The sequence below is a fragment of the Ailuropoda melanoleuca genome, chromosome 4 (genome assembly GCF_002007445.2).
Source record: "Ailuropoda melanoleuca isolate Jingjing chromosome 4, ASM200744v2, whole genome shotgun sequence".
NCBI lineage: Eukaryota > Metazoa > Chordata > Mammalia > Carnivora > Ursidae > Ailuropoda > Ailuropoda melanoleuca.
In genome coordinates this window covers 6,430,976-6,502,307 of record NC_048221.1, presented here as the reverse complement: position 1 = coordinate 6,502,307, position 71,332 = coordinate 6,430,976, and the positions used below count along the sequence as shown (strand labels likewise).

General features: G+C 49.0%; 2 protein-coding genes across 2 annotated transcripts in view; both read left to right on the top strand.

The window, feature by feature from the left end:
• The first annotated feature begins 46,252 nt into the window (after nt 1–46,252).
• LOC117801841 (mucin-16-like) lies at nt 46,253–59,662 on the top strand. Its single transcript, XM_034657718.1, has 3 exons — nt 46,253–46,383; nt 53,614–57,579; nt 59,471–59,662. Exons 1-3 carry the CDS (start codon nt 46,296–46,298, stop codon nt 59,593–59,595), a joined length of 4,179 nt encoding a protein of 1,392 aa, XP_034513609.1. The 5' UTR covers nt 46,253–46,295; the 3' UTR covers nt 59,596–59,662.
• An 8,571-nt stretch (nt 59,663–68,233) lies between these two features.
• Nucleotides 68,234–71,332, top strand: part of LOC117802080 (mucin-16-like) — an 8,317-nt gene continuing 5,218 nt past the window's right edge. The window contains exon 1 of the mRNA XM_034660030.1: nt 68,234–71,332. This exon is cut by the window's right edge and continues 4,663 nt beyond it. Coding sequence (XP_034515921.1) covers nt 68,266–71,332 — 3,067 coding nt within the window. The 5' untranslated portion in view covers nt 68,234–68,265.

Below are 71,332 nucleotides of genomic sequence, written 5' to 3'. Positions count from 1 at the left end.
GTTTCTCTCTCCCTCTGGGGCACCTGAGTGTCTCAGTTGGTTAAACATCTGCCTTCAGCTCAGGTCATGATCCCAGGGTCCTGGGATTGAGTCCTGCATCAGGCTCTCTGCTCAGCAGGAAGCCTGCTTCTCCCTCTGCCTGCAGCTCCCCCTGCTTGTGCTCTCTCTCTCTCAAATAAATAAATAAATAAAATCTTTCTAAAATAATGACTCTTTCTCCCTCTGCCCCTCCCTACCTCTCTCTCTCTCTCTCTCTTACAAAAAAAGAAAAGTTCAAATAAGGTCACATCCCGAGAGGTACTAGGGATTAGGACTTCAACATATGAATTTGGGAGGGAGGCAATTCAAGCCATAACCCAGGCGTTGGGGAGGTGAAGACAGCTGAAGTATGCTGGGGTATGGGGTGGGCAGGAACCTTCCCCAAGAAGGTGGGGTGTCTCGTGAGCTCTAGAAGAAGGCTTGGACGGCAGAGGCTCTTTCACTGGCCTGGCCTGAGGCAAGGGCTGGGGGTCCCGGCCCCAGAGGGTGAGGTTTCAGTCAAAGGATATCCGAGCCGGAGCGAGGGTGGACTCTGCCCACCCCCCTCCCCCAGGACCCACATTTGCAGAGAGAGAAGTGAGAGAAAGAAGAACCTTTCACTCCTCCGGTTCTCAGACTTGAGGGCACGGTGGCCCCTGCAGAGCTTATGAAAACACAGTTTCTGGGACAGTAGGTCTGGAGTGGGATGACGTGGTTTACAAAGAATTAGCCTCTCTGCTTCACACCCATTCAGACAACTGCTAGAAAAATAAATACATCAGTTTTTGAAAACCCCAAAATGACAAGTGCTCCTGAGAAGAAACTAGAACCCTTATGCCGTGCTGGTGGAAATGTAAAATAATGTAGCCACTGTGGAAAATAGGATGGAGGTTTCTCAAAAAATTAAAAACTCGAATTGCCATATGATCCTGCAATTCTGCTTCTGGGCACATAGACACACAAAAGTGTAGAAAGCAGGGCCATGAGCAGATACTTGTCCACCATGTTCATAGAAACATTATTCATAACAGCCAGAAGGTAGAAGGAACCAAATATCCATCAACCGATGAGATGAATAGATGTGTGTAAGACGTATACATAGAGGGTGGAATATTATTCAGCCTTTAAAAAAGCAGGGAATCTTTTGTAGTATATCTTGAAATCTGGGGATTGTGATACATTTAGCTTTGTTCTTTTTCAGGATTGCTTTGGCTATTGGGGATCTTTTGTGGTTCCATACAAATTTTATTATTGTTTGTTCTAGTTCTATGAAAAATACTGTTGGTATTTTGATAGGAATTAGAATCAAACCTGTATTGCTTTGGGTAGTATGGAAATTTTAGCAATATTTTTTCTCCTAATCCCAGTCTTTCCATTTGTGTTGTCTTCAGTTTCTTTCATCAACGTTTTATAGTTTTCGGAGTACAGGTCTTTCACCTTCTTGGTTGAGTTTACTCCGAGGTATTTTACTCTTTTTGGTGCAGCTATAAATGGGATTGTTTTCTTAATTTCTCTTTTGTTACTTCATTATTAGTGTATAGAACTGCAACAGATCTCAGTATATTGATTCTGAATCCTGTGACTCTACTGAATTCATTTACCAGTTCTAGTAGTTTTTTGGTGGAATCTTTGAGTTTTCTATATATAGTGTCATGCGATCTGCAGATAGTGAGAGTTTTACTTCTTCCTTACCGATTTGGATGCATTTTATTTCTTTTTCTTGTCTAATTGCTGAGGCTAGGACTTCCAGTAGTGTGTTGAATAACAGTGGTGAGAATGGACATCCTTGTCCTAGTCCTGATCTTAGAGAAAAAGCTCTCAGTCTTCTACCAGAGCATGGTGTTAGCTGTGGGCTTTTCATTTATGGCCTTTGTTACACTGGGGTATGTCCCCTTTATTCATTTATTTTTTTAAAGATTTTATTTATTTATTGGACAGAGAGAGACACAGTGAGAGAGGGAACACAAGCAGGGAGAGTGGGAGAGGGAGAAGCAAGCTTCCCGCTGAGCAGGGAGCCCGACACGGGGCTCGATCCCAGGACTCCGGGATCATGACTTGAGCCGAAGGCAGAAGCTTAACGACTGAGCCACCCAGGTGCCCCTGGGATATGTGCCCTTTAAACCTACTTTGTTGAGGATTTTTATCATGAATGGATGTTGCACTTTGTCAAATGCCTTTTCTGCATGTATTGAGATGATCATATGGTTTTTATCTTTTCTCTTGTTAATGTGATGTATCATATTGATTGATTTGCACATACTGAACTGCCCTTGAAGAAATCTCATTTGATCATGGTGAATATTTTTTTTCACGTATATTTGGACTCAGTTTGCTAATGTTTTGTTGATGATTTTTGCATCTACATTCATCAGAGACGTTGGTCTATGGTTGTCTCTTTTTTTTGTAGTGTCTATCTGGTTTTGGTATCAGGGTAATGCTGGCCTCATAGAATGAATTTGGAAGCTTGCTTTCCTCTTCTATTTTTTTGGACTAGTTTGAGAAAATAGGTATTAACTCTTCTTTAAATGTTTAGTATAATTCACCTGTGAAGCCATTGAGTTCTGGACTTTTGGGAGTTTTTTGATTACTGCTTCAATTTCATTGCTAGCAATTGGTCTGTTCATATTTTCTATGTCTTCCTGATTCACTCTTGGAAGGTTGTATGTTTCTAGGAATTTATCCATTTCTTCTAGGTTGTCCGATTTGTTGGCATGCAATTTTTCATAGTATTCTCTTATAATCCTTTATATTTCTGTGGTGTCAGTTGTTATTTCTCCTCTTTCATTTCTGATTTTATTTATTTGAATTCTCTCTCTCTGTCTCTCTCTTTTTTTTTTTGTTACTTAAATTTTTTTTATGAGTCTGGCTAAAGATTTATCAATTTTGTTGGTCTTTCCAAAGAACCAGTTCCTGGTTTCATGGATCTATTCTATTGGGTTTTTTTAGTCTCTATTTCATTTATTTCTGCTCTACTCTTTATTATTCCCTTCCTTCTACTGGCTTTGGGTTTCGTTTGTGCTTTTACTAGTTCCTTTGGGAGTTAGATGCTGCAGTGCTACAAAGTTGTAGTAAACAAAACAGTATGGGCTTGGCACAAAAACAGACACACAGATCAGTTGAGCAGAATAGAGAATCCAGAAATAAACCTATGCTTTTATGGTCAACTAATCTATGACAAAAGAGGCAAGCACGTGCAATGGGAAAAAGACAATCTCTTCAACAAATAGTGCTGGGGAAACTGGACAGCCACGTTCAAAAAATGAAATCTTGCCATTGTCAACAACATGGATGGATCTAGAGAGTATAATGCTAAGTGAAACAAGTCAGAGAAAGACAAATACCGTATGATTTCACTCGTGTGGAATTTAAGAAACAAGCGAACAAAGAGAAAAAGAAACAAGCTAAAAACAGACTCTCAACTACAGAGAAGAAACTGGTGGTTACCAGAGGGGAGGCGGGTGGGGGATGGGTGGAATAGGTACATATCGTGATATTGCTGAGGAATGCACGGAATTGTTCAGTCACTATATTGACACTAATAGAACACTGTATGTTAATTACACTTGAATTTAAAAAAAAAAAAAAGGAAGGAAATCCTGACACGTGCTGCAGCATGGATGGACCTCGAGGACCTTGTGTTCAGTGAGATAAGACAGACACGACAGGACAGATACTGTGGGAATGCACGTACATGAGGGGTTAACATTCATAGAGACAGAAAGTGGATGGTGGGAGCCAGGAGCTGGGGAGGGGTGTGGAGAGTCAGTGTTTAATGGAGTCAGAGTCTCAGTTTGGGATGACAAAAAAATTCTAGAGATGTAGATGGTGGTGATGGTCACACAACAATACGAATGTGCTTAACGCCATTGAACTGGACACTCAAAAATGGTTAAACTAGCAAATTTTATGTTATGTGTATTTTACCAGAATTTAAAAAAAAAAAAAAAGGAATTAGTCCAGTGTCTGCCATATTGGTCCAAACTAAATGTTAGCTTTTGTCAAGACTGGGACATCATTCCACTGTTATTAATATCGGGGTTTGAAATAGAATCCTGGGGCGCCTGGGTGGCTCAGTGGGCTAAGCGTCTGCCTTTGGCTCAGGTCATGATCTTAGGGTCCTGGGATTGAGCCCCATGTCGTGCTCCCTGCTCAGCAGGGAATCTGCTTCTCCCTCTGCCTCTTCCCCCACCCCCTGCTTGTGTTCTCTCTCTCTCTCAAATAAATAAATAAAATCTTAAAAAAAAATGAAATAGTGAGAATCCAGTAAGCATGAGCAACCCTAAAATAACGGTGGTATTATTATTACAATTGCAATTTGGAGCAAGGAACCCGCTGAAGTTAGTCTCTTACCCTCCCACAGAAACTGGGAGGCAGGGAGATTAAAACCTCTCATTTTTAATTTTTACTTGTCCTTCCACAGATAAGTCCAGGGTATAAAGTCAAAGGAACATAAATATGGAAGCAGAGAGAGGAGAGTCGGGGTGCTTTGCCTTGTTTCTGTCGTTCAGGGGACTGGAAAGAATTCACAGGAACTAAGTTTCACAGGAGCAACCGTGATAAGGGCCTAGGGTGAAGCCAACTGGAGCATGAAAGGGGACCCAGGATGCTTGTAAAACCACCTCTCACTCTCATGTGTAGGCTCCCAGGGGCCCGTCCTCTGGATAAAATGTTAACTCCTCACGTGCCCTACAAATGGTACATTCTGCTCTCCCATTCTCAGCTCCTTCCTCCAGCTACACTGGCCTCTGCTGTTTCTGGAGAGGTTTGTGCCACAGGGCCTTTGCACGTGCTACTCATTCCTCCCAAGTGTTCTCTCCGTAGCTCTCTCCAAGGCTGGTGTGAGCTCTCAGAAAAATAATATAGGAAATACCCTGTTTTTGAAACTTCAGAGCATTGGAATATCTGAAACTACCTTGTCTGCTTAATGATTCTGTCTCCTGCACTAGACTGAATGTTCCACGAGGGTGGTGAGATGCAGGGCAGTGAAGAGCACTGGTCTGGGGCCAGATAGCCCAGGTTCAAATCCCAGCTCAGCTGTGTAACTTGATACTGCTCTGAGCCTGCATCAAATGGGGAAAATCATTTCAATAAGGATTCAATAAACAACTCCTGGAACCTGTAGGTGACACAGAATAGAAACTACATGAGTATCTGCAGCTTTTGTTGTTATCTCAGGAATAATAATAATCTTCAGGAGTTCCCCCTTATCTGTGGTTCTGCTTCCCGAGGTTGCAGTTCCCCGTAGGCAACCGGGCGGGGAAGCAGATGATCCCCCTTTTGACCCGTGGTCGGAAGGTCAGTCCCAGCCCGCCCCGTCACTCCGCTCACTGTGCCTCATCCCATAGGCATTTTATCACCTCCCGTCATCGCAGAGGGAGTCCGGCACAGTTCGATATTTTGAGAAAGAGCACATTCACGTAACTTTTATTACAGTAAATTACCGTTGCTCTGCTTCTATCAGTGTTGCCATTAGGGATGCCTGGGTGGTGCAGTCGGTTAAGGGGCGGACTCTTGGTTTCAGCTCGGGTCCTGATTGCAGGGTCATGAGATTGAGCCCCACTTTGGGCTCTGCACACTCAGCACGGAATCTGCTTGAGATTCTCTCTCCCTCTGCCCCTCCTGCTTGTGCTTTCTCCCTCAAATAAACAAATCTTTAAAAAAAAGTTGCTGTTTATCTCTTCCTGTCCCTAACGTACAAGTTACACTTCATCATAGGTAAGCATGAACATACAGGCTTTGGTACCACCTACGGTTTTGGTATCAGGCATTCACCGGGGGTGTTGGAACATAGCCCCCAACCCCCCCCCACCTCCACCAGCAGATAATGGGGGACTCCTGTAATCAGCTTCTAGCATAGAATTTAGCATATATCAGACTCTCAGTACATTTTTGTTGGATGGGTGGACGGATGGGTGGCAGGTTTCTGAGCTGCGAAGGGCAGCACCAACCCCTTTCTGCACTCTGGCTGCGGCTTCTATCAGAGTCTGGCAGAGGGGACAGGGGTTTTGCTCTGGCCAGGACTTCTCAGACCCCCAGCCTCCCATCTCTCCACTTCAGAGCTCAGAGGTCAGATCAATCAAAATGGACAGAAACATTGTCAGGAAGAGAGGTCTGGTCGGTCTTTGAGGGGCTGGAATCTTGAAAACCAAGTTCATTTTAAAGCAGTCTCAGCTGACTTAGTTCTCAGCTCCTGGGGAGAGAGAGCACAGCCCTTGGCTGGAAGCCAGAAAATCACCATCCTAAAGCTTCTATTTGTTCTAGCCCTTTTACTTCCCCTTTAATTCCAGAAGGAAGAAAAGGCTCCCTGCAATGCAAATGGGTGGGGGGTGGGGTGGGACCAGGGGCCCCCCACTCCTGTCCACATAGTTTTATTGTTTTTCCCCCAGCACTGCTGCTTTTGTGGTCTTGCGGGGAAATTACGTGCAGCTTTCCTCCAGCTCTTAAACCTCGTGACTAATCGTGTTTGGGATTAGGACTGCTCAGTTTGAGCCTTTGCAAGACCTGCCAAGAAGTCATTTATATACTTCAGGCCTCCGGGCGCTTCAGGGCTCAGAAGTCAGTGAAAATGAAGAGACGAAGAATGGCCCTACAGAAGGGCTTGTAGTCTTCCTCTTTGGGGGTGACAGATGTGAGACGTGACAGATGTAAACGGGGAGAGAGAAAGAGACACAGAGAGATCCTGAGAGAGAGACACACACAAAGAGATTTTAATGCACAGCTGGGCTTGAAATCCATTGGTGCAAATCAGGTTTTTGAATGACGACCTAGGGCTTGACTCAGGCTCAGAACCATCAATATTTTAAAATCCTGTAGTTTGTAAGTTTCCAGTTTCCAACTTCCTTTAAAAAGTTTGTAGTTTTGGGGCGCCTGGGTGGCACAGCAGTTAAACGTCTGCCTTCGGCTGAGGGCGTGATCCCGGCGTTATGGGATCGAGCCCCACATCAGGCTTCTCCTCTGTGAGCCTGCTTCTTCCTCTCCCACTCCCCCTGCTTGTGATCCCTCTCTCGCTGGCTGTCTCTATCTCCGTCGAATAAATAAATAAAATCTTAAAAAAAAAAAAAAGTTTGTAGTTTCAGCCATCCTAGGCGCAGGTCCCAGGAGAAACAGAGCAGCAACTGTTCCTTTAGATGGAGCAGGAGAAGCTCTCCAGCTTGCCACAGTCCCCACCACTCCCTCTTGCCTCCTGGATGCTGACCAGGGGCACCCAACCCCCCTCCTCTTCTCCGTTGCGCTGCTGTTTCTACTTGCAATGAAGTTTAAGGGAAGGTGAGGGCGCCTGGGTGGCTCAGTGGGTTAAGCGTCTGCCTTCTGCTCAGGTCATGATCCCAGGGTCCTGGGATCCAGCCCCGCATGGGGCTCCCTGCTCAGTGGGGAGACTGCTTCTCTCTCCTCCTCTGCCCCTCTCCCCAGCTCGTGCTCTCTCCCCCTGCACCCTCTCTCAAATAAATAAATAAAATCTTTTAAAAGGGGGGGAGGTGAAATATTCGCTTAGCATTAGCATCTTCAAGTCAAGTGGGAAATGAGAGGCTCAGATTCCCAGAAACAGAAAAAACTATTTCTCCTGTAATAAAAAGAACGTGTTGCTTATGGCTGGGTCAGCTCAGTCATGGACATTATACATCCCGAGGGTGGAGAGTCGTGGTTAAAAAAAGGGCCCCAGGGCTGTGCTTCTCAATAGAACAGCCTTTAGTCACATGTGGCTATTTAATGTAAATTAATAAAAATTAGATAAAAATAAAAGATAAGTCCCTCAGCCACAGTAGCCACATTTCCAGCGCTGGGTAGTGGGGCAGGATGTCTGGCTACCATGTTGGCTGGTACAAAACGTGTCCGTTGCTACAGAAACATGCAGGAGTCCATCCGGGAGGGATGCTTTAGCGGGAGACTGCCAGGCTTCGAAACCCCACGTTGACACTTCCAGGTTGCGTGACCTTGGCAAGTGACTATGCCGCTTCTCACTTCAGTCTGCTCATCTGTAAAATGGGTTTATTTAATGATGACATTGACATGGAAGGGCTGGTGTGAGAATTCTGTGACAATATATGTAGAGATTTTGGAAGAGTGCTGGGCACATGGTAAATGCTTATTAACATTGTAACAGCATTTAATATTTCTATTATTGATACTAGCATATGTTTATATAATAAAACTTATTGTATATTTAAAAATTAGATCATATACTGATATATAATAAATATATAATAAACGTAATATATCAGTTATATATTATAAATATTAGGTATACTATAATATGTATATAATATAAAGTAATAACATTAATTGACATCTGTTCTTTTTTTGAAAGATTTTATTTATTTATTTGACAGAGAGAGAGCAGAAGAGCACAAGCAGAGGGAGTAGCAGAGGGAGAGGGAGAAGCAGGCTCCCCGCTGAGCAGGGAGCCCAACTCAGGGCTCAATCCCAGGACCTTGGGATCATGACCTGAGCCGAAGGCAGTCACTTAACCAGCTGAGCCACCCAGGGGCCCCAGTTGACATCTATTATTAACATTAATATTATTTTAGAGTTATATATAGCCATTATAGTTATCGTTACATATTATTTAAAACATATATATAGGGGCGCCTGGGTGACACAGTCGTTAAGCGTCTGCCTTGGGCTCAGGGCGTGATCCCGGCGTTCTGGGATCGAGCCCCACGTCAGGCTCCTCAGCTATGAGCCTGCTTCTTCCTCTCCCACTCCCCCTGCTTGTGTTCCCTCTCTCGCTGGCTGTCTCTATCTCTGTCGAATAAATAAATAAAATTTAAAATTAAAAAAAAATTAAAACATATATATAATAACCTATAATATAATACAAAACAAGTTAACATCTATTATTAATCCTTTACTATAATAATTATATTACATATTGTATTATCTATTAATACTATTTCTTATATATAATTATATAATTATTATTCGTGTAATACTCTATTATAAAATTATATATAATGTAATATAATAACATTCATCAACATCTAGTACTAACATTAATATTGTTATTTATTTCACTGTAATCATAGTAGTTATTAGTGTACCTCCGTGGTCCAGATGAGCCTTCCATCCCCTCTTAATCCTCAGCCATTATTTATAAGGTACACATTATCCACTCTGCGCTACGTATGGAGAAACCAAAGCTCAGAGAGGTTTTGTCGCTTGCTAAAGGTCAGCAGCATTCAGGAGCTGAGACTGGGATCCAGTTTATGTTGTTAGATTCTGATGCTCGTGCCTGTCCTCTCTACCAAAAGCTCGTTTGAGGTGGAATCATAAACAAAGGTCCTGGGGTAGACATTACCAAGTGCGTGGTGTGCAGGCCAGTTTTGATGGAATGCAGGGTATGTGGAAGGGAGAGGTTCAGAGGGAAATAAAGCTAGAAGCCTGGGTAAGGGGCTTTAGGGAGCAAGGGAGTGCACTAAAAAGCATCTGATCTGAGATATCCTGCCCCCTAGCCTATGCCAGCGAAAATAGCAGCCCACGTCTACTGAGCGCAGACTGTATGGGGGATCATTGCCCACGGTCCTTCTCATGGAGTCCTTACAAGAACCCTCGGAGGAAGGTTTTATTACTGCCATTCCCACTTTACAGATGAGGAAACTGAGGCTCAGAGAAGCCCACACAGCTGGCCAGGGGTGGACGCAGGTTGCACCTCAATGACTTCTTCCTGGCCTCGCTGTGGCAAGCTGTGCCAGGGATCTGCTTAATCTGTTGGCTCAGGAGGACAAGCATGGGGCAGATCTTATGGTGGGTGGCAAATTCTGGTGCTGGCAATGCAGAGTTCCCTCTAGAAGCATTTGCACGACATGGATGTTAAGGTGCCTTTGGCCTCGAAGAGCTTCCAAAGGTGTGGCATCACCGCAGTCAGACCATGGCCCTACGGGGCCTGGTCCCTCTCCCAGGGGGAGGGCTCCTCCCGCTCTGCCTCTGCCTCTATCCTCCTCCTCCTCCTTCTCTTCTTCCTCCTCCTGAACATTCGCTGGGAGAAGTCCTGGGGGGGCCTTTGAGGATTAAAGGCGAGGATTTGTACTGTTTGTAGAACTGCTCAGCAGAGCCTATCACATAGCAAGTGCTCAGTAAAAGCCGTATTTGATGATGGCAGTAGCACTGTGACTTCTACTGTCCTCTCTGTCCTCGCAGAGGTAACAAGACCACCCTGATTTTGGTGCCTTAGGCCATGAGGAGGCTGTGACGTAAAACTTTAGAGGAACGGATGGACCCTGGTGCCCAAGGAGTCCTTGTGATGCTTGTGAAAATAGGAGCAGCTTCCGTGGTGGGAAATACCATATGGCAGAGGGTTTGGGGTAGAGAATTCATGAAAGGAAACTTAAGTCCCCTGAATTGTGTGTAATGTTGTGTGTGTGTATTTGCATTTTTCAGGGAGAGGGACCAGCGTTTTTATAGTTCTCTCAGGGGTGCGTGATCCCCCCCCAACAAAAGACTGATAATTATTCATTCATTCAGTATTCATTCATTCATTATGGAAATCATTATAATTATTAATCATATTTAGGGACACCTGGGTGGCTCAGTCAGTTAAGCATCTGCCTTCGGCTCAGGTCATGGTCCCAGAGTCCTGGGATCGAGTTCTGGGTGGGGCTCCCTTCTCAGTGGGGAGCTTGCTTTTTCTCCCTCTCCCTGCTCCCTTCCCCCCTGCTCACTCTCTCTCTCTCTCAAATAAATATATAAAATCTTTAAAAATTTTTTTTAAAATATCATATTTAGACAAGAATTACTATTGCAACAGCTCATTCCACCATCTACTGGATGTTTACACTGAGACATCATCTTACGGACAGTTTTGCACTAATAATTCCACCTAGAGGTGGTCCTTGAAGACGTGACATCTGAGCAGATGAATGACTGGGGTGATGGTGGGACCATGTAGATATTTGGTGAAAGGATGTTCCAGGCAGTGGAACAGCCAGTGCAAGGGCCCTGAGGCAGGAGCGTGTTTGAGAAACAGCCCAGAGGTCAGAGTGGCTGACTGAGGGGGAGAGAAGGGATTAGGGGAGGGACAGAGGGGGGTGGCGGGACACATCAATAGGTCCTCATAAGCACTTTGGCTTTCACTCTGACATCAGTGCAGGGGCATAGAGCTCTGGCAGTTTAGGCTCTGTTCCTATTTTTAGCTGCACAGCAAACAGACCAGGAGGTGGAAAGGGTGGAAGGCAGGGAGGCCAGAAGGAGGCTACTGCATCATCGAGGAGAAAGGTAACTGTGGCTGGGCATGGTGAGAAGCTGTCCACTTGCAGATAGGTTTTATTTATTTTTTACTATTTTTATTATTTTTAGGATTTTATTTGACAGAGAAAGCACAAGCAGGGGGAACAGCAGGCAGAGGAAGAGGGAGAAACAGGCTCGTAGGGGAGCAGGGAGCCCCATGCGGGGCTTGACCCAAGGACCCTGGAATCATGACCTGAGCCAAAGGCAGACCATAACCAATTGAGCCACCGAGGTGCTCCTTGGATAAGTTTAAAAGACCTTGACAGGGGGGTGGGAGGATGGGATAGGCCAGTGATGGGCAATAAGGAGGGCACATACTGCATGGAGCACTGGGTGTTATACACAAACAATGAATCATGGAACACTGCATCAAAAACTAAGGATGTACTGTATGGTCACTAACATATCATTAAAAAAAAAGAGACTTTGACAGATGTGCTGACAGGCAGGCTTTTGGGAAGGGGGGTGAATGCATCACAGTGCAGGGGATTCAGGTGGTTAAAGAAAGGAAATTCTCAGTGCCTCCAATTAGTATTTACAGAAGGGTCTGGGGTGAAAACCTGCAGTAGAGAAAAAGAATGGCTTATGTCTTTATCACTCAGGGAAGCAGGGAAAAAGCTTTGCTCTGGAGTGATGGGAAATGTCCCGCGTCTGGGTCACATGGTCCGACAGGCCTGTGAGAGAAAGCTCTGGGGCCAGGTCAGTGCGGTGGGTGAAGAGTGGGGGCATTCTGGATCCTCTAGGATGTGTGTGGTCGGAGAGGGGGAAAGTGAGAAAGGTAACCACAGCTGCCCTTTATTGAATGCTTATTATGCTTGGGCCATGCATGGAAGGATTTAGGAAGATATTAGCTCATTTAATGCTCTCTACAGCCCTGCAGTATGGGGGCCATGAGCATCTCCATTCTCCAGATGAGTAAACTGAGTCAGGGAGCATAGGAAATGCACCCAAGTTAACAGCCTTTTTCTGGCTCAACAAAACAGACACGAATTCGGATCAGGGGCAGACGGTAAACACGGATGCTAACAGAAAATGTCAGGTGCAAGTAAAGGGAAGGGGCAGGGGTAGTGAGTGAGGGGAGGGAACCCGCGGCGTGAAACCAGCTGGGAATTCACTGGAGGCAGGGGTGCTGGGAGAGGAGTCAGAGTTGTTGGATTTCGGACATCTCCTGCCCAAAGGTCGGCCGTTGGCAGGTGCTCGCTCCTGGAAGGGGGGCAGGGCGGATCTGGTCCTTACGGTGAGTGCTGCTTTGCACGCGGTGGAAAACAGTAGATGGGCTCTGGCGTGGGAAGATCCTTTCTTCCGAGCCGTGGTCCAGCCCACTCAGCTTGGTGGGGGCAGGTCCCTGTCTTGCCAGCTTGCCGGGTACCCCTGGCCCCCTCTGATGGACTCATGTTCCCTCTAGGCTGCCCCTGAGATTTGGGTCCATTGCCTAGAGCTGGAGACTCTCCCAGGGCAGCCACTGGCTTCCAGTGGCCACTGAGCATTTGATATGTGCCCAGTCCAAACTGAGATGTGCCCTAAGCATAAAACAAAGGCTTAGTTAGTATATGTTGGCTAATTGAACGTAATAAAAACAAATAAATAAAGGCTTAGTTAGAAGAATAAAATAGCAGGGCTTCCGGGTGGCTTAGTTGGTTAAGCATCTGCTTCCGGCTCAGGTCCTGATCCCAGGATCCTGGGGTCTGCTTCTCCCTCTCCCTCTGCCCCTCCCCCCACTCATGCACACACACTCTCTCTCTCTCTCAAATAAATAAATAAAATCTAAAAAGAGAAGGAAAATAGAATAAAGGAATGTAAAATTTCTCATTGATATTTTAAAACATTTTTTATAAGTCAAATGATAGTATCTTGAAAATATTGGGTTTGATATAATATAGCATTAGAATTAGCATCATCTGTTTCTTTTTACTTTTTAAGAAAACGTGGCTAATAATGACAAAAAGACTCTCTCCTTAACCACATTTTCACCAGCTCCTTGGGTCCCTCTTCTCTTGGCCTCGGCCTTCTGTGTCCACTCTGTCCTTGTCAAGCCTGTCTACCCCAGTCTGAGCAAGGACACAGCTAAGTCAGCTTATGGAGAACCCCCCCAGCAAGAATCCCCTCCTCTCCCCTCAGTGTGTCCTTTTAGTTGCGTGCCGTGCACAGACCCCTCACTCTGCCTCTTGCCTCTAAATCCCCACTTGCCCTGTTGTGTGCTGAGTTGACCCCAGTCTTTCTCCCCTACTAGGATTCCTAGCTTACCATAGTCTGGAGTCAAGCCTTCCTCCCCATTTTAACAAATGTCAGAATATTTTTTTCTTTCACAATAGAGAATTACAAATCATCAACATGGCTTGCCTTTGTGGCTCACATCATATTTCTAGAGAGCAGCACTGCTCTGGGAGTTGGCACGGGATCCAACCCCTCTTACCCTGGGCTGATTTTCCCATACCCCCTGGACCTCCTTCCATTGCTGACTATGAGCTTGTTTCTTCCTTCCATCCATCAGTCTACCTCTCCCGTGGGCTCAGCATCCTGAGCCAAAGTTCGTTGCTGGCACACGGGGTTTTGAATGGTTGTTCATTCATTCATTCATTTATTCATTCTGCCGGTGTTAAAGAAAAAATAATGTAATGATACTTATTAGAACATGGAAAGGAAGACTTTTATTCAAGGTGGGGACAGACTGTCGAGGTAGGTATAGGGACCATTGCAGTGGAATTTTCCAGTAGGGGAGAGAGATCGGGCTCAACTCTGAAAACTTTACATTTGGAGTTGACATTTATGGCAAATCAGTCTCTCAGTCCCTGAGTTGTGTTTCCCTGAGGGCACATGTGTGAGATTTTCCATTTTATATCCTCAGGTTCCATTTCAGATTGAAATGCTTTCACAACTCCAAATGGAGAAGTCAAGCATGTGGTTTGGTACAGGAGAACGGAGCTCAGTGGAGACACGGTAGCAGAGTTTCGGGCCAACAAACCCTGTGCACACCGCCCCTGAGCCCCCTCTCCGTTCATCTGTCTTCCTGCCTCATTCCCGCCACACTGTCCCCTTTCTATTCATCAGAGTAATGTCTATAATGACATTTTTTTTCCCTGGTTCAGGATCCAGTTAAGAATCATGCACTGAATTCAGCTTCCTCTAATCTGGAGGAGTGCTCAGCCTTTGTCTTTCGTGACATTGACATTTTTGAAAGATCAGGGCGCTTGCTTCGTTGAACATGCCTCACTGTGGATTTGTGTAATGTGTCCATGATGAGATTCCGGGGATGCATTTTGGTGGGTGCCATGGAAGTGATGCTGTGTCCTCCTCAGTGTGTCGTATCAGGAGGCCCATGATGTTGGTTTATTCCATTCCTGGGTATGTTAACTAATCCAAGTTAACAAAAGGCAATCCAGCCTCGTTAAGCTGATGTCAGCCGGGTTTCTCCGCTGTCAATGCACTACTTTCCTCTTTGTAATTAATAAGTAATTTATGGGGAGAATCTCTGAGACCATGTCTTGTACCTCATTAAACCTTTAGCCACTGGGTTTAGCACCTGCATTAATCAAAGTTCTCCAGAAAAACAGAATCAACATACTATACATATTGAGAGAGGGAGGGAAATTAATTTTAAGTAATTTGCTTTTGTGATTAAAGCTTGGAGCTGACAAGCCCCAAGATCTGTAGGGTGAGTGTAGCTGGAGATCTAGATGAATCAATGGTGTAGGTTCCAGTCTGAGTCTGAAGGCCCGAGAACCAGGAGAGCCAATGATGTCATTCTGGTATGAAAGCCAGCAGGCTGGAGATCCAGAAAGAACCAGTGTTTTCTTTGAGGCTGAAGGCAGGACTGTACCAGTCCAAAGGTAGTCAAGCAGGAGGAATTCTCTCAGTTGGGGGAGGGTCAGCCTTTTTGTTTTAGTCAGGCCTTCGACTGATTCGACAAGGCCCACCCATATTGGAGAGAGTAATCCACTTTACCCAGTCCACCATTTCAAGTGTTAATCTCATCCAAAACCCTCACAGAAAAGCACCCAGGATAATGTTGGACCAAATGCCTGTGCTCCCTGCTGCCCAGCCAAACTGACACAGGCACCTAACCATCACGGCATCAGGGATGATTCCTGCTGAATCAGTTATTCCCATGACGGTCGCAAAATGTTGGTTTTCTAGCTTTCTTGTTCCATCCACATTTATTTGTTGGCATTCTGCTATAATGGAAGGTTTCTCTTCTCCCTCATTTAGTTACGTATTCATGGCCAGCAGAGTATCACTGGTTAACTCACATTGTTTATCTTGATGCCCAAACCATCCACAGCCTCGGCCGGTAGGAGAAGCTCTTTCAGGTTGGCTCCTTTGTCCTATCATCGTATCCCCATTCATCCCTAAGCATCTTCCTTACTTTCTGGTACAAGATATTCCAGGTTCTTTATATATTTTCCAAGACAGGAAACTTTGTTTTTTTCAGTGATGTTTAAATGTTTAAAAAGGGGTCCAGCACATGATAGCCATTCAATATGTATTTGTGGAATGAATGAGTGGTGCCTGGCTAGGGTTTGAGAGGTACCACTCCTTTCTTGTCTGTCTACACCCTTGGTTTTATGTATATTTGTTTCCTCGCTAGGATCTAGATGCATCAATGGGTAACTAAGGGCGTGTGTAGGAGTATCTGTAAACTGGTATATGTCAATATACACACTTCCGTATGTCTTTGTGGTGAAATCCGTGGGCAGGTCAGTTGGTCAGTGGTGCTACTGTCTGCCTGTGGGATTTTCCATGTTTGGGGCTCACTTCCTGGTGCTGCATATTTATGGGTCTATGTTCAGGGAGCTGTGGGCACCTGTGTATAGGATCTGTTGGAAAAGTGTTTTTGATTAAGGGCACTGAATGTCTGCACATACATTTGAGAGTGAGGACTTGTTTATTTTATTTTTAAAACTGAGATATGATTGACATACATGATGGTGTATGTACAACATAGTGGCTCAACCTTTGTATCTATTGTAAAATGATCACCAGGAACTCTGGTTAGCATCCTCAACCATACATAGTTACACATTTTTTCCTGTGATATGAACTTCTAAGATCTAGTCTTGGTGACTTTCATATACACAGTACAGTATTATTAACTATAATCACTATGCCTTAATTACATCCCCAGGACTTATTTATTCTATAACTGGAAGTTTGTACCTTTTGACCCCCCTTCACCCATTTTGCCCTCCCTCTAACCCCAACCTCTGTGTTCTCCATATCTAGGAGCTTGTTTTGTCTTGTTTTTGGATTCCACATATAAATGAGATCATACAGTATTTACCTTTCTTTTCATTTCCTTTTTTTTTTTTTTAAGATTTATTTATTTATTTATTTGACTGCGAGAGAGCACAAGCAGGGGAAGCGGCAGGCAGGGGAGAAGCAGGTTCCCACTGAGCAGAGAGCCCGATGTGGGGCTCAATCCCAGGATGCTAAGATCATGACCTGAGCAGAAGGCAGACGCTTAACTGACTGGGCCACCCAGGCGCCCCATGTTTCTTTTCTGTCTTATTTTACTTAGCATAATGCCTTCGAGAGCCATCCATGTTGTCGCAAATGGCAAGAGTTTATTCTTTTTTTATGGCTTAGTAATATTCTTTTATATGTATATATACCACATCTTCTTTATCCATTCATCCAGCAGTGAACACATAGGTTGCTTCTGTCTTTTGGCTATCGTAAGTAATGCTGCAATGAACATGGGGTTGCAGATCTCTCTTTGAGTTAGTGTTTTTATTTCCTTTGGAGAAACACCCAGAAATGGAATTGCTGGATCACATGGTAGTTCTATTTTTAACTTTTTGAGGAACCTTCATGCTGTTTTGCATAGTGGCTGCCCCAAGTAACATTCCCACCCACAATGCACAAGGAGAACCTGTTTATTTTTGCTTGTGAACATCATTACTGTTTTATATCGCTATGTTTAAAAAATATGGCACCTTTAAACAATAATCATCTTTGGCTGAAGTGAAGTCCTTGTGTCCATGTAGGGTTGGCTGAGGCTGCAGTCACGTAAAGGCTGGACTGGGCCAGACCTTCTGGATGGTTCTCCTCTCTGGGTGGGAGCACTGCTGTCCTCCCCTTGGTGTGGGCTTCCCCCAGCAAGGCAGGTGGATTCCTGGGGGGAGTGTTGCCAGCCTCTTGCAGAGGGGGTCTGCTACCGTCTAAGGCTGAGCTTCAGAAGTCCCACTTCTACCATGTTCTAAATTGCTCAAAACAAGTCACGAGGCCAAGCCCGGATTCAAAGGAAGGGGGAATGAATTCCACCTCTCAGTGGGAGGAAGGATTTATGGCTGCCCCAAGCCCACTGCAGCTCTCATCGTCACCACACTTTACAAAATTGACGATGCTTCCTTAATGTCTTCTAACACCCAGTCCATGCCAAAAGGTCCCAGTCATCTCTGACAGTTTTTTCCACAGTTCGTTCATTCGTTCTTTCTTTCTCTCTCTCTCTCTCTTTCTTCTTTCTTTCTTTCTTTTCTTTCTTTTCTTTTTCTTTCTTTCTTTCTTTCTTTCTTTCTTTCTTTCTTTCTAAGTTTTAATTCCAGTTAGTTAACTTACAGTGTAATATTAGTTTCAGGAATAGAATTCAGTGATTCATCACTTTCATACAACCCAGTGCTCAACACAACAGGTGTGCTGCTTAATCCCCATCACCTATTTCACCCATCCCTCAGGCCACCTCCCCTCCATAACCATCAGTTTGTTCTGTATGGTTGAGAGTGTCTTTCTGGTTTGCCTCTCTTTCTCTCTCTCTCTCTCTTTTTCCTTTTGCTTTTTGTTTTGTTTTGTTTCTTAAATCCCACCTATGAGTGAGATCATATAGTGTTTGTCTTTCTCTGACTGATTTATTTCACTTAGCATTATACTCTCTAGCTCCATCTATGTTGTTGCAAATGGAAAGATTTCATTTTTTTTTATGGCTGGGTAATATTACACACACACACACACACACACACACACGCACATATACCATGTCTTCTGTTTCCATTCATTAGTTGATGGACACTTGGGATGCTTCCATATCTTGAATATTATAAGTAATGGTGCATGTATCCCTTCAAATTAAGTGTTTTTGTATTTTTTGGGTAAATACCCACTAGTATTATTGCTAGATCATAGGGTAATTCTATTTCTAGCTTTTTGAGGAAACTCCATACTGTTTTCGAGAGTGGCTGCAGCAGTTTGCATTCTCACCAATGGTGCAAGAGGGTTCCTTTTTTTCCACATCCTCACCAACCGCTGTTGTTTCTTGTGTTTTTTACTTTAGCCATTCTGAGAAATGAGGTCATTGTAGTTTTGATTTGTATTTTCCTGGTGATGAGTGATGTTGAGCATTTTTTCATGTGTCTGTTGGCCATCTGGATGTCTTCTTTGGGGAACTGTCTGTTTATGTCTTTTGCCCATTTTTTAACTGTTGAGTTGTAGAAGTTCTTTATATATTTTGGATACTAATCCTTTATTGGATATGTCATTTGCAAATATCTTCTCCCATTCAGTAGGTTGCCTTTTAGTTTGTTGACTGTTTCCTTCACTGTGCAGAAACTTTTTATCTTGATGAAGTCCCAATAGTTTATTTTTGTTTTTGTTTCCCTTGCCTCAGGAGACAGATCTAGAAAGAAGTTGCTATGGCCAACATTAAAGAGGTTACTGCTTGTGTTTTCCTCTAAGATTTTTATGGTTTTGGGGGGCGCCTGGGTGGCACAGCAATTAAGCGTCTGCCTTCGGCTCAGGGCATGATTCCGGCGTTGTGGGATCGAGCCCCACATCGGGCTCCTCTGCTATGAGCCTGCTTCTTCCTCTCCCACTNATTTATGGTTTTGGGGGGCACCTGGGTGGCACAGCAATTAAGCGTCTGCCTTCGGCTCAGGGCGTGATCCTGGCGTTGTGGGATCGAGCCCCCACATCGGGCTCCTCTGCTATGAGCCTGCTTCTTCCTCTCCCACTCCCCCTGCTTGTGTTCCCTCTCTCGCTGGCTGTCTCTATCTCTGTTGAATAAATAAATAAAATCTTAAAAAAAAAAGATTTTTATGGTTTCGGGTCTCACATTTAGGTCTTTAAACATTTTGAATTTATTTTTGTGTATGGTGTAAGAAAGTGGTCCAGTTTCATTCTTTTGCATGTTGCTGCCCAGTTTTCACAACACAATTTGTTGAAGAGACTGTCTTTTTTCTATTGGATATTCTTTCCTGCTTTGTCGAAGATTAGTTGACCATATAGTTGTGGGTTCATGTTTGGGTTTTCTANACCCAGTTTTCACAACACAATTTGTTGAAGAGACTGTCTTTTTTCCATTGGATATTCTTTCCTGCTTTGTCGAAGATTAGTTGACCATATAGTTGTGGGTTCATGTTTGGGTTTTCTATTCTGTTCCATCGATCTTTGTGTCTATTTTTGTGCCAGTACCATACTGCTCAGGTCACTATAGCTTCATAATGTAACTCAAAGCTGGGACTGTGATACCTCCAGCTTCGATTTTTTTTTCAAGATTTCCTAGGCTACTTGGAGTCTTTTGTGGTTCCATACAAATTTTAGGATTGTTTGTTCTAGTTCTGTGAAAAATGCTATTGGTATTTTGATAGAGATTGCATTAAAAGTTTTGATTGCTTTGGGTAGTACAGACATTTTAACACTATTGGTTCTTCCAATCCATGAGCCTGGAATGTCTTTCCATTTCTTTGTGTCATCTTCAATTTCTTTCCTCAGTGTTTTATAGTTTTCAGAGTACAGATCTTTCACCTCTTCGGTTAAGTTTATTCCTAGGTATCTTATTATTTTGGGTGCAATTGTAAATGGGATTGTTTTCTTAATTTCTCTTTCTGTTGCTTCATTATTAGTGTTTAGAAGTGCATCAGATTTCTGCACATTGATTTTGTAGCCTGTGACTTTACAGTTGGTTTCTTTGAATATAAGAACACAAGGTCCATACATTCGGTGGTTGTTTCTTTCTTGGGTCTTTTACCATGTAAGAGATGTGGGGTGACTTGTGGTCTGTGGGGTGGATTGAACAACTGCAGAGGAGTCCTGCGGGTCTTTTCCTGGTTGAGAATTTTCTTGGAAATGATGCAGTTGCAGAGACAGGTGGTAGTGGCAGTGTGTTTCTAAGTGGGTGGGCAGGGCGGTCGGAGGGTTTGTGCGAAGATCCTGTTGAGATATGTTTCTGAGTCCCCGTGTCCCCGAGGGAGCATACCAGGGAGGGGTGAGGACTCGAGAGCGGCTGTACCTGGGTGGGTAGTGCAGGTTTGGAGTGGATAAGTCTGGGTGTGGATATCCCTAACCACAGGTCAGTTTGGTTTTAGTGACAGGCGAGTGTGGCTTTCAATAAAAGTCTCTAGAGGCAAAGGGAGTGGACATTGAGAGACTGGCACCTATAGTCCCAGGAAAGGTCTTGAGTCCCAGTGAGTCTGACCAGCTGTGGACCTTTCTGCTTGGGACAGGTGTCCTTGGAAGCTAGGTGCTGACCTTGGCTCTGTCCCTAGGGCCAGCCACACTCAGAGAGAGAGAGAAACAGAGAGAGAGAGAGAGAGTTTCGTTTACTTTAAACCCAATCATCCAGAAACACAATTGTGTTGTGTTCCACACCTCACTGTTTCTTCCACCTGGTGCTCACAAATATTTCCTTTGCGGTGTGTTATGAGGCNAACAGAGAGAGAGAGAGAGAGTTTCGTTTACTTTAAACCCAATCATCCAGAAACACAATTGTGTTGTGTTCCACACCTCACTGTTTCTTCCACCTGGTGCTCACAAATATTTCCTTTGCGGTGTGTTATGAGGCCCGACGTGAGGACGACTGAGATCCGCCCTGGATGAGAATTTATAGGAGAGAGACAGACAGGTCCAAACATGTTGCTCAGCCTCAGGCTTGCTCTGTCCAGTGCAGACAGGCTTGGTACCTTGGTGCAAGTGCTCCCTCCTTGAGGTGGAAGGTGGGGGCTGGTCTCTGATCCTCAGATATTCCACTTCCTGTAGACCTCACCACTGATGGATGGGGGATATTGGGGTGAGGACAGTGGTTATGTGCCCTGACTTTGGAGCCACACGTTCTGGATTCAAGCAACTTGCTAGCTGTGTTGCACTGGGCATGTTACTTAACCTCTCTGTGTCTCAATTTGCTTCTCTGCAAAATGAGAGTAATTATAGTACCATACTGGCCAATAGAAATATATTGTGAGCCACACACATGATTGTAATTTTTTTTCTAATAATAATATTTTTTAAAATAAAAATAAACAGATGCTATGGTCTCCACTACCCCAGCCCCTAAATTCTTATGTTGAAATCCTAATGTCCAATATGACAGTATTAGAAGGTAGGGCCTTTGGAAGGTGCTTAGGGCGTGCTGGCCAAGCCCTCATGAATATTCATGACCTATAAGAGAGCTTTCCAAGAGCCCCCACCATGTGAGGATTTGCCACATCTGTGAGCTGGAAGAGGGCTTTAATCCAGCCACACCAGCAGCCCCATCTCAGACTTCCAGCCACCAGAACTGTGAGAAAAAAATCTCTGTCGTTTGTAAGTTCTCCTGTCTGTGGCGCTCTGCTCTGGCAGCCCAAACAGACTGAGACAGAAGTGAAGTGAACTTTACCAATAAGTTTTATTTAACCCGATTTATCACAGTTATAATTTCAAACTTATACTCAAAATAAAAAACAACGATTAATGAGGCACTTTGCCTTCTTCTTTCTGTACCAAGTCTCCAAAGCCAGGTGCGTATTTTATATTCACATCTCATCTCAATTTGGACTAGCCACATTTTTGTTGGAGATACTTGGTCTTACAGTTGAAGGGGTAGATTCACGTATCCAAGTTGTCCCAAATGAACTGAACAGCTTTCTAATAATTGGCTTGAGGATCACTTTTTAAATTTAAATGAACTAAAATTAAATAAAATGAGAAATTCGGTTTTTGTGTTGCACCGGACACATTTCTAGTGTCCACATGAGACTGTTGGCCGCCATATTGGATGGCATCTGGTACCTAATTTCAAGAATTGCTTTTAGTATTAAACGAGTTAGTATCTTTAAAGCACGCAAGCGTAATGCTTGGTGAGCGCGACATTAAGTGTCTGTTGCAGAGCAAAGATACACAAATAATATTTATTGAGTACCTACTTTGTACCCAAATGCTGTGTGGGGTGTTGGGCTCAGATAGGGAGTAAGTCAAACCCAATCTGGCTCTCAGGCAGATTCTGGTGGTAATAATCAGACCGTCACAAAGTTTGTGCGTGGTTAGGCATTGCCATGAGACCCACAGAGAAGAGGAAATCGCTACCAAGGAGGTCTTTCTAATGGGTGGATCGGGAAGGGGACACCTGAGCCTCCTTATCCAAGGACTGAATCTGAAAGATAGAAGCAGGACAAAGGCCCCAGACGGAGGGAGCAGCCTGTGCCGAGCCCTGAGCCCTGCCATGGGAGGCAGGATGCCACGTGACTACCTGAGATTCCCCCACCACCACCACCAGTGTGTCTGAACCAGAGAGAGCCAGAGGACAGGGACCTCACGTGGAACTGGTCAACCCTTGCAGGGCGTTGGACGCTGGAGGACAGCCTTTGGTCTAGATTTTCAGGCTCACGGGTTTGAATCCTAGTTACAGCTCTGTGACCTTGGGCAAGTTACTGAACCCCAGTGAGCCTCAGAAGGAAGGGCCGGCCAGGCATGTCAGAGGTACTCAAGAGTGCGGGATATGGTCACCTGGCCAGGACAGTCCAGCTTCCTTAGCTACTTCTGTGGGGCCTCCTGGGGGTCTTCTGATCAGCCCCCAAGACTGTTTCTCCTCAACGTATCCCTCTCTTGCTCCCCATGTCTCCTCCAAGTTTGAAGGCAAGGCTCAGACAGGTAGAGTTGACCAAACCCCACAGCCCTTGGGCTGCAGAGCCCCTGGGGGAGAGAGCGCAGGTCAGCGGGCTCCGACGGTGGCACCTTTCATCTCTTTGCGATGTGCACTCCTGCATCTTCAAATCCACGCACCTGTGTGACCACAGCCTGTCCCAGCACCTAGAGGGAAATCCTACCCCCACCCCCATCCAAGGTTCTCGTGCTCTACCAGACGAGGGAACAGAAGGCTAGCTGATTAAGAAGTTGTGGTCCATATATACAGTGGAATATTACTCAGCTATCAGAAAGAACGAGTTCTCAACATTCCCTGCAACATGGATGGCACTGGAGGAGATAATGCTAAGTGAAATAAGTCAAGCACAGAAAGACAATTATCACATGATTTCTCTCATCTATGGAACATAAGAACTAGGAAGATCAGTAGGGGAAGAAAGGGATAAAGAAAGGGGGTAATCAGAAGGGGGAATGAAGCATGAGAGACTATGGACTCTGAGAAACAAACTGAGGGCCTCAGAGGGGAGGGGGGTGGGGGAATGGGATAGACTGGTGATGGGTAGTAAGGAGGGCACGTATTGCATGGTACACTGGGTGTTATACGCAAATAATGAATCATCGAACTTTACATCAGAAACTGGGGATGTACTGTATGGTGGCTAACATAATAAAAAAACATTAAAAAAAATAAAAAATAAAAATACGGAAAAAAAAAAGGAAGGCTAGCTGAGGACAAAGCAGAAACTGACACCCCGCAGCCCCTCCCCCCCAGGGGATGTGTGTGACATTCCTCAGGCACTCCAGGCTGCCCAAAGGAAAAAGAAACAGTTAACCTATAGAAACCACAATCCTGCAAGACTTGAGTCTCCCTCAGTTTACAAATGTCTTAGCAGTCCACAAGAACAAAGCATTTCTATCAATAACCCAGCTTCCAGAAGGGAATGTAAATACAATTAAATGTCTTTATAACCTGCAGCCCATAGACAGATACTTGAAGCAGGCAGAGTGTCACGTTCCTCCGGGAAGTTCCCAACTATCTTCATGTGAATGCCTTACCAGAGGGGTAAACAACCTTAACTTGACCATAGCAAGGCCTCCGGTATCCTGTGAGTCCTCTTTAACATATGAAAGTACTCTCTTGAAACCTCCCTTTTTCCTTACCTCCCCCAACCCCACAGCATATAATCAGCCACCCCTCACAACCCAGGACAGCAGCTCTTTCTGCCCATGGGTCCTGTCCCCGTGCTTTCATAAACCACCATTTTGCACCAAAGACGTCTCAAGAATTCTTTCTTGGTCGTCGGCTCCAGATTCCATCCCATTGAACTTCCCCTATATCCCCAAACCTCATCATACATATCCAGCATCCTCCAATCACCAGCAGAGCTGACCTCCTCCTGCTTCTCCAGGCTTATTACAGGCGGGGCCATGCTTGAATGGACGGTGGATATGGAGGTGAGGGCACTAAGCCCTTTACACTGACCCTTACCTCGGAGGGCTCACTGACTGCAAACCTCTCTTCTCTGCCTTATTGTCTCCTGGGGCACAATGCCTGAAAAACAGCAGGTGCCCGCTATAGACTTCCAGGTGGATTAAAGACATAGATGAACAGATTCAAGCCTGGTACATTGGGGGGCACTGGAGACACAAAAATTACAAAATAGAAGGCTGACTCCCTCTTTGTCACAGAGCTAAAGGTATGGCGGGGGGCGGGGACATAGGGCTCCGACAAGCGTTTGTAATAAACAGCAGTGAGTATTACGACAGGGATGGGCAATGTGTGCAGATGAGGGCTGGGGAGAAGGTGGAGTGGCCTCCCTGTCTTTGGAACCAATCAGTGGGTGTTGGAATCATTAAACAAGAGGAAGGAAGAACAGTGATGGGTACGAAGGGGTCATCTAGCTTGGTTGCAGTCAGATAGGTTTGATATATAGGCAGCCCTATAGGACTTGAGGTCGGTGAGGTATCCCATACGGGGCATCTGGGTATTTGGCTCTGGACCTCAGGAAAAAGAAAGAGGTGGGCGGGCTTTTATGCCGAGTGTATGAGAGATCATTTAAGCCATGCCGTGACCGGGGAGGGTGTTTGGTGTAACATGATCGATCAGAGGGACAGGATTAAAATTTTCACACTGTTTGCGCTGGCTCGCAAGAGACAGTTGTGAAATCGTTAAGGATCTTTGCGTGCAGGTTGTTAAACACGGCCCTTCTTAAAAATGATATCAAGTTGTAGTTAAGTTACATTAAAAATGAAAGGCATAAATACTGAACGCCTCAACACGTGCTAAGTATTTTGAGACATTTTAACTTCTCTGAGATCACACAGGTGAGGAGGCTCACGACCCGCCATTGAGGGGCTTTTCCACTCCCGGGAATGGTCAACATCACAGATCCGAGGAGGAAGAACAAGTCTTCCGGCTCAACGACACAGGCTCATTTTGACAATTTTTTTCTCACTGGTAGAATAGAGATCTGGTTAAAATGTCTAGCACTAGAAGTATCTCCCTCGTTCACTCGGCAAACAGGTACCGAGCATCACCGCGCCACCCAGCAACCACTGACTGCTGCTGCCTTTCCATACTGTTCTTTAGCGAGTGCTTGTGTCTTTGGGGCAGCCGAGTATTTCTTATTTTTACAAAGCTTTTTTAACCAAAATGTTTACATATTTGTGATCACCCTGTAGGAGTTGTTTTGCACTTCTTTTTCATTTACATCAATGACATGACTTTTTAAATTTCTCATCAGAGACGTTAGGTCCCTCTTTTTTAAAAATAAAACCTCAAAGTTGACCTCCCCCCCCCCAAATGCATGAGGGCGACCCTTGACCCTTCAGTGACTCTGCTCATTGTTTTTCTCCTGAACAAATGTAAATTCCATCCATGAGGATCTGGAAGGGATACCAATACTTGATAAGATATTGATTTTATTTCCTTTGGATGTATGCCCAGTAGCATGATTGGCTGGATCTTAGAGTAGTTCTATTTTTACTTTTCCAAGGACTCTCCATACCCACAGTGTTTCCCACAGTGGCTGCACCAGCTTGCATTCCCACCAACAGGGCACGAGGGTTTTCTCTTTTCTCCACGTCCTCGCCAACACTCATTATTTCTTGTCTTTTTGATACCGGCCATTCTGACAGGTGTGAGGTGATATCTCGGTGTGGTTTTGATTTGCATTTCCGTGATGATGAGTGATGTCCAGTAGGTTTTCGCGTACCTGTTGTCTGTCTGTATGTCTTATCTGGAAAGATGTCTGTTCAGTTTCTTTGCCCATTTTTAAATTGCATTGTTTGGTTTTTCTGCTGTTGAGTCATAGAATTTAAAAAAAAAAAGAAAGAAAGCTGAACTCATAGTAACAGAGGGTAGAATGGTGGTTACCAGAGGCTGGGTGGTGTTGGGGGGAAAGGAGATTAAAAAAAAAAAAAGTAGATGGCAGGTACTGAGGCTTGGGGAGGAGTCAATGTTTAATGGAGACAGAGTTCCAGTTTTACCAAATGAAAGGAGTTCTGGAGCTGGATGGTGGTGGCCATACCCAGCAAGACGAATGTACTTCATACCAGTGACCTGTACACTTAAGGANTGTTGGGGGGAAAGGAGATTAAAAAAAAAAAAAGTAGATGGCAGGTACTGAGGCTTGGGGAGGAGTCAATGTTTAATGGAGACAGAGTTCCAGTTTTACCAAATGAAAGGAGTTCTGGAGCTGGATGGTGGTGGCCATACCCAGCAAGACGAATGTACTTCATACCAGTGACCTGTACACTTAAGGAAGCTTAAGACAGTGAACTTTGTTTGTATTTTATGTGCGTATTTTACCATGGTAACAAAATTGGAAAAAAGTCAACAAAATAATGATTGGCTGCATTGAGCACTGACTATCGCTGCCAAACCCACTGTGTGAATGACCTTCTCCAACACCAAGGCCCCCGCAGGTGATAAGCGTTCATGAGGGAACAGAAGGCAAGCTGAGGACAAAGCAGAAACTGACACCCTGCAACCCCTCCCCACAGGACGTACGTGACATTCCTCAGGTCCTGGCCACCCTCAAGGACAAAGAAATAGTTAACCTATAGAGACCACAATCCCTCAAGACTCCCCCAGTTTACAAATGTCTTAGCAATCTACAAGAACAAAGCATTTCTATCAATAACCTAGCTTCCAGAAGGGAATGTAAATACAGTTAAATGTCCTTATAATCTGCAGCCTTCAGGAAGTTCCCAACCATCTTTTTTTTTTTTTTAAAGATTTTATTTATTTATTTGATAGAGAGAGAGAGACAGCCAGCTAGAGAGGGATCACAAGCAGGGGGAGTGGGAGAGGAAGAAGCTGGCTCCTAGGGGAGGAGCCTGAGGCAGGGCTTGATCCCAGAGCAGGGATTACACCCTGAGCTGAAAGCAGACGCTTAAGGACTGAGCCACCCAGGCACCCCAGTTCCCAACCATCTTAATGCTAATGCCTTGCTAGAGGGAAAAACAACCTTAACTTGACCATAGCAAGGCCTCCTGTATCCTGTGAGTCTTCTTTAACGAAAGTACTTTTTTGAAACCTCCCTTTTTCCTTACCTCCCCCAACCCCATAGTATATAATCAGCCACCCCTCACAACCCGGGGCAGCAGCTCTTTCTGCCCACCGGTCCTGCCCCTGGGCTTTCATAAACCACCATTTTGCACCAAAGACGTCTCAAGAATTCTTTCTTGGTCGTCGGCTCTGGACTCCACCCCACTGAACCTCCCCTATAGTCCACATCAAGCATCATGTGGAATTGCGTGAAATTGCTGATATTGGATTTTGACCACAAAAAAGCCAAGTTAGTATGGATCTACCTCTTAATATCCCCATTTTGAAGAGGAAGAAACAGGCTTAGAGACATCAGGTGACCTGGCAAAAATTGCAGAATTTAGGCAAAGACAGACGCCAGGGTTGCCCTACCCCCAAATTCCACAGATTTTAAAGCCCAAACCCGATTCTCTGTGCAGCCTGTCTGGCCACAGCTGCTGGGAGGGAACAAGCGGATGCACCATTCCGCCACAGATGGGACAGCCCCGAAGAGCTCCTCAGGACCTGGAGGGTGTCCTCTGTGACCTGAGCTCCAGCTTGGGGCTCGCTAGCGGGAGGAGAAGGGACTGAGCAGGTGCGAGGCTGTTCCTGACTCGGAGCGTCCCTGCTTCTCCGTTTGCTCCGCAGACAGTACCCACCCGTGAGCTTCCCCTTCCTCATGGGCGCTTGAGACCTTCTGGTGTGCTTTTCCCCAGCTTTATGGAGATAGAATTGCCATATGCAATGTGGCACATGATGACTGCAAAATGATGACCACTGTGCCGTTAGCTACCCCCTCCATCACGATACACGATTGCCGTTTCTCTTTTGTGGTGAGAGCACTTAAGATCTACTCGAGCCAGGAAAACAAAACTCCAAATGATCCGATCGACAAAGGGACAAAAAGCTGAATAGACATTTATCCAAAGAAGACATACAAATGGCCAAGGCACATGAAAAGTTGCTGGACGTCACTAACCAACAGGGAAATGCAAATCACAACCCCAGTGAGAGATCCCCTCACACCTTGGAGGTAAGCACTGGGAGGATGTCTGCCAGCTTTAGGGGACACTCCCTGTACCATTCCTTCTGCTTCCTCAGAAACCTGGAGGGGGGGCATTGTCTTGTTCTAGGAACTGTACTTTCAAAGTTTAATTTTTATTTATTCATTTGGCAGAGAGAGAGAGAGAGAACACACAAGCAGGGGGAGGGGCAGAGGCAGAGGGAGAAGCAGGCTCCCCACTGAGCAGGGAACCCGATGTGGGGCTCGATCCCAGGAACCTGGGATCATGAGCTGAGCTGAAGGCAGATGCTTAACTGACTGAGCCTCCCAGGCACCCCCAAAGCTTAATTTTTAAAAAGCCTTCCATTTCACATTGGGTTCCACAGCTTCTCAGTGTCCGCTGAACCCATTAGCGTCCCAGGTGTGTGTGAGTCACTTGTGGGGGCGGGGGGCAAGCCCTGGGGACACTTTGTCCTAGAACAGGTCCTTTCTTTCTGGGCTCCCACACCTGCACCTCCTGCCCGGGGTTGGCGCCAGCACTTAGCAAGGTGTGTGGCTAACCCATCCGGGAAATACCTTTCCTCTGGGTGCTGGGAGGCGAGTCTCACCGACTTGGAGAGACGAGCTCTATGTCCATTCCTCACCTATCCACATGCCACCTGCCTGGAGTGTGTCCTGTTTCCCAGGATATGCCGGGCTGGTCTGCAGCTCTGACGCTTTCCCGGGAATGGGAACACCAGCAGACAACACCCCCTACGCTAGCTCCCTGCGTGACCCCAGATCTCTGCCCCAGCTTCAGTTTCCTTCCCTGTAAGGTGTCTCTGGCCACCTACCTCACTGGGCGGCTGTGACAATTATTATAATTAAATAAGAGTGACGTCCACCCACCTCTTGCTCCGTGGCAGGTGCCACGCCAGAAGGCTTTTTAAAGCCATGTTGGCATTTAGTAACTGATATTTTAGGATTCCTGTTTTATGCCTTTTTTTTTTTTTTTTTTCTGGAGGAAGCCGAAATGACTTCAACAAACTCTCTACAGGCTCAAACTTTTGGGTCCTTCGTGAGCCTAAACTGTATTCTGAGGGAATTATTGAAGGGAGAGGGAGAGGGAAAGAAAAAAAGGGAAAATACTGGTCACATCTTGGAGTATCCCTTAGGACAATGGAACACATAAGCTGATTACGTTTCTCCCTTGACGTTGGCTCAGAGACAAATTTACACCCAACTGGGACTTAAGAGAAAGCACTTTCGAGCGTGAAACATGGGCATCACCTTTTAGGGACATCGCTTCATTTTTCCCCTTCCCTCTGATGTGCTTACTCAAGCTCTAGCCCGTGTACCTTTATTTCCTTTTTTACTTTGCACGAGGAGGGGTATGCGTGCGTGCGATCTTAATGAGAAAACGCCTGGAAGGGACGCAGTCCATCCTTGTTTACGGGTTAGGGCTTTTCGACCCAAGTCTGGAACTCCAGCGAAGGTTTTCAGATGGTCCGTAATCTTCCTAAATATTTAGGAAGTGGGTTTGGATGGATGTCTAGGCATCCCCTCCCCACCCGCAGACAATTAATAGATCTCATCAGATTCTCGAATGGATCCATGACACACACACCCCCCCCCCAAATATTAGGCACCTCTGGGCTGGAGAGTAGAAACGTCACTTTAGGATAGAGCCAGACCGTCAGAAAGTGGCTTGTGTCCTCCCTTGGGGGGGCCTGCTGTCGGCAGGCTTTAATCCATGGGTCTGACCCCCAGGGGACCACTGAGGCGTTTCTGGGTGTCGCCCCCGGGGCGAGGGAAGGCTTCTACGGTATCTGGGGGAAAGAGGCTCGTCACCCTACAAGGGCACACAGTGCCTCCCTGTTCTAGTCCTCGCTGTTCGAATCTGCCGAGGAGATGTTTCGCTGGGCAGAGGAGTGTTTTATTGTTTTGATTCTGTACTCGTCGGTTTAACAGATGTGGAGTTTGTGCCTCATGCTGAGGGTCAGAGGTCACTGCTGCCAGCCCGGTGGTCCGGGCTTTGCAAGGCTCAGAGGCAAACAGCCAAGGGAGGTATCAAACACATCACGGTGAACTGTGATGATCCGGAGGAAAGGAGGACTCGGGGTTCAGGCAGGGGGGCCTAACCTGGGGTAGGGGTCTGGTTTTCTCCGCTAGGAACTGAAATTGAGAAGGAGTTCACCAGCAAGGGGAGTGTGGGAAAGATGCTGGGGTGGGGGCGTGGAGGGGTGTGCACTGGTGTTTCTCCTTCCTCCCACCCTCCTCTCCTCTCTCTCTCCTTTCCTCTGTTTTCTTCCCCTTCCCTCTTCCCATTTCTCTTTTCCCTCCCTCTCCAGCTTCTCCACTCACTTTCTTAGCCCTCTTCTCCTTCCTTCTCCTCTTCCTCCTTCAAGCATTTTAAAATACATTACCATTGGTTTCTCAAGTGCTTCAGGTCATAAGCAAAGGCCCTGTGGCCTTGTGTTTGTAAAGACCTCAAGCTCTGAATGGTTTTTACATATTTTAAAGGTCTGGGGCAAAACTTCCAAACCAAAAACCACAAAACCCAAAACCTACCCCAAACAAAGCGGACTGTGCCGCAGAGACAACAACCCTCGAAACCTAAAATACTTACTCAGATCCTTTGCAGAAAAAGTTTGCCGAGCCCTGAAGTATATGATTCATATAGTTTTCACCTGTTTCTTTTACTTTTGCTGGGTGTGGGTGCTGGAAAATGTTTCATTGCGTCGTGCTTTAAATTGCATTGTATTCCCCCTGGAAGAAGTTACAGTCTCTAAAGGGGGTTCCCAGCATCTGTCCCAGAGAGGGCATGCATCCTGCCATGGCTTTTGCTCATCTTTGCCCCTCAAGGCTGTCCTGTGGGTGCAGGTCGAGGTGGGGAGGGCGAGGAAGACCGTGGTTATCCTTGTTGGCATCTGGCATTGGTTCGGGCTTTGAGTCCCAGCCCTTCTGCAGCCTGGCTGTGGACACAGTGCCTGTCCCGCTGACCTCAGCTTCCTCGCCTACGGAAGGTGAATATAAGAGCAATGCCGTCCCTCGGGATTTCTGGGAACATTTAATGAGCTAACACAGGACAGACACTTAGCACAGTGCCCGGCTCACGGAAATCACGGGGAGGAGGATGGTTCCTTAAAGCCATTGGCGGGGGACTCTGCAAGCCACTACCTCCCTGGGACCGCATGAGTGCTTTATACATTTCAAGAGAGCCGGGGCACCTTGGCCGGGGCTCTCCTGCTCTGGCTCCACCCGAACCCTTCCTGGCAGCCCTGCCCAGCTGCTTCTGTGGTCACTTGAGATTAGCAGTCTGTCGTGGTGTTCCCTGAGCTGGCTGACACCCACAGGTGTGGCCAGGAGACCTTGAAGACCAGTAGGGAATGTCAGTCACTAGACCAACTGTAGGGCAGGAGGGAGTCCTCCCTGCAGGTGGGAAGTGCCCCCCAGCCTCTGCCAGGGGTGGAGGAAGTGAAGGCTGACCCCTGCCTGCCCAGCCGGCAAGAGCTGGGCAGGATGGGGTGCCGGACCTCGGGCATGTGGCCACAGCTCCCGCTCTTGCTTTGTTTTCCAGCTCAAAGCGTCAAGCAGACATGTCTCCTTGGCACCAGCTGCGTTCCCCCACTCACTCACCTGGCAAATATTCATTGAGCACCTGCTTTGTGGCTACGCTTGTGCCGAGCACGAAGGATGCACGGCAAGGAACACGCTGCAGGTCTCTGCTCTCACAGAGGCTGAAAATCTAGAAGGTTCTAACAAAGGGAACGTAGAGCCAGGTGAGCGAGGGGCTGGAGGCAACTACAGATAAGGTGGTCAGTGAAGGCCTTTCTGAATCGGCGACATTGGAGCCAAGACCGAAAGGGATCCCGCAGGGGGAAAGGCATTTCAGGCAGATGGAACAGCCTATGTGAAATCTCTTAGGAGAGAATATGTGTGGCATGTCCAGGGAGCTTTAAGAGGGCCGAATGGCTGCGGTGTGTGAACAAGGGGTCATAAGAGGTCAAGGAGGTGGGCAGGGGCTAGCTTGGGGGGGCATTTGTATCCGTCATCCTTTCTGTAGAACAGATCAGTCCCCCACCCCCCACACACTTACAGGCTTAAAACAACATTTGTTATCTTAGTTTCTGTGGGTCAGGGATCTGGGTGCAGCTCAGCTGGGCCCTCCATCTACCTTGGGGTCTCCTGCAGGTTGTCCTCAGGCTATCACCCGAAGGTCCCACCCAGGAAGGATTTGCCTCCAAGTTCACTGTTGGTGGGATTCAGTCCCTAGTGGCTGCTGGATTAGGGACTATCGGTTTCTGGCTGGCTTTTAGCAGGAGACCACCCTCAGTTCCTCCCCCCACGGTCCTCTCCCACCTGGCTGTTTGCTTCGCCCAAGCATGCAAGCCAGAAAGGCAACAGAGAGAGTCTGACAAGGTAGAAGCCGTAATTTTGGGAACCTAATCACAGAAGGGGCCTCCTGTCTCTCTTGCCGTGTTCTGCTCATTAGCATGGCTTAAGTCCAGCCCACACCCGAGGGGAGGGGACTCCACAAGGACGCCATGATCAGGAGGTGGGGATCATTGAGGGCCAGCTTTGACAGTTGCCTGCCACAACTTCCTCAGCCAGTGTGAGGGTTTGGATCTCAATCTGAGTGCAGTGAACTGAGTACACACTTACATACCTTAGTTTGCGATCTGCTTCTGGCTGAAGAAAAAGCCAACAGATCACACATTGGGAGGGAATAGACTTTGTAGCTCTAGCAAGCAGAAATAAGTTATCAATAGAGGGATGCGATCATGATTAATCATGAGAGTTGGGATTACTCATGAAGGTCGAGTAAGGTAGTGAGCTCCCCATCACTACAGGCATGCAAGTAGAGGCTGAAAGACTCCGCATGGGGAATGTTGTAGTGGGGCCTTATAGATTAGGAAAACCCAGGCATTTTCATGTAATTAAAATCTGTCCCCATGGCACTATCAAAAAGACCACTCTTGGGAAGTTCCTTCTTGAAAGAAAACAGTACAGTATGGATTCCCTTGCAAGGCCTTAACCTGGGGCTTGTGCCCCTTGCCCCCCTCCCTTGCATCCCAGGGCTCAAGGTCTCCTCAGAGAGTCCCTCCCAGAGATGTCACAGCTGCCACGTCCTTGGAGGAGTGTCCTCGGAGAAGGACATCTCAGCTTCAGGGTCATGGATGCTTTCGCTGGTCTCTTCAGCTATGTTAACGAACACACAGCGAGGGACAGCGCTGGGAGCATATGGGTGCAGGCCCTGGACTTGGACCTGCCTGGGTTCAAGTCCTGAGTTTCCCTCTGCTTCACCGAATGGGCAAGTTGGATGCTTGCTCTGAGCCGTGGTTTCCGCATCTGTGAAAAGGGCAAAGTAGCACGGAACTCGGAGGTGTGCCGTAAGCCTTAAAGGGACACACCAAGGTCCTGCTGGTCAATGCCTTAGTGTGCCATTGCGCCCAAAAAGGGCGGTGGTGACAGTGGTGACGAGGGTTGCTGGCTTGTCTGTTGGTTCATCTATTCGCATAGCTGTTTGGCAAACCTTTCTGGGCACCTGGGTGCCTGTGGGGAGTTAGCATCTCTCCTCTGAGCGCCCCCGTGACGTCACCCCCGACTAGTCCTGGGGTCTACGAGTTTCCTGTGGCTGCTGGACCAGGTCACCACACACTTAGTGATGGGGAGAATCTGTTCCTTGCCTCTTCCAGCTTCTAGAAAGTTCCTTGGCTCATGGGTCCATCCTCTGTCTTCAAACCAGCAGTGGAGCATCTTCAGATCTCTCTCCACTTCCCTTGTCACATCTCCTTCTGGGACTCTGACCCTCCCGCCTCCCTCTTAGAAGGACCCCATGAGGACACTGGGCCACCTGGGTCATCCAGGAGCACCTCCCCATCTCAACATCCTTAACTACATCTGCAGAGACCCTTTTGCCCCGTAAGGTCACATTTGCAGGTTTGGGAATTAGGACAGAGACCTCTTTGGGAGGCCATGATTCTGTCAACCACGCCTGGGTCCACGGCCTTCTGGACCTCACCATCTGTCCCTCCAGATTCTCTCCGGGCCTTTCTCGCCTTGAAGGAAACTTCTGCCCCAGCTCACCCTGGCCTCTGGTTTGGGCATGCCAAACTGCTCCTCTGCCCTCCCTTTGTCTGATGTTACTCACTCTTCAGGGCTCCACTCCACCCCCAGGTTCAGCAAGCCCCAGGCTAGATTAAATCCCCACCTTGCAGGTCATCTGATGTCAGAGAGGCGGGCATGCTGTTCCTGCCTGCCTGCCTCCATCCGCCCCTCCAGAGCCCCCTAGGGCAGGGGCTATCTTCATATCTGGCACAGTTCCTGGCAAAAACCTGTCAGGATTTTTTTCATTATTTTATCTTACTTTATTTTAATTCCAGTAGTTAACATACGGCCTTAGATCCGTGTCAGGTGTATGATACAGTGATTCAGCACTTCCTGACATCTCGCAGTGCTCATGGAGACACGTGCCCTCCCTCACCCCGTCACCTGTTTACCCCATCCCCTCCCCTGCCCTCTGGTAACCATCAGACGCTTCTCTAGAATTCAGAGTCTGTTTCTTGGTTTGTCTCTCTCTCTTATTTTCCCCTTCACTTGTTTGTTTTGTTTCTTAAATTCCACATATGAGTGAGCTCCTCTGGTATTTGTCTTTCTCTGACTTCTCTCGCTTGGCACTGCACTTTCTAGCTCCATCCACGTCGTTGCATTGATAGACGAATGGATAAAGAAGATGTGGGCTATGAAGTCAATGGAATATTATTCAGCCATGAAGAAAACCTGTCAGTGTGAATAGACTCCTTGCCCCCTGCCCTCCTGCCCCATTGCTGGTTTCCTTGTTGCTACTTGCAGGCGTATTCGCTTCCCAGGACTCCTGCAACAAAGTGCCTCAAACGAAGTGTCTTCAACAAGGGAATATATTATGTCACACTTCCGGAGGCTAGACGTCCATGATCGATCAGTGTGTTGACGGGGTTGGTTCCTTCTGACAGCTGAGGGAGAATCCATTCCTTTCCTCTCTCCTGGCTTTTCTGAAATCTATCAATATCTCCCCCAGGACGATTGCAGAAGGTGTCTGTCTTACGTGCTCCCACATAAGTATGCTTCGTGTCACCTCTCGTCACTGGCTTTGTTACAGGGATACGAGGCATCACATTTCAGCCTCAGTAGCAATGTTGCAAGGTGGGTGCCGTCGTTGCCTGCTTGAGATGCACGGGAAGAGAGGTTATTGTCCAAGTCTGCACACCTGAGAAGTGGTGGAGTCGTGATTCGAACCCTGTGTGTCTGATGCCAGAGCTGTACCTGTAACCTTGCCTCGATACGTCACCACCCCAAGCTGATGGGAGAGAAAGCAGTTTCAGAGGGAGAAAAGGCAGAGCTAGGTCAGAGGTAACTCTGACCCCAAAGCCATATAGACTCTTATTTTGTCCTTTTTTAAGGAATTAGAATTTAGGCACATTAACAGCACAAAGTTAAGTGTACATCCCAAGGCATTGTTTTCCAACATCTTATTATGAAAAATTTCAAACATACAGCGAAGTTGAAAGAATGTTGCTGTGAGCTCTTTAATACCCACTACCTAGTTTCTGTATTCACATTTTGCCATATTTGCTTTATTACACATCCATCCATCCATCATCCATCAGTTCATTCATCATCCATCCATCCATCATCCATCAGTTCATCCATCATCCATCCCCCCTCCCTCCCTCTATCCACCTTATCTAACCACCTTATTTTTTATGCATTCCAAGGAAGTTGTATTGTCAGTACTATCCCCCTCTAAATCGTTCACCATGCAGAGAGCTAACCGAAGTTCAGTATTTGTGTGTAGATTTTTATCTTGTGAGATCAAATTTACACTCAGTGGAATGGACAGATTTCAGGTATATTTTTTAATTTATTTTTTTAAGACTTTTTTTTATTTGACAGAGAGAGAGCACAAACACGGGGAGTGGCAGGCAGAGGGAGAGGGAGAAGCAAGCTCCCCGCCGAGCAGGGAGTCCAGTGCGGGGCTCCATCCCAGGACCCTGGGATCATGACCTGAGCTGAAGGCAGACGCTTAACCCACTGAGCCACCCAGGCGCCCCTTTATTTAAGTTTTTATTTTAATTCCAGTGTCATGTTAGTTTCAGGTGTACAATAGAGTGATTCGAGCATTCCATACGTCACCTGGTCCTCATCACAAGTTCACTCCTTAATCTCCTTCTCCTACTGCATCCATCCCCTCCCAGCCCACCTACCCTCCGGTAACCATCAGTTCTCTATAGTTAAGAGTCCCTTTCTTGGTCTCTCTCTCTCTCTTGTTTTTTCCCTTTGCTTATTTGTTTTGTTTCTTAAGTTCCACATATGAGTGAGATCATATGATATTTGTCTTCCCTGTCTGACCTATTTCACTTAACATTATACTCTCTAGCTCCATCCATGTTGCTGCAAATGGAAACAGTTCATTCTTTTTATGGCTGAGTAATATTCCATTGTGTGTATAGACCACACTTTCTTTATCCATTCATCAGTCGGTGGACACTTGGGTGCTTTCATATCTTGGCTATTGTAAATAATGCTACTATAAACATAGGGGTGCATGTATCCCTTTGAATTAGTGTTTTTGTATTATTTGGGTAAATACCAGGAGTGTGATTGCTGGACCATAGGGTAGTTCTATTTCCAACTTTTTGAGGAACCTCCATACTGTTTTCCAGAGTGGCTGCACCAGTTTGCATTCCCACCAACAGTGCAAGAGGGTTCCTTTCTTTCCCGCATCCTTGGCAACACCTGCTGTTTCTTGTGTTTTTTATTTTAGCCAGTCTGACAGGTGAGGTGATAAGCTTTTGTAGTTTTCATTTGTATTTCCCTGATGATGAGTGGTGTTGAGTATCTTTTCATGTACCTGGATGTCTTCTCAGGAGAAATGTCTGTTTATGTCTTCTGCCCATTTTTTAATTCAGTTATTTGGGTTTTTTGGGGTGCTGAGTTGTATACGTTCTTTTAAAAATATTTTATTTATTTATTTGGGAGAGAGAGAGAGCGTGAGCAGGTGAAGAGACAGAGGAAGAAGCAGACTCCCCACTGAACAGGGAGCCCGACGCAGGGCTCGATCCCAGGACCCTGAGATCGTGACCTGAGCCAAAGTCAGACACTTAACTGTCTGAGCCACCCAGGCACCCCGTATATGGTCTTTATATATTCTGGATACTAACCCTTTATCTGATATGTCATTTGCAAATATCTTCTCCCATTCTGTATGTTGCCTTTTAGTTTTGTTGATCCTTTGCTGTGCAGAAGCTCTTTATTTTCACATAGTCCCAATAGTTTATTTTTGCTTTTGTTTCCCTTGCTTCAGGAGATCTACCTAGAGTCAGGTATAATTTGCTAAGTTTGGACAAATGCATACATACATCAGTGCAACCCAAACTCCTATTAAGATATAGAACATTAGCTTCACCTTAGAAAGATGTAGAATATTCCCTTCCCTTTTTTCTTTTATGTGGAGGTATAATTTATACCCAGTAAAGCCCACAAATCTTAAGTGTATAACGCAATGAATTTTTATGAGAGCAATAAGCTTTTAGCCACTGGGCGATACTTGGAGTCACTTCTCTTCTTGATAACTTGATTTTATCTTTGGGCCAGATTCTTTGGTATTCATATAAATCTGTGGTTCTCAATTTGGAGTGATTTTGCCCCCCGAGGAGAGTTGGCAATATCTGGAGGTATTTTGGTTGGCACCATTGTGGGGGAGGGGGAGAGAGTTGCTACTGACATGTGCGGGTGAAGGTCGGGGATGCTGCTGAGCGCTGAGCAATGCATAGGACCGCCCTGCACAGCTAAGGACTGCCCATCCCGAAACTCCAGTAATGCCAAAGTGCAGAAACCCTGATAATAGTAGACCTCCAAAATCTCCCAGATGTGCTTGGATTTGAGACAGAGCCAGCTTGGGCTCCATCAGAGGTCCTTGCACCACACACAACGAACTACCCACTGAAGTTGGAAGGAAGATGAAGCACCAAAGGGGTAGAAAAGACCAGGGAGGGACGCCTGGGTGGCTCAGTTGGTGAAGCATCTGCCTTCAGCTCAGGTCATGATCCCAGAGTTCCGGGATCAAGCCCCGTGTCCGGCTCCCTGCTCAGCGGGGACCCTGCTTCTCCCTCTGCCTGCTGCTCCCCCTACTCTCACTCTCTTTCTGTCTCTGACAAGGAAATTTTAAAAATCTCCCCCCCACAAAAAAAAAGAAAATGAAAGAAAAGAAAACACAGGGGAGGTGCAGTGGGCAGGTAGAAATTGATTGGATTTTTCAGCCGTGTCTGTCTCATTCACCTCTTTATCCCCAGTGCTTGGTGCCTGGTGAGTGGCCCCCCAAAAAAATGAGTGAATCAGTCAGCAATTTTCTTTTCTTTTCTTTCTTTTCTTTTCTTTTCTTTTCTTTTCTTTCTTTCTTTTTTTTTGCATACCTGCTGCATGTGTCAGGTACCCTACGTGGTATTCATGAATCTAGGAGCCGTAAGAGATGAAAACACAGATGGGAGATGGCGTGGTCAGGCTCCTCATGGAGGAAGTTCCAGGGTGCTCTGGAAACCGGGAGGGGAGGCAAGCATTCCGTCCGTGGGAGGCAGTGGGGAGCTTCGTGGATCACGGGGCAGGTCAGCAGAGCCTCCGAAGGAATGTGTCAGGTGCAGAGCAGGACGGCTGTCCTGGCCGGGGGAACGGCCCCCCCGGGAAGGCTCGCCAGGGGGAAGCCACATCAAATTGGCGGAGAAGATGGGTTTTTGGCAAGGCTGAAGCACTGGGTTATGGGGGAAATTGTGGTTGGGGGAATGGGGGGCAGGTCCTGGAACAAGGTGGGCCTGAGAGCCAGGCTGCAGAGTTTGGACTTGATCCTGAGGGTGATGAGAAGGTCCCGAAGCATTTAGACCAGAGGCAGGGCATGGCCAGTTTGCATTTTTGAAAGGTCAGTCTTTGGCTGGGTGGAGAGGAACTCAAGAGAGGGGAGCTGGGGCAGAGGATGAGTAAAGAGGCTGTTTCGAAAAGCCAGACACGATGAGGGCTTGAGCTAAGGTGGGGCGGCTGGTAGGGAGTCAAGAGTTACGTAAAAGATTCCATGGTAGGAAAGGAGGGGTCCCAGGAAGTGTTTCACAGACAGCGCCCCCAGAGGGCTGCTTCCAAGGCGGCCATGCCCTCATACAGCGCAACTAAACAGAACAGGATTCCCTTCCCAGCCCCAGTAAGGAAATCTTAGCACTTCAGTTACTTTTTAAATTCAACCCATGTTTGAGGGCCTATTGTGTGCCTTTCTCGGAGATACAGCCATGACTAAGACTGACCCAGCCCCTGCCCGTCAGGGGAGAGGGAGGCAAGTGAACACATGGATGATAAATTAGAGACTCAGAGAATTGGCAGGTGCTAAGGAGTAAAGAAAGAGGATGGCAAGGTGGTGAGTGAGGGAGAAATCAGGACAGTTTGGGGGTGGTGAAGGCAGACTTCTCTGAGGAAGTAACATCTGAGTGGAGGCTGGAGATGGGAAGGAGCCAGTTGTATAGAGAGCCAGGCAGAGGGAAGAATATGTGCATGCAAAGGGCCTGCGGTGGTCTAAAACTTCACATGTGCAAGTTCCAGAGGCCCATGCAGTAGAGCCGAGCAGAGAGAGGACAAGACCCAGGGGTGTCTGGAGGCAGACCCGAGGGCTGTGAAGGTCATGCTGGGGAATTTTGCTCTGACTACAGTAGGAGGGCACTGCACTTTGAACAGGTGAGCTGTAGGGAAAGATTTGGAGAGAGTAAATCTTGGAGAGAGGACGCTGCCACTGCCCAGGTGAAAAAAATATTATTCGGATAGGCCTCAGTTCAGCAGCACACTCTGCCAGTGGTAGTTTTAAAATTTTAAGTTAAATTTTGAAAATTTCCTGTTGAGGTATGACCTCCACCCATTAAAGTGCACAAAATGCCCTCCCTGTAAGTGTATGACTCAATGGATTTTTACATATGTGTAACCCTATACAGTTGAAGGCATAGAACATTCCTTTCCTCTAGAACATGGCGTCTCGGCCTCTGCAGTGTTGACTTTGGGCGAGGGAGTTTTTCATTTTGAGGGGCTGTCTTGTGCATTCAGGGATGTTGACCTTGACCCCAGCCACTGTCCTCTAGATGCCAGTAGCACCCAAGCCTCTCTGGTTTTTTGTTTTTTTGTTTCTGGAAGTTTTTGCCTTTGATCATCTTTTCCCATTTCCCCCACCCCTACTCTTTGCCTCCAGCAGCCACCAATCTGTTCTCTGTATTAGTGAGTATGGTTTCGTTAGAATCCACGGGTAATGGGATCACACAATATTTGTTTTTCTCTGTCTGGCTTATTTCACTTAGCACAATGCCTTCAAGTTTCATCCAAGTTGTTGCAAAAGGCAGGATTTCCTTCTTTTTCACAGCGGAATGCTATTCCATTGTGTATACCATGTTTTCTTTTTCCATTCATCCACTGATGGGCACTTAGGTTCTTTCCGGGTCTTGGTGATTGTAAATAAGGGGAAGTGAACATGGAGGGGCAGATATCTCCTTGAGATCTTGTTTTCATTTCCTTGGAATACGTACTCAGAAGTGGGGTTGATTGCTGGATCACAGGAGAGCTCTAGTTTAAGTTTTTTGAGGAACTGACATACTGTTTTTTCTTGAAGTGTTTATTCTAATTCCAGCAGTTAACAGACAGCGTTATGTTAGTTTCAGGAGTACAATATGGCGATTCATCACTTCCAGACATCACCCTGTGCTCCTCACAGGTGCCCTCCTTCCTCCCCATCACCTGTTTCCCCCATCCCTCCCTCCCACTTCCCCTCTGGTAACTAACAGTTTGTTCTCTGTAGTTAAGACTCTGTTTCTTGATTTGTCTCTTTCTCTCTCATTTTTTCCCCCTTTGCTTGTTTTGTTTCTTAAATTCCACAGAGGAGTGAAATCATGGCATTTGTCATTCTCTGACTGACTTATTTCACTTAGTATTATACTCACTGGCTCCATCTGTGTCATTACAAATGGCAAGAGTTCATTCTTTTTGATGGCTGAGTAATATTCCATCACATACACATATCACATCTTCTTTATCTGTTCATATCTTAAGGGTCTGGGTTGCTTCCATCTCTTGACTATTGTAAATAATGCTGCAATGAACGTAAGGGTGCATATTATCCCTTTGACCAACGCACATTCCCGCCAACAGAGCACAAGTGTTCCCTTTCCCTGACCGCCTCACCAACCGTTGTTATCTCCTGTCTTTTTGATAACAGCCATCCCAGCAGGTGTGAGGTGACATCTCATCACAGTTTTGATTTCCATTTCCTTGGTGATGAGTGACTTTGAACACCTTTTCATGTGCCTGTTGGCCATTTGGATATCCTCTGTGAGAATACCTGTTTTTTTCTTTTGAAGATTTTATTTATTTATTTATTTGATAGAGAGGGAATGCAAGAAGGGGGACTGTGAGAGGGAGAAGCAGGCTTCCCGCTGAATAAGGAGCCTGACACAGGGTTTGACCCTAGGACGCTGGGATCAGGACCTGAGCCAACGGCAGACGCTTAAGGACTGAGCCACCCAGGTGCCCCAGGGATACCTCTGTTTTGATAGCCAAAGATCTCCAGACATTGCCAAATGTCCCCTGAGTGGGAGGCATAACTGCCCCCCATTGAGGACCACTGCTCTGAAAGTTCCCCTGGTGTCCCTTTTCCAGGCACTATTCCCAACCCCAGAACATTACTCCTATTTCCATCCCCATCCATGAGTCTTGCGTATTCGTGAACCTGTTGTGAATGGCAAGCGACAGCGCCTCACTGCATGGTCTTTGTACCTCCGTCCCTTCCTCTGTTCAGTGGGTTGATGAGCACCCCACCTCATAGAGACACCTCGAGAACCCAGTGAACCGTTACAGTCGGTGAAGGGTGGGGCTCAGAGAAAACATTGCGTAAATGCCACTTGTGAATGCTATGGTTTCATGTTAGCACTCTTAGCCCCTGGCACCCTTCTTCCTGGTTCCTCGATGCCTGGCATACAGTAGGTGGTCAGTCCACATTGTCACTGTTGTTGTCACAGTCTTCTAAGCGGACAAGCTGGCATTCTCCTGCAGGGAACTCCCTTCTCAGGCACCACCTGACAGTTCCTTCTTGAACGTCCTCTACCCCCCCCTTTTTTATGGCATTTGTGTGGGGGGTTCTCTGTTGTCCTAGAAACCCACTCCTCCTGCTGGTTCCGCGATGACACTGCGGGTTTCTTCTCCCACTTCTCTGAGCATGACCCCTCTGTCTCTGCTGCGAGCGTCCTTCCCTCCTGCCCGGTTGGTCTGGACCGGGACCCAGAGTCTGTTTTCTTCTGCTCTGATCCCACCGTTCTCTCCACACACCCGCAGAAGGACAGGCAGACCTCTGAGAGAGGAAAGCTCCCAGAGACCTGCCCTGTCATCCCTAATTCCCAAGTGGTCCCACTGGCATATCTTAGACACCCTCAGAGGTGGAGAGGGGAACGTGGATCCCCGTCGCTGTCATTAGTGCGGGAACTGCCAAGATGGGGGAGACAGAACAGAGAGAGGTGAAGGTATTTGTAGTTAAGATGATTAAGATTCCACAGTTAAACAATAATGATGTGATTGTCCTAAACAATTAGGATTATTTGTAGTGGGGAGTACTTGGATCCCGACGGCTTTATCCAATAGAAAGGGGCCTCAAGTCACATTGTAATTGTAGAATTCCCAGTAGCCAGGCGAAGAGAGTAAAAGGACATCAGGTGCAACTAAGTTTCATCAGATATTTTATTCAACCCAATATATCCAAATATGTATCATTTTAATAAGTAACCAGTACGAAAATGACCAAGGTGATGGTTTACGCTCTTCTCCCCACACTCAGTCCTCAAAATCCAGTGTGCGTTTCCAGCGACAGCCCATCTCACTTCAGACGCTAGGTTCTTCGTCTGAACTATTTGATCTGCATTGACGTTTCATAAAATTCCGATCGGAAAGGGACGTGCACATACCCGAGCTGCTGCAAGCCTACTCGCAGATTTTCCACGGACTAAAGGGAGGGTTGGCTTTGTAAATTAAGATGAAACGAAATTAGAAATTCAGATCCTAGTTGTACCAGCCGCCTTTCAAGTGCTCCAGAGCCCCACGTGGCTTACCGTGGGTGGCCCCATCGGGTGGCACGGGCATAGAACCTGAACATTAACCCAGAAGGTTCTGATGGACGGCAGCCTGGCTTTCCTCCAGGATTTCAGATCGGAGGCACTATTGACACTTGGGGCCGGGTAACTCACTGTCGAGGGGGCTGTCCTGGGCACTGTAGGGTGTCCAGTAGCATCCCTGTCCTCTACCCACTTGATACCAGTGCCGTCCCCTCTCCTGTCATGACAATCAAAACTGACTCCAGACATCATCCACTGTCCTCTGGGGGAAGAAATCACCCCTGGATGAGAAGCACCGTTCTAGATCAAAGCTGAGTTCAAATCCTAGCTCTGTCTGCTCTGTGAGAGCCGAGTGACTTTGGGCAAATTCTGAAGCCTCGGTGTTCTCATGGCCCCATGGAACAATGAATAGCAATCACCTTACAGAATGGCTGTGAGGTAAGACCCGGTTTCATCGTCCTGGTGATGACTGGAGGCCATGCCCGCGCATAGCTCGGTGTCCAGTAAACCAAGGCTGTGATCATCCAGTGTGAACCTGAACCCATTAGCCCCCGTGTCCCCCCTGGAGAGCAGGGCAGAGCGGGGCAGGACCTTGAAGTTGCTCAGGGGTACTCGTTGTCATGTTCTAGAGCAAGGAAATTTGAATTGCTTTTTTTAAAAAAGTATTTTATTTATTTACTTGCCAGAGAGAGAGAGAGCACAAGCAGGGGGAGCAGCAGGCAGAGGGAGAAGCAGGCTTCCCGCTGAGCAGGGAGCCCAATGTGGGGCTTGATCCCAGGACTCTGGGATCATGACCTGAGCTGAAGGCAGATGCTTAACGACTGAGCCGCCCAGATGCCCCCCAAATTTGAATTGCTTAAATGAGAAGAGTTTGGGGAATCCAGGGGTCTGGGGTGTGGTCCCAGTTGTGTCACTAATCTGATGCTTTGGGGTGCCCTGCTTTCCCCTCTGTGAGGTGGGAGGAGTGCATATGGTGGTCACCTCCAACAGGACCCAGTGGCTCTGCCTCTGTTTCTCCAGGATTGTTTTCTTAAAGAAGGGAGAGGGTGCCTTGGGGTAGAGAACCCTGAGTGGGGGTCGGGACAAAGGCCAGACCCCATTTCCCCCTTCCTGCCATCTCCAGTCTTTCCTAACCCTGTGTCTTTTCTCTGGACCACTCCCTTCCTCTCCCTCCCTCTCTCCCTCCCCTGCCTGGCCCAGCTGATCCATATCCTTCCGGACTTGGTGTACTACACGGCACTTCCTTCAGGAAGGCTTCCCTGATTCCCTGCCCCCTCCTGGTCTGAGCCAGGTGTCTCCTGTCAACCTCTACACTTCTGCTCTCCAGCTCAATCAGCTGTCTTGTTTGTTGTCTGTCTTGGCCAGGCCGCATGCGCAGAGCAGAGCGGGGGGCTCGTGGTGCATCTGTCCTAGGAGTGTGTGAAAGGGAGCAGGGCGAGATGACAGGAGAGTAGGTTTCTCTCCAGAGAAACCTGGGGGTTTCTCATCAGCTTGCCTTGACCCCGGGTTCTTGGAGTTTGGCTCTGGATATACGAGGCACGAGAGGTGTGAGGCCCCGTAGGGTGCCCGCTGCCCCCATCTTCACACCAGGCACCTGCATGTGCCTTCCCCTGGAGGAGCAGATAAGCCCACCCGTCAGGCTGTCAGAGGCTTGAGGAGTAGGGTGTCCCAAGTGCAAGACAAAGGAGGAGTGGAGGGGTGGTCGCTGAGGAGCACGGTGCCTGAGGAGGGCTGTTCTGTCCATCTGAGCGGGGTGGGTGGCTGGGGAGATGCACTTTCTGTTGTACAGCTCGAGCCAGGGGTGATAAGAAGCCTGCGGAGGCTACAGAGTTTTCAAGGAGGAGGCAGAATCCCAAATCCCCTCGCTGCACCCCTTTGCCAGCCCCTCATGCAACGATCCGCCCTGGCAAGGACAGCTGAAGGGTTCAGCTTGGGAGTGAGGGGCTGCAGATCCCGGGAGGGCCATGTGGGGCAGGGCGGGGGCGGTGCGGGCAGGGTGAGCTGGAAAGGTACAACAGGCCCAGCCCTCGGCTCCCCTGGCAGCCGGGCAGTTCCCACGTGGGAATGCGGTCTCCTGTCCACTCCCGCACATTCCGAAACGCTCAGAGCCAGACGTGCCTCCCCCAGGGAGGGTCCACCCAGCCTCAGTCTGGTGGTGCCAGCCCCGGAGCAGGAAGGTGTCCGGTGCCCGTCGGGGGCTTCAGAGAATGGGACGGGTCCCTGCCCTGGCTCCCTGTCCTCCCTTCAGCCCAGATGGTCCCATGGGGGTGTCTCGGTTTGACCGCAGTCCCGGGAGCCTGGCTTGGCTGGTGGGTGGCTGTCGCCTCTGTCCCTCCTCACAGAGGGTATCGGTCTGCGGGTGTTAGTCACCACATGGGCACTGAGAAATGCCAGCTGACCTTTGCCAGCAGCGAACCACGGCTTCCCCCGGGGCGGGCCCTGCCCCTCTAGGAAAGCTCAGCAAGGCGTGTCCTCACCACCCTCCCAGGAGCCAGGGCCGGGCTGGGCTGGGTTCAGTCACTGGGACTCGTTCAGGGGGTGAGGAGCGCAGCCCGGGCGGCCAGGCAGGAGCATGGGCTGGGAGGGCCCTGGACACCCGGGCCGCCGGCCCCGGCACCTGCTGCCTCTGGCTGTGGGCCTCCTCCTCCTCTGTGGCCCAGGTAAGTGGGGCTGGGCGGGGGCCGCTAGAGGAGAGGGACAGAGAGGACAAGGGCCTCAGGCTCCCCAAGCCCCCACGGGCACCCAGGAGGCCGGACAAGGCTGCATTTTCCCAACTGCCAGGCAAATTCACAAAACCACTGCGGTCACGAATGAGATACCCGCTGGGATCAGTGTAGAGATTGCCAGGCGTTGATTCCTTCCTGTGCTGGCTTCCTCACTGCCCAGGGGTTGTTTCCCTTGACATCTCTGCTCCCAGCACCTGCGCCTAGCTCTCAGGTGGGAAATGAGCCCGACGCAGCGCCGGGCTTCCCCACGCTCCTGGCTGGTGGGCCGGGCAGGCGGCCACCGGGTCACGAGGGCTGCGAGCCTGAGCAGGGGCACTGACGGCGGGGAGTCTGCCCAAACGGCAGGGTGGCACTGGGGTTGGCAGGGATTTCTAGGGGCACGGTCAGTGGAAGGGAGGGAAGGGCCGTCCTGGCAGGGAGATCAGGCCACGGCCAGGAGGCAGAAAGCTGCCAAGTGCGTTTGGGGTGGGTCGGTGTGATGTGAGTGTATTTGGGCCGCATGATGGGAGAATGCAGTTGGGGGGCAGCGGTGGGTGGGGGGAGAGGAAAGGCGGTCTGTGAGGTTTAGGGGAGGTGTGTTCTTAGATCCCAAAGGGGACTTTGCAGGCCTGTTGGTCATTTTGGGGGATTAGCGTGGGCCTCGTTGCCTAGACAAGCCCACCGGCCTCAGGGAGAGGCTGGGGCCCAGATTGTGTGTTCGCCTGCTGTGGGGAGAGACCGGGCTCCGTTCGGTATGGAGAGAAGGTCCACGATTCCCCACCTGTGGCCCCTGCACTGTCCAGACCCCTGGACTGTTTTACTCCAGCTGCTTCCTTGGAGGAAGTCTGGGCTTTCTAGCCAAACCTCTTGGGGGTGAAGACATCCGGAGGCTTGTAGAGGGGGGCATCTACCATCTGCCAGGTGCTTAAGGGAGGAGAAAGGACTGTCCTCAGTGTTTCACTGGGAAACGGAGGCCACCAGGGAGTGAAGGGCAGTCGAGAGGGGCTTCCTCATGAGACCCTGGACAGTGGTAGTCTGGGAACCGCCCTGCCCTTCCCTCACCCAGGCCAGGCTGCAGCTCCCAGAGCAGGTGGGGAAGGCTCCCCAGCCCCCCAGCCCTGAGTCACCGAGGCCCAGCTCTGGCCCCGGGGAAGAGCTTTGTGGTTAGATGTCATTGTGAGGCATCCACACAATGACCTGAATGGTGGGCGGGTTTGTATGGGACAACCCCACCACCTCCGTCCGATCCAATGGGGCGTGTCCCCCTGAGCTGTCCCCAAAGCACGCAGCCACAAACAGAGGCTGTTTAACAGCTTTTGTCCCTGAGGCTCACTTCCAAGTCTGATGCCAGGGTGCTGTTCGAGCTGGGTAAACTCCTGCTCCTGTCCTGGGGAGTGCTGGTCACCTGGACTGTGGGTTGACACCCCTCCCCACCGTCCCATCATTTCCATATACCTGAGACACCTCTCAGGGTAAGGGTTTCCCTGGAATCAACCCAGACACCCTCCAGGACTTTCGACTTAAATGCTGGGAAAGACTCCCTTAATCCCTGGGCAGAGATGAAAAGAAATCTAAATCTAGCCCTGACAGGCCAGACACTTAACCTCTCTGAGTTTCCCTCTCCCCAAAGAGTAATTTTTGAAAAAATTGCAGAGCTGGAGGAAATCCATTCCTCACTCACTCTCCCTCCACCTTGGACCCCATCCATGTTTTCCCACATCCATATCCTGTGCTCTTTCCCTCCTTGCCTGGGGGCTGAGACACTCCAAGATCCCCAAGGACCTTGGTAACGGTCATCGGTCATCTCATGTTGTGCACGTCCTCTGTGCCAGGGACTCATCTCCCGGAAAAGAGGAAAGATTTGTTCATGTTTCCCCTGAGGTTCAAGGAACAATCACCTTTCTTCCCAGTTACTGGGTGGCCTCCCCCCAAAAGGAAGGTGATGGGTCCAGGCAGGTGGGGCAGCCCTGGGCTTCTTTGTGTCCAGCTTGTTACCTGATGTTCCCAGGGCTGCCCCCAGGTGGGCAGTTTGAGCAGGTGAATGAGCTCCCTTCCCACCTTCTGGGAACGTCAAGGCCAGACACAGTGGCTTACCCAGGGACCTACCCACTTTTGACAGTAGACTCCGTGGTCCAGATGACTCTCCCCATTTCACAGACGAGGGGGCAGAAGCTCAGAGGACGGTCCCCCATGCGGCCAGGGGACAGCTGTGCTTGGAACCCGGGCTGTGATTCTAGACACCGTGCTCGGATTGCCCCGCTACGATTGAGATCTGGCTTCTGGATGCGGGTACCAGCCTGCTCCCTCGTCTTCCGGCTCCCTGCTTGGACCTCAGAGCTGCCCCAGAAGCTTTAGTGCATCACAGGTCTACAGCTGTGGGGGCATGTGTGCCAGGTCAGGAGGACACATCCCAGGAGAGCCACCACCTAGCTGTCCCGGTTTCCTGCAGACAAGGGTGTTCCTGGGATGTGAATCTTTAAGTGCTGAAATTGAGAAAGTCCAAGGGCAGACCACAAGTTGGTCCCTGTCCATCCTGGTCCGTGTCCTGTCCTTACTCCATTCCCGGCTCTTCTCCTGCCCGGTCTGGCACACTCCTCTGCCTTACGTGTGAATACTGGCTTCGCTAAGAACAGGCAGGAGAGAGGCAGCCTGGCCCTTATCCCTCTGCCTCTACGCTCCTGGCTGCCGATCCACATCTGCATGCTGTCCTGGGGGCGACGGGTCTCAGCCTGGCCCTAGCCATCAGCTCTGGCACGTGCACAGGCCGGTCTCCTGCTTCTCGGATGTCCCCTTGGTGCGGACGAGTGCTGACCAGAAGAGGGAGTTTGGGGCCGGAGTCCCATCTGGGTTCTTCGTGCTGCTCTCTGCTCCTTACCCCTGGGTGATGGGTCTTCCCCCTCCCGGAGTCTAAGTGGTTCCCTGTATTTGGATGACAAAGATGCAACACAGCGGAGCAGTTAGCAGTACTGACACTGGTGCCTGAGAGCTGGGTTCAAATCCCACCTCTGCCACTCCCTGGACAAGTGAGGTAACCTCTTTAAGCCTCCAGTTTCTTATCTATAATGTGAGAATAAATGTAGAATGGGGTAGTTGAGAAATCTAGATTAAATTAGAAGATAACTCCAAAATAGCGGTTCTCAACTGGGTGTGATTTTTGTTTTGCCCCCTGGGGACCACGGTGGTGTCTGGAGAGATTTTTGGTCATCACAGCCAGAGGGCAGGGCTACTGACATCTGGTGGGGAGAGGCCAGGGATGCTGCCAAACTTCCCGTTCTGGCTTCTTCCAGTGCATCCTTTTTGCAAGAAGCCTGCTCAGGGGCCTGCTGTCCTCTGAGCTGGGATTCACACATCGGGGGCTGTGCCTTCTTGGGAGTACTGGTCTCATCTCTGTCAGGGCCTCTGAGAACATTTACGCCAGTCTCTGGTTCCTGAGACATGCCACCGAGACCTCTCTGTGCTCTATTCCCCCCAAAGTGCATCCATCTCTTTAATTGCTTACAAGATGGGAACCTGGTCTACCCGGTCCTAAAGGTTCCTTGCTAAAGACCTAAAGGTCTTCCCTGACCTTCGCTCTGTTTTGAGATTTCATTCCTTACCAGTTGGAGGACAGAAAGCCAGTATGTAACCTCGGCTTTGGACTCTATACCAGAACCTTCTCAGAAAGAATGCTCTGTTCGGAGAAACAGTGAGCTGATATATGTCCCATGGCTCCTTGTGCCTTCCATTGCCTCCCACAGAGACCATCACGCCAAGCTCAGTGGAAAGAGGGGGTGGAGGGATAGCTGGTGACACTCAGTGAGGGAGAGAACTGTCTGTACCTTGGATATGAGAAAAAAAAATGATCTGTTTATCTTACCTCTGCATTAGGCTGTCCTGAGAAGGTAGAATACTGTGGTGCCAGGGAGCTTTGAAAGCTTTGGTTGGGTGCCTTTCCTCTCATCACTTGGTTGGTGTCCGTCTTCCGCACCCCCCTGCAAGCCCCCAGCCTTAGGTGTTTTTCCCAAAGCCACATCATCACCATAACAAAAGACACCTTTATAGCTCTCTCCACTTAGGAAATTCCAAGGGTTTTAGGAGTTCTTTGCCAAAAGAGGAACAAAGACCAAATATATGCATTTCTTATTACAAATCACACCACCACAGCTTCAAAGAAGACCTTCCGGGGAGGAGATGATTGAGCTGTGCATTTTTAAAATTCACATTACAGAAGAAAAGAAAATGAGCGGTGATACTTAATGTGGAAATGTTGGGGTTTAGAACAAATGGTCAAGAAAGTATTCCAGAGATGTCGTCAGTGCAAAAAGGTGATTTTTTTCAAGCACGGAGACAGGACCTGTGGGCAGAAAGAGCCGCACTGGGGTCATGAGGGTTGGCTGATTATATACTTTCAAGTTGGAAGGGGGTTAGGGAGAGTGTAAGTCTCTAAGGTTTCCAGGACCTTGAGGGGTCATTTACTAGTAGATGACCTTAGTCATGAGACCCTTCAGATGTCTGTCAGCTGGCCATATGCTTGAAGGGTGATTGCTAACATATATCTTGGGGACAGAGATAGAGGAAGTTTCCAAAGAACTTTTATATGTTCAAGGAGACTTACAGGGTCCTGGAAGTTGGGCTAATGTTAAGCGAAGACTGCTTTTTGCCTTTTAGCAAAGTAGTAACAGGGAGGCAGCTGGGTTCCTAGAGGAAGGTCACTCTGCCTGTTTCAAGGACTTGTCAAGGGGCTGAAAGTTGTAAGGAAATTTTTTTTAATGTTTACATTTATGTACATATTTAATGTTTACAGCCTCTCTCTTTCAAAGTTAAAGATAAAAATAATCAAACTTAGATCACAATTTAAAAATAAAGTAATAAGGGGCGCCTGGGTGGCGCAGTCGTTAAGCATCTGCCTTCGGCTCAGTGCATGATCCCAGCATTCTGGGATGGAGCCCCACATCAGGCTCCTCTGCTGGGAGCCTGCTTCTTCCTCTCCCACTCCCCCTGCTTGTGTTCCCTCTCTCGCTGGCTGTCTCTGTCAAATAAATAAATAAAAATAAAGTAATATGCTAATCAACAACAACAAAAAATGCAGACTAACAAAAAAATTCACTAAGACACTAAAATGACTTTTAAATGAACTAAGAAGAAACAAATGTCAAATTACGGTCATGTAGCTTTCACAATGCAGTTATAAATTAGAAACTTCAGGAGTTTGCCCTAAAACAGAACCTTAATCCTAGTTTGAGCAAGAGTAGCAATTACTAATAAACAGCACCTAAAGGACATAATTGTATTGAATAATGCTCTTTTAAAAAAATTATCACAATACCTTTTTATTTTTAAAATTTTTAACTTAAATTCAATTTAATTAACATATAGTGTATTACTAGTCTCAGAGATAGAATTTAGTGATTCATCGGTTGTGATGAGGTTGTGGGATACAGGTGAGGTTCAGTGGGGTGGAATCTGGAATCCACGACCAAGAAAGAATTCTCGAGACCTCTTTGTTGCAAAATGGTGGTTTATGAAAGCACGGGGACAGGACCTGTGGGCAGAAAGAGCTGCTGCCCCTGGGTTGTGAGAGGTGGCTGATTATATGCTGTGGGGTTGGGGGAGGTAAGGAAAAAGGGAGGTTTCAAGACTCACAGGATACCAGAGGCCTTGCTATGGTCAAGTTAAGGTTGTTTTTTCCTCTAGTAAGGCATCACATGAAGATAGGTGGGAATATCCTGGAGGAACATTACACTGTGCCCGCCTCAAGTATCTGTTGATGGGCTGCAGGTTACAATGACATTCAATTGTATCTACATTCCCTTCCGGAAGCTGGGTTATTGATAGAAATGCTTTGTTCTTGTAGATTGCTAAAACATTTGCAAACTGAGGGAGACTCAAGTCTTGCAGGATTGTGGTTTCTATAGGTTAACTGTTTCTTTTTCCTTTAGCATAGCCAGGACCTGAGGAATGTCACACACATCCCCTGGCGGGGGAGGGGTTGCGGGGGGGTGTGTGTGTGTGTGTGTGTGTGTGTGTGTGTGTGTGTGTGTCAGTTTTTGCTTTGTCCTCAGCTTGCCTTCTGTTCCCTCATCAGTTGCATCTAACACCCAGTGCTCATTACATCACCTGCCCTCCTTAATGCCCATCACCCAGTTACCCCATCCCCCACCTACTTCCCCTCCTGCAACCCTCAGTTTGTTTCCTAGAGTTCAGAGTCTCTTATGGTTTGCCTCCCTCTCTGATTTTATCTTATTTTATTTTTCCTTCTCTTCCCCTATGTTCATCAGTTTTGTTTCTTAAAGTCCACATATGAGTGAAATTGTATGGTGTTTGTCTTTCTCTGACTGACTTATAAGTTGTAAGGGAATTTATTTTTTTCCTTTTGCCTCCATTCCCCACATCAGCATTTATTTTCCTTCTCAGACTTTCCTGTAAATTCCAGTGGAAGGAATGTGTGCACATTGTAGAACACTTAGAAAATTCAGTAAGGACAAAAGAATGACTACACGAGCTTGAACTGAATCTTGAGTGATGAATGGGTATTAATTTGTGAAAAACGAGAATGATAACTGGACAGAAGGAAAAGAGGAGTGCAGAATTATGATCTGTTTGGCTGGGGAACTGCAAGAATGTTGCTATGACTTACAGAAGGTGACGGGAAAGATGTTGTGGGAGGTACAGCTGGGGCGAGTTTTCTGGACCTCAGGCTTCCTGACCTTTGGGGTCCAGTCTTCTTTGCAGGGCTGGCTGGTCTGAGCCTCTGGGGTTTGTGGCGGCATCCCTGGCCTCTGCCACTAGGTGGCAGCAGAGCATCACTTGTTGTAAAAACCCAAACTGGCCCGGCGAGGGGGTGGTGGTGGGGGTCAGAACTCGGTTGAGAACTGGTGTAAGAGGCAGAGGCAAGGTGGATCGTTAGGGACACAAAGTGCAGAGATCCCAGTTATATCATGCAACAGAAAAAATTGCAGGGAGCCCACTGGCAGCCAGCAGCCTGCTCTCAGGGGCTAAGTCTTAGACCTGTCCCCAAAAGGCAAATGCTGACCCGTCCCTGCTTGACCCCGTGGGCCTCCTTGGGTCCGGTGCTCCTACCCCATCCCGGACCACGAGGCCGCAGCACTTAATCCACATGGGCACACGCAGGCACCAGTTTGCCATGTGAGGTTCTTGCTGGTGTGACCACAGTGAACAAAAGTGCCCTGTCTTTTACTTCCCCAGCTGAGACCACGACCAGAACCTCTGCTCCTGGAAGAGAGAACAATCTGACTGTCACCAGCAGGGCAACAGGTGATGCTCAGGTGTCCTCACCCCACCCAGGGCACAGCACCAGCATGGCTGCCCCGGGGAGCTCTGAGCACCCCAGAGCACCCCTTCCCAGCACCCCAACAGCCATGTCACAGACCCAGGCAGGCTCAGTTCAGTCCACTGGTGAACCCCAGCACGCTCGGTGGACAGAGACAAATCCTGGAGTGGCATCAAACATCATGGAAACCGCCGTCAGCCCTTCTCCTCCTGTGGAAGTCCCTGGGCTCTCCACACTGAAGAGCAGCACCCCCAAAGGAACTTCACCCAGAGAAGCCATGGAAGCCAGAGGTGACCCCATCACCCACTGGCAGACTGTCCCCACCGGGGTCACGGTGACAGGAAGCAGCAGCACAGGGAGTAGCGGGGTCACAACCGGTCCCCCCCCAGAAAGCACTGCTTCATCTGAGACGCCCACAGGTGTGAGTCAGACCATGAAAAGTGCCCCTGTCACCTCTCCATCTGAGACGGGGACAGCTGCTGGTTCAAGTACAACAGGAGGGACTCACTCATCACCTGAGATGCTTTCTCCTACTTATCCTGAGACCTCAGCTAGGGCGACCCCGGATTCCAGGGAGCCGACGAGCCCAGGACTGAATCCGTCCAACGCTAGACGTCCCTCGGCCTCCCCTGAACCCGGTTCTGAGGGAGACGCCACGCCAGCCTCCCGTGTATCTCCGCCGTTGCCTGCTCCAGATCTGGGCGATCAAGGGTCAGCCTCCAGCACTTTCTCAGCACAGACAGTGACCTCTTCTCTGTCCGCAGGGACCCCTTTTCCCATGACACCAAGAAATACAGCTGCAGGTGCTTCTGGGAGAGTCACAACTTTGACCTCTGCCCTGGCCCATCCCTCTCCCTCAGGGGAAGGGACAGTGGGGAGGGTGCTCGCCCCCAGCACCTCCCCAGAAGCCCCAGACATACCCAGGACACTGGCGTCAGAGCCGTCAGGTGGCCCCACAACCCTCAGCATCACCAGCGTTTCCAGAATGAGAACTTCCCTTTCTCCATCGCCCTCCCCTGCCTCAGAAGAGACCAACACAGACTCAGCGGGCCCTGAGTTTCCTGCAGCTAATCGGTCATCTCGGGCCTCCGCCTTTTCTTCCGCGGCAGCGAGGTCACAGACCCACGAGAGCGCGGTTAATGATCCCCCTGCCCTTCGCAACAGCGCCCGGCCGGAGACCAGTCCCAAATTTGAGACAAAGTCCCCTTCCGCACGAAGCTCTCTTCCAGCCGCTGCCACTCCCCCTGCTGCTACCAGTATGGTTCCTAGAACCAGTCCCCTAAACACTGGCTCCGTGGAAGGAATGTCTCCGAGGGAACCTTCAACGGCCACGCTCACAACACACAACACGGGAGGCCCAGCCACTGACGGTGCTTCCAACAGGGTCCATCCCACAAGGGGACACGGCGGCCACCTAAAGTTGGGAACTACGCACCTGCCCTCTGGAACCACATCCCCCACTGAGACGTCCATGGATGCAGCCTTGGCCACGGACAGGGTCCCAGTCTCAGCAACCGCGTCTCAGTCCCTGGCTGCTGCCAGCACCGTGGGGAAGACAAGCCACTCGCCTGGTACGTCGTCTGACGCCCTCTATCCTGTGCCGTCTGCAGGGATGACGGTTTCTGGCGATGAGACCAGCCCACCTCTCACTCCAGAAACAGCCACAATTCACTCACCTCCGGAGCCCGGCTCTACGAGAAGTGGCTGGCCCAGCCTTCCGGCTTCTTCTCCTTCTGCTCCTGCTGCCGAAGCCGCAGTGACCACCACGTCTGTACCCCAGAGTAGCACCCCCGCAGGCATGCTAACAGGTATATGGGACCCGCCCAGCTTACCTTCCGCGACGTCCTCATCACCTAGGGAGCCCCCAGCCGGCCCCGATGCAGGGAGACGCGCCACCGTTGCCCGGGGTACGTCAGCCCCATCAGTGGGGTTGTCAGAAGAGAGAGTCCCTGCCTCCAGCACCCACCCGGAGTCAACAGACTCATCCGGCTTCAGCCCCGGAGCACGCACCAGTTCAGAGCGTCCCGGCACGGTGGTGGAAACTGGCTCTTACCCACCCCTCACCGCTCCCCCTGTGAAGACCACCACCACTGTAGCAGTAGCAGAAATGGACACTGAGGAGACCTCTTACTCTTCTGGATTACCCCCTGAGGTGTCCGTTCCTGGAAAGACCAGCACCAGTGGTACCACATACATCACCTCTCCGGATCCCAGCACGACACGTTCAGCTCAGGTCTCCTCCTCCCGCCCAGTGAAGGAGCTCAGAACCACAGGCACCTACAGAACAACAGAGTCCCCCAGCCCAGCTACTCGCCCCGAAGGCCCTAAAATCCCGAGGATGCCGGGTCCTGCTAGCCCAGCCCCAGGAGCATGGACCAGCACAGAGACAGCTGAACATGCCACTGGATCCCAGGGCACAGATCCGGCAGAAAAGTCCCCTGGATTCAGGACTCAGTCCACCCCACGACCCGCGTCTGTGGCGGCCTCTGTCTCCCCTGCCTCTGGAAACAGCGCATGGGAACTGCCCTCTGATGCCTCAGGTGAGTCCTTGACCAGTAAGGAGAACACAGTCACTTCTTGGCTGTGGGCTCTCACTACGTCTCTCCCCGTGGTCACGTGGCTGAGTACCAGCTCGACAGAGGACGCAGCCTCAGCTGCCCCTGATGCCTCAAGTCCGAGTCTATCCAAGACAACGTTGGTTACGTCTACACCTGTAAGTTCCCGTGAACTTTCAAGTCCGGGGGTAGACAGCAGTGCTTTCCAAAAAAAAGATTTGACCACCGTGGGCCAGCACCGAGGAGCGGGTACAGCCACAGCCTCCCACCGGCTCACCCTGGGCCCAGAAACAGATGCAACCACCTCACTGATTTATTCACCCTCAGATATTTCAACTAGAGGTATCACAGCCTGGGGGACAAGAGGCAACATCAATGGGTCTGAATCCAGACCTTCGGGCCCCCCCAGCACAGAAGCCGGACAGAGCTCCTCTCCACCCCTCCCCATTAGTCCTCCATCAATAGAGCCCACGTCCCCAGCGGCACTCACTGCTTTGACATCCAAGACAGGACTCGCACCATCAGAGGCAGCAAGCCTGGTCAGCTCTGTGCCCGAAGATGAGCCAAGCTCACCTCCCCAGTGGTCTACACAGGCTCCGCGTCTCGCTTCCAGCTCCGTGGAAACCAGCGGAGCGGTGACTCGGACATCTGACCGTGGAAAAACCACGGTCGATCTGGGAATAAGTTTAGTCGCCAAAGGGAATTCATCTCTGTCTTTAACTCCAAGCACTCCTGGAAGGCAAAGCGGCCCCTGGTCAGCATCATCACTGACTATAAGGAGAGCTGGGCCAGGATCCTCTTCTTTGGCCTCTTCTGTGCCCCCCGAGGTGGCTGCCGCATTGGGCATTTCCCCCACAATGGGGGAAACTGCTTCCTCTTTGGCCTCTGTACTGCTGGGCACGAGATCTTCCCCGTCTCCCCCCGTGGCCACGTCTTCCGTGGGCACTGGCGAGGATGCAGGGACAAGCTCCACCGTGCCGCAGTCCCGCTCATCCTCTGGAGGGGGAATAAATTCCTCTATTTACACATCCCCCACCATTAGCAACAGTCCTGATGCTTCCGATCTGTCTGCCACAGCCCTGACCCCGGCCTCTCCCTTAGATCCCACAGCTTCGACCTGGGTCTCCTTCTCACCATTTACCCGCATTCTGGCACGGACTAGGCACCCTTCTCCCAGGACTAGAAACGGGGGGCTAGAGCACGGCAGCCTGGGAGCAGAGACTGAGCCGGCCGGAACTTCGTCAGGAGCGTTAACCTCTTCTGGAGCCGAGACAGAGCCCCCCCGGACACCCACCTTTGCATTGTCAGAGGCCCCACCCCGCAGAGGTGAGACTCCAGGGTCAGGAATCCGCTGTTCCTGATCTGACAGCTTGCCCCATTCATGAGTAAGGACCCGCCGCGTCTGCCTCCTTGGAAATGGGTTTGTTTTCCTTGGTTGGTCATTGAATGTGGTAAGAAATCCCCTGCCCTGTTTTTAACAAGGTATTTGACTTGCATTCATTCAGGATTCTGGCTGCAGGGAAATGCCCAGTTGGCCCAGGTGGCCGCTTTAGCTCCCTGTATCTGGTTTTCTAGATCACTGTAAAAGTCGCCTGCTCGTACCCAGAGTGTGGGGTTGCTCATCCATATTGGGCTTTGTAGCTATTCCCGATGAATATCATATTTTTTTTAAAAAGATGTATTTGTTTATTTGAGAGAGAGAGAGAGCATGAGCAGGGGGAGGGGCAGAGGGGGAGGAAGAGGGACAAGCAGACTCTTCGCGCATCGTGGACCTGACACAGGGCTTGATCTCACGACTCTGAGATCAGGACCCTGAGATCATGACCTGAGCTGAGACCGAGAGTCGGAGCTTGACCAACTGCACTACCCAGGCTCCCCACGCATGTCACAATTTTTTTGAATGTTTTTTTATTATATTATGTTAGTCACCATACAGTACATCCCTGGTTTTTGATGTAAAGTTCGATGATTCATTAGTTGCGTATAACACCCAGTGCACGCATGTCACATTTTTAAAAAACTTCTCTTTTATTGAGGTAAAATCTATAGTTCAGCAACACTCAGCACATTCCCATGGCTGTGCAACTGTCCCCGCCATCCGTCTCCAGAACTTTGGTATCTTCCCAAACTGAGACTCTGTTCCCATTAACCACTAACTCCTCCTTTTCCACTTCTCCTCGCATCTGCAATCACCATTCTGCTTCTGTCTCTATGAATCTGATGGTTCTGCGTACCTCACATACGCGGAATCATGTAGCATTTGCCGTTTTGTGTCTGCCTTATTTCACTTAGCAGGATGTTTTCGAAGTTCATCCGTGTGGTAGCAGGTCTCAGAGTTTCCTTCCTTTTTAAGGCTGAATCGTATCCCATCATGAATATACACCACCTTTCGTTTATTCACACGTGGTTGGACATTTGGGTTGTCTCACCTTTTGTCTTTCATGAATCATGCTGCTATGAACAGTAGTGACAAATATCCGTTTGAGTCCTTTTAATGCTTTGGGGTAAAAATCCAGTAGGAGAATCACTCCACACTATGGTAGAATGCTACTGTTTTATGTTTAGGTTTTGAAACTTCTTCTCGGGTCACCTGTTCTCACCCAGAGGAGAATCAGCCCATCGTGACTAAGCTTCCCTAGGTATCCCTGGTGGGCGATCCTTCTTGGGAAGACTGGTGGGAATAGAAGTATGTGGCTTCTGTGTCTCGTCTTCCTGCAATGACTGATCACATCACCTTAGTTGTCATTACCTGGAAAACAAACAGCTTCCCATCAGGAATCTGACAGTCTTTCCTGACACTCTCTAGTGTATGCCCTCCACTATGTCCTATTGGAATATCCGATTTGAAGTCCCCTGGGCAGCCATCTGCCTCACTCATATACCTCTTTGACCAGCCCATTCTTTATAGAATAGACCAGCTCTTTGATGCCCCTGACCTCCAGACTTTATATGGATTCCTTTGATGCTGAAACTAAAGAGAGAAGAGGATCAATTACTGCCCATTAATATCTTATTCCGTTGTGCTTGTTCACGGCACAAGTCTTGTGCAAGGTTGGCATTCAAATTACCCTAACGCTATGTTCTCCTGTCTCTAGTCTTTGAATAACACTTCCTTGTAAATAATCTTTGTTTCCAAAGTGTGCACATCCTGATTTTTCTCGAGTGCCTTCCTTCTAAACTGACCAATATCCATCCAACCCACCTGTCTCTCCTACAGGCACTGACGGGACTGTGGTGTCCATTACTAACTTGCCCACACATGAAAGTTCCTCAGGGCTGAACAGTGATCCTTCGACACCTGTGACAGTGGTCGACCCTGAAGGTATGATAGCTGCTGCTTAACTTTGTCTTTCGAGAAACCATGTTTTCTGTTCTGTGGTAAACTGTGCTTTTGTTAGAACTAGTCTGAGAAGTTGGTACCACCTGCAGTTCTCCTAAGAATGTAGGTCTCTTGGACCTGTTTCTTCAATGTGGGTCTTAAGTATCTCCAAGAACACAAGAGATCATTCTGTGTTCGGAACGTGTTCATTAGTATGTGGCTCTTACTGAAAGAAGCCCAAAACTAGCATGATAAGAATTGATCAGGGAGGGGCGCCTGGGTGGCTCAGTTGTTAAGCGTCTGCCTTTGGCTCAGGTCAGTGTCCCAGGGTCCTGGGATCGAGCCTTGCATTGGGCTCCCTGCTCGGGAGGAAGCCTGCTTCTCCCTCTCCCACTCCCCCTGCTTGTGTTTCTTCTCTTCCTGTCTCTCTCTGTGTGTCAAATAAATAAATAAAATCTTTCAAAAAAAAAAAAAAAGAAAGAATTGATCAGGGATGGTTGATGGCTCCTGGAATGATCCTTACATGGGAAAAAGCCACCATTTTGGAAGATGTGATGCCATGAGAAAGTCAACTCTGGGTCCCAGAGGTTTTTCGGAAAAGGAAATGGTTCTCTCTTGTCAGGAAGAAGTGATAGAGGTTTGGAGACTGACCTATTTTATAATCTAATTTTCCCTGCACTTAGCTTCCTTTAAAGGCCAAACAGGAGTTTCCAAAATGGGAAATAGTAAGAGAGGATGGGTGTTAAATTATGGCCTAATTCCTTAGAAATAATATTCAGCAGTCAAGGGTTTCAGATGGGGGAACAGGGACCACAGGCAGGGGTGAATAAGGCCAGGTATGGGGAAGGACCAGTACATGTAGAAAAGGAGGGACAGACACTCCCCCAGGTGGTCAGAAACAAGATTTGTTATATGTTCTCTCAGGACAAACTCAAAAGGTATTAATCTATAATCATGGGAAACCTCACCACAATCACTAATACTTCCCAAAATCCAAAATCATGAGTACATCTTTTAGCAATGGAGGGCTAAGGGGACAGCTACACCGTATCACGTCACAGCTTCTCCTGCTGGCCAGTGGATGCCCACCATGTTTGCTGAGACTTCAGGAGTAGATCAGACAGACAACACTGTATGTTTCCATTACTTCTGAGAATGCAAGCACACAGCCTTATGTAAATGATCCCTTTCTCGATACTCTGCCCGACCCTGCATCTACCTTGATCTGGACAACTCGTGAATACCCATCATCAGCAACTATCACCGGTCAACTGCTCAGAGAGATACAAGTTCCCGGGAACTCATTCTGGAGCCTGAAACCAGCCTATCCAACTCAATATAGGCCTTCTCTTCAGGATCCAGGACAGATGGGGACAAGCATTCTTGGGTGGTCAGCAACACAGGAGTGGCCGTCATAGGAACACCAGTCCTTACCAGCACGGAGGGCAAACAGTTCTCCCTCAACTCTCACCATGGCATTTACAATGTCAGGGCACAAGTCCCCGGTAGCAGTGACCCCTCCTGAAGGAAATCTGACTGAGTATGAGTTCCAAGGGACAAAGCTTGAAGCCTTCTACCCTAGAGATGACAATGTCACCCATTTTCAGAGGAGAGGTACCACTGACCACTGAGATGATGGGGGTCTCGGCCAACTGATGGGTCACTCACTCACATGAGAGCACAGAAACTGAGAACAGTTCTCCAACTTGGATCAGTACCTCAGCGGAGACACTAGCTGCTTCTGAGACCCCCACAGACACAGAGGGAACTCATCCTTTCACGGATGTAGTGGTGGCCACTTCTGGGGCTGACCATGTTCCTCTGTTCCTACCCACTCAGAATCACACAAGGTCACACCACCAATGGTTACAGCTTCACTCTGGAGGCCACCAGCCTTTACATTTCAGCCTCCGTTCTTCCTAAGTCTGCAAGAACTGGGGCAGAATCTGGTTCCTCACGATCTCTTGGACTGAGGGAGACTAGTACTTCTCAGGATTCCAGCATAGGCACAGACTCAGCATGGTCTTTCCCCAAATGTTCTATGACGCTGTTACTGAAGTCACTGGGACTGAGTTCACTTCCTGTGACAGAGTACCTGGCCCAGATTTACTCAGTCAGTGGCTGACACTGACATCCCCGGCAGAACCAACATCAGCCATTCTGTTTCCCCTCCCATGGCAGATTCTTTACACGACACTGTCAACACACCAACAACCCCATCTAGGACTACAGCAAACAGCACTCTTACTCTGGACACCACAACCTGCTGGGAAGGGTCCCCTCTGCTGAGACTCAGGGTTTTTCACTCCCAGAGACGCCACTCCCAGGAAAAGAGTTAGAGGCTCCATCATAGACAAGACCTCCTTTTGAAGAAGAGACCAAATCTCTGTCCTCCTTGGTGCCTGCCCTAAGTTCGATCTCAGCTTATTCTATTTCCTCCAAAGCAGAGAGATCCAGAACCCCTAATTCTCCTCCACCTGCCTCAGGACTAACAGCATCCACATCACCCACAAACATTCAATCCTGGAAAACCACAGCTTCCCCAGGCACTGGCTCCCCAGAAGATTCCTTCTGGTCCCTGAGCACTACTGTGGGAGAAGACAGGACCTCTGAGGTAACTTCTCTGGCCAGGCCACCGAAGGTCACCACATATGGTGTAGCTGTGACAATAGCCACTGAGGAGAGCTCCCCTGATGTAAGACCAGCTTAGCTGCAGGCCTTGATAACTCTATTCCATTTACAAGTAAGAACCTTGTTCCTGACTTCCCTTGCATTGCCATTCTGAGATTTGCTGGCTACTATTCGATGAGGAGGAGAGAGAATTCCTTCTAAGAATGCCCTTCTGGTCCCACATAGCTAGTAGGGATCATTTACTTTCTCTGTGTAACTAGTGACACTTTCAGCATCCTTGGGTCCAAATTCAGTTTTTTCCAGTAAGAGCCTACCTTTCCCCTCCCCAGATATGAAGTCTCATGATGATAGTTATAAAAGAATGATAAAGGAAAATGACAAAGTACATAACGAAGACATATTATTTGTATGTGTTTACTAATCTGATATAGTAATCCATGGTATAATCCTGATTTTACTTATGGAGTCTAAAACGTGGGAGGGAAAAAATTAACCAATGGTGAATTCACATATTGGAGGTGACAGAGACAGAGTATCACCAAATGCTTTTGCTTGAGACCAATCGATTCAGCAGTCCCACCATCAACGAGAAGCTCTTCTAACGATGCATGCCATCTTGTGGGTTTGATTTCATGCCAACAAAAGAATTCTTCCTTGCAACGTGCCTTCTCAGAGACAGATGAAGACATGGCTGAGCCAGTGTCTATGCAAGCATTTCTTGGGTATGCACACCTTGAGGGAATGCTAGGCTGACACCTCAATCCTCTTATCCTTCAGGGACACAGGAGTCTGTGGCAGCCACCACTGGGGAGCTGAGTGAGGGAACATATGGAGGCACCACGTGGTCAACGGGTGACCGTGCGTCTCTGGTGACTACCGTCAGCCTGGGTAGGTATGACCATCTGTGTATACTGTGCTTAACACTGGTCTCTGGAGTGAAATGAGTGCCCGAGTCCTATGTGCTGGTGCATAATCAAAACTTTCTGCTGTGGTCCCAGAGGCTATTGATAATATTTTTTAATTTTTAACTTATTTTATTTAAATTCGATTAGTTAACATAGAGTGTATCATCAGTTGCATGTAACACCCAGTGCTCATTCCATCACGTGCCCTCCTTAATGCCCATCACCCATTTACCCTGTCCCCCCCCCCCACACCTCCCCTCCAGCAACCAGTAGTTTTTATGGAGCATTTATTGATTTCTTTTTTTTTTTTTTAAGATTTTATTTATTTATTTTAGAGACAGAGAGAGTTGGGGGAGGGACCACGGGAGAGGGAGGAAGAAAATTCTCAAGCAGACTTCCACTAAGCACAGAGCCTGATGCAGGGCTCAATCCCAGGACCCTGAGATTGTGACTTGAGCAGAAATCAAGAGTTGGATGCTTAACTGACTGAGCCACCCTGGCGCCCGTAGATTTATTGATTTCTAATATGAATTGTTTCTCCTTAGTAATTTATATGTTTAAGAGCCGATTGCTTCAGCCTTAGGGACAGATACAGTGTCTCTACAAATCAGTTGACCAATTGTGAAGGGCCTTCCTAACTCAGATACCATCACTGAAGTCAGGGATTGCCACCAACAGGGAAAGGTCCCCTTGAGATGCCATGGGTTTATTCTATGGGACGAGTCATAATTATAAGATGATTATAATACTATCCACTGTTACAATGCTCAGTACATGGCCTGAAGGGGAGAGGTGTCCACTTAAGGTGCTTATGAGGATGAATACAGCTGACCCGATTCCTGAAAGCAATCATTTGATATCTCTTTCTACGCTAGAAGGTGAAAACATTCTGCCTTTTCCTGATGAGAGGTGAAAGAAAATGAAAATACATAGGAAGTGAGGTTCCTTGATCTACCTCTTCCCTTAACCTGTTAAAACCAAGCCAGAGAGCTTTTAATTAGAATCAGTTTTGAAGTCTAGGGGATAAAGGCAGATATCAGACTAAAATAGAATGATTGAAGGCTGGCCCAAGGAGGAAAAACAGAGCAAAGTGTGGAAGTTTTCCCCTGTTCCTGGGTAGAATCTTTACCCTCCATTAAGACATGAGATGTGGTATATAGGTCTTCATGGCGGCCACACTGATAGAGAAACGTAGGGTGCCAGAGGGAGCTCTGCCAGCCAGTAGACCAAGCTCATACACCCAACATTAGACACAAGGATGGGCAATAGGATTCCTGCCGTCCAAAGGAACGGAAAATGTGCAGATCTGTAGGGAGAAAGGAAGGAGAATCAAAACCAGAAGAACCCCTTTTCTACCTCCTTGCAAACTTCCTAACTGAAGAGCTGTTTCAGTCACAGGCCTGTCCGACAGAAGCCCAGGAACATCTGAAGATACCATAAATCCAAGCTCCAAGGAGCCCAGCAGCAGCCACAAGACCAGGACCACGGTGGGAACTTCTTTTAGGGAGACTCCAACAGAGACTGTCCCCACAGACACCACAGTGGGACCGGCCACCTTCCAATCCCTGCCCACAGGGAGTGGCAGCACTGGACTCCTTCGCTTGTCCACAGGAACCATGGTGCCGGGAGAATCATCTATAGAAACGGCAGTAATTACAAATAACATCTCACGCTCCCCGTATCCAGTTGGAGCTCGGGCCACTACATACTCTGGGACACCAGAAGGGACAAGCCAGTCAAGAGGAGCAATGTCTTTCCTCCACCCAGAGTCAACTTCCACAGGGAATGTCCAGCCAGCCAGCTCAATCCTGACTTCTAGAACAACCAAAACGGAGTCGTCCACATGGCTTGGCTCCAAGGAGGGGACCACAGTGGGCACGCATTTCCCTTCCAGCACATCTTCCACTGGCCGTCGGGACTCTGCAACAACTTTGGTTATAACCCCCAAGGTAGCCACAAGCTCCATGACAGAGAAATCTGAACTTAAAACCACGACATGGGTCAACACTATGGTCACTCCTTCCACTGCCTTCAGTCCAAAGGCAATGGCGGCTGAACAGCAGACACGTGGATCCGTGGGGGAGGCTTACTCATCGGCTAGCCCACGGTCAAAGCACACAGCTGGGAGTGACCCAAGCCTGAGTGCCTCCTCTGGGGACCCCGATGCCACTGTTACCATGCTCCATTCTGATAGGTCAGAAGGCTCAGCCACTATCAGCCTCATCAGTGTGGCAAGAGGGAAAGCTGGCTCCGCTGCAGCTGCTAGCTCCCCTTTCGTGGGGCCCCAGTCTGAGTCTCTCACAGGACTGGAGACCACTGAAACTGCCTCTCCACCAGAGGCTCACTCTGTGACATCACCTCCCACAGAACTAACAAGCGAGGGTGGGGCCCTCACTGTGGAGGTCACCCCCTCCAGCCCCAGGGGAGCAAGCTCAGTTCCAACTGTAATGCCTAGCCCAGAGAGGAAGTCCAGGACCACAGGCCGCAGCCAAGCACCGGGGACCTCTCCATGGACTGCCCCAGACACAGCTGCCCACGTCCATGTCACTGGTTGGCCCACAGACAGTTCTACAGGGAGAACGCTGGCTTCCTCGGCTCTGGTCGTTGCGACACCTGAACCACAGGCAAGTCTGCTCCCTTCAGTGGAGTCTCAGACTCTGGTGGCCACCACAGGTGCGGTGACTAGGGATGCTGCCTCTACCACTGGACAATGGTCACAAACCTCACCTCCAGCAGAAGAGAGCATCATGCGTGTAACCACAGCCCCCACTCCAGATGGCGCCACCACCATCACCACCACGGGAACCGACTCAGGCCCGACTGCCACGTCCAACCCAGAGGGTAGAGTGAGCACCCTGACCACAGACACCAGCATGTCTGCCCTAGAGGATCCTTCCACCGGGTCAGCTACAACGCCTTCTGCCCCAACAGCAGGCCACTGGGCGATGGCAGACACAGCTTCAACGCTGGCAGTCACAGGCGCCCCTGAAACAACTTCTGTAATGGGCACAGCTTTATCCTTGGCATCTGGCACTGAATCAGGCTATTTCTCTACTCCCCATGGCCTTGTGACTGTCACTGGAACCAGCCTAGCCATTCCATTGCCTCATGCTTCGGCTGAAGGGACAAAGTCCACAAATATGCGAACGCGGGGTCCCTCAGACACAACCGAATCGATGCCCGTCTCAACGACGTCTGGTATCCAGAGAATGAGCCCCTCACTTCCTCAGGTTTTAAGCACAATGCGGACTCCTGAGCATTCGAATACACACACTGACCCAAATATCCTCAATTCCATTTCTCCGCCTAATTCTCTGCCCACTCGGGACTGGGCTCCAGGGACATCTGTGTCACCACCCACAGCCGTTACCTCACTTCTGCAAAGGGACGGAAACAGAGAACTCCCTGTGGAGAACACCACCAGCCCAGCTACCTCCCAGACGCCAATGTTTACAACAGAAATTAGGAGTCGGGTCACCCCGGGTGAAATGGTAAGACTTTCTAGAGTCGGTTCATCAGTAAGGACAGAGCGCATGAGCGAAGAAACAGAACACAGTTCTAAGCAGGATCCTAACACAATTGCTGTAACCATGCCCATGGAAACAGTTCTCCCTGGGGTTACATCACACAGCACACGTACCACAGATCCTGCCGCCACAGCCTCCTGGGCAGAGAGTCACTCGACTGGCACTCAGGGCTTACTACACTCAGAAGGAACCACTAGCATGGACACGGGCTCTGAGGATGAGTCACGGACAAGCCCTTCCTCTGACCAGGACGTCACATCTCCTTCCCCCCATGGGCCTTCCCGTGCCACGACGCCACCTTCTCTAGCTACCCCCACATCACAAGCCAGGGACCTTTCAGCACTTGTCCCTGTCACCTCACCTGAGGCTGCAGGCACGCTGGGGACCACCGGCCCAGTGAGCACAAGCTTGGGACCTGTCAGAAGTTCACCTTCATATGTGAGCAGCACCTCAGCTGAGACCCCGGTAATTTCAGAAGCTACAACCGCCACAGAGGGACGCCACCCTTCCGGGAACACAGCAGTGACCAACGTGGGGACCATCACTTCTGCACTGGAATCCCAGTCCTCTGCTCCAGCAGACTCACAGACACGCAAAGGCACCACTCCAATCGTCAGTACTTCCTCCACTGGGGACAGCACGGTTTCCACAACAATGGCTGGCCTTCCGGAAACCACAGAGTTGAGGACAAAGTCAACATCCTCCCTTGGCGCAGAACGATGGAACACCAGCACCTCAAGGCCCAGCATCATGGGCTCCGAGAAAATCACTGTCCCTTATGTAATATCCACTGATACGACTGTGGAGGCCTCCAGGACCGATGTCATCTCCTCTAGCAGGACATCCACCCTGGACTCTGCTCACTCCACGATGTCACCAAACATCCCCACGGAATTCAACACTAAGCTCTCTACCTCCCCCGCCCTGACAGAGTCCACAGCTATAACCATGTCCACCGAAACAGTTCTCCCTGGGGGTACATCACAGGGCACACGTATCTCGGATGCCTCCGCCACAGCCTCCTGGGCAGAGAGTCACTCGGCTGGCAGTCAGAGTTTTGCACACTCAGATGGAACCACTAGCATGGACACGGGTTCTGAGGATGAATCACGGACAAGCCCTTCCTCTGACCAGGACGTCACATCGCCTTCCTCCCATGGGCCTTCCCGTGCCACGATGCCCCCTTCTCTAGCTTCCCCCACATCACAAGCCAGCAACCTTTCTGCATCTGTCCCTGTCACCTCACCTGATGCTGCGGGCACACTGGGGACAGCTGGCCTGTTGAATAGAAGCCTGGGACCTGGGACAAGTTCTTCAGATTTGAGCAGCAGCTCAGCTGAGACCCGGGTAATTTCAGAAGCTACAACCACCAGAGAGGGACTCCACCCTTCCGGGAACACAGCAGTGACCAACGTGGGTACCACCACTTCTGCACTGGAATCCCAGTCCTCTGCCCCAGTGCGCTCAGAGACACACACGGACACCACTCCACTCATCACCTCTTCCTTCAGTGAGGACAGCACGGTTTCCGCACCAATGGCTGACCTTTCTAAAACCACAGATTTTGGGACACAGTCAATCTCATCCCTGCGCAAAGCCATGGGAAAGCAGCACCTCCCGGCCCACCAATATGGGCTCGGAGAAAATCACTGTCCTCTCTGTAATGTCCACTGATACGACTGTGGAGGCCTCCAGGACCAATTTCATCTCCTCAAGCAGGATATCCACCCCAGACCCTGCTCAGTCCACGATGTCACCAGACATCCCCACGAGAATCACCACCAGGCTCTCTACCTCCCCCATCCTGACAGAATCCATAGCTATAAGCATGGCAACCGAAACAGTTCTCCCTGGGGCTACATCGCAGGGCACACGTACCACGGATGACTCCGCCACAGCCACCTGGGCAGAGGGTCACTCGGCTGGGACACAGGATTTTGCACGCTCAGATGGAACCACTAGCATGGACACAGGTTCTGAGGATGAGTCACGGACAAGCCCTTCCTCTGACCAAGACATTACATCTCCTTCCTCCCATGGGCCTTCCCGTGCCACGATGCCCCCTTCTCTAGCTTCCCCCACATCACAAGCCAGCAACCTTTCTGCATCTGTCCCTGTCACCTCACCTGATGCTGCGGGCACACTGGGGACAGCTGGCCTGTTGAATAGAAGCCTGGGACCTGGGACAAGTTCTTCAGATTTGAGCAGCAGCTCAGCTGAGACCCGGGTAATTTCAGAAGCTACAACCACCAGAGAGGGACTCCACCCTTCCGGGAACACAGCAGTGACCAACGTGGGTACCACCACTTCTGCACTGGAATCCCAGTCCTCTGCCCCAGTGCGCTCAGAGACACACACGGACACCACTCCACTCATCACCTCTTCCTTCAGTGAGGACAGCACGGTTTCCGCACCAATGGCTGACCTTTCTAAAACCACAGATTTTGGGACACAGTCAATCTCATCCCTTGGCGCAAAGCCATGGGAAAGCAGCACCTCCCGGCCCACCAATATGGGCTCGGAGAAAATCACTGTCCTCTCTGTAATGTCCACTGATACGACTGTGGAGGCCTCCAGGACCGATTTCATCTCCTCAAGCAGGATATCCACCCCAGACCCTGCTCAGTCCACGATGTCACCAGACATCCCCACGAGAATCACCACCAGGCTCTCTACCTCCCCCATACTGACAGAATCCATAGCTATAAGCATGGCAACCGAAACAGTTCTCCCTGGGGCTACATCGCAGGGCACACGTACCACGGATGACTCCGCCACAGCCACCTGGGCAGAGGGTCACTCGGCTGGGACACAGGATTTTGCACGCTCAGATGGAACCACTAGCATGGACACAGGTTCTGAGGATGAGTCACGGACAAGCCCTTCCTCTGCCCAGGATGTCACATCTCCTTCCTCCCATGGGCCTTCCCGTGCCACGATGCCCCCTTCTGTAGATTCCCCCAAATCTCAAGCCCTGGAGTTTTCAGCGCCTGTCCCTGGCACCTCACCTGGAGCCACTGGCACGCTGGGGACCACGGGCCCAGTGAGCACAGTCTTGGGACCTGTGACAACTGAGTCTCCTTCAGATGTGAGCAGCACCTCAGCTGAGACCCCGGTAATTTCAGAAGCTACAACCGCCACAGAGGAACACCACCCTTCCGGGAACACGGCAGTGACCAACGTGCTGACCATCACTTCTGCGCTGATATCCCAGTCCTCTGCCCCAGTAAGCTCAGAGACACACACAGACACCACTCCATTCATCACCTCTTCCTTCAGTGGGGACAGCATGATTTCCACACCAATGGCTGACCTTTCTAAAACCACAGATTTTAGGACACAGTCAAAGTCCTCTCTTGGCGCAGAACAATGGGACAACGGCACCTCAAGGTCCACGGTCATGGACTCAGAGAAAACCACTGTCCTGTCTATAATGTCCACTGATATGAGTGCGGAGGTCTCCAGGACCGACGTCATCTCCTCTAGAAGGACATCCAGCCCGGACCCTGCTCAGTCCACGATGTCACCATCCATCCCCACGGGAAACACCACCAGGCTCTCTACCGTCCCCGTCCTGACAGACTCCACAGCTATAACCATGGCCACTGAAACAGTTCTCCCTGGGGCTACATCACAGGGCACACGTACCACAGATGCCTCCGCCACAGCCTCCTGGGCAGAGAGTCACTCGGCTGGGACACAGGGTTTTGCAGGCTCAGATGGAACCACTAGCACGGACACGGGTTCTGAGGATGAGTCACGGACAAGCCCTTCCTCTGCCCAGGACGTCACATCTATTTCCTCCCATGGGCCTTCCCGTGCCTTGATGCCCCCTTCTCTAGCTTCCCCCACATCACAAGACAGGGACCTTTCTGTGTCTGTCCCTGTCACCTCACCTGTGGCCGCGGGCATGCTGGGGACCACCGGACCATTGAGAGCAACCTTTGAACCTGGGACAAGTTCTGCTTCAGATTTGAGCAGCACCTCAGTGAAGACCCCGGTGATTTCAAAAGCCACAACTACCACAGAGGGACACCACCCTTCTGGGAACACGTCAGTGACCAATGTGGGGACCATCGCTCCTACACAGAAATCCCAACCCTCAGCCCCAGCGAACTCAGAGACAACCAAAGGCATCATTCCAATAGTCATATCTTCTGTTACTGGGGACACCACGGTTTCCACACCAGTGGATGGCCTTTCTGAAACAACAGAATTGGTGACACAGTCAAAGTCATCCCTTGGCACAGAAGAATGGGACGCCAGCACCTCAAGGTTAGCCATCATACGCTCAGAGAAAATCACTGTCCCTTCTGTAATGTCCACTGATACGAGTGTGGAGGCCTCCAGGACCGATGTCATCTCCTCTAGCAGGACCTCCACCCCGGACCCTGCACAGTCCACGATGTCACAAGACATGCAAACGGGATTCAACACCAGGCTCTCTACTTCCCCCGTCCAGACAGAATCCATAGCTATAAGCATGGCGACGGAAACAGTTCTCCCTGGGCCTACATTACAGGGCACACGGACCACGGATGCCTCCGCCACAGCCTCCTGGGCAGAGAGTCACTCGGCTGGAATGCAGGGTTTTGCACGCTCAAATGGAAGGACTAGCATGGACACGGGTTCTGAGGATGAATCACGGACAAGCCCTTCCTCTGACCAAGACATTACATCTCCTTCCTCCCATGGGC

What these genes read in the sequence shown, in the direction of transcription:
- LOC117801841 (XM_034657718.1), top strand. Translation starts at nt 46,296, where the DNA reads ATGGGCTGGGAGGGCCCTGGACACCCGGGCCGCCGGCCCCGGCACCTG. An exon ending in CCTCCTCCTCTGTGGCCCAG is followed by an intron (nt 46,384 to 53,613) that starts GTAAGTGGGGCT and finishes TTACTTCCCCAG; the next exon opens with CTGAGACCACGACCAGAACC. An exon ending in AGAGGCCCCACCCCGCAGAG is followed by an intron (nt 57,580 to 59,470) that starts GTGAGACTCCAG and finishes TCTCTCCTACAG; the next exon opens with GCACTGACGGGACTGTGGTG.